Source organism: Mytilus galloprovincialis, chromosome 7 (assembly GCF_965363235.1).
Source record: "Mytilus galloprovincialis chromosome 7, xbMytGall1.hap1.1, whole genome shotgun sequence".
In the NCBI taxonomy this organism is placed as follows: domain Eukaryota; kingdom Metazoa; phylum Mollusca; class Bivalvia; order Mytilida; family Mytilidae; genus Mytilus; species Mytilus galloprovincialis.
The window spans coordinates 47,994,088-48,066,176 of record NC_134844.1 but is presented as its reverse complement, the minus strand read 5'-3'; the positions used below and the strand labels follow the sequence as shown (position 1 = coordinate 48,066,176).

At 32.5% G+C, this 72,089-nt stretch overlaps 1 long non-coding RNA gene across 1 annotated transcript; it reads right to left on the bottom strand.

The window, feature by feature from the left end:
- Window positions 1-36,431: 36,431 nt before the first annotated feature.
- Window positions 36,432-54,189, bottom strand: LOC143083151 (uncharacterized). The gene is made up of 4 exons (XR_012980571.1): window positions 54,112-54,189; window positions 53,473-53,558; window positions 52,640-52,734; window positions 36,432-37,645 (listed from the first exon to the last, which is right to left on the bottom strand). It is a non-coding gene; the product is annotated as an uncharacterized LOC143083151 (long non-coding RNA).
- Window positions 54,190-72,089: the final 17,900 nt, after the last annotated feature.

The following is a 72,089-nucleotide window of genomic DNA, read 5'->3' as shown; positions in this document are numbered from 1 at the left end:
TTTTAGTAACTCAGCTAGCAAAAATATCTTAGGGTCAATTATAAGAAAGAAAATAAGACAATTTGAAAAAATGAAATACAGCATTTGTATTATATATTTAATTTAGATCTAATGTTTATACCCTTTAAACTTTGTGCTAAATCAGTTGATTAATTTATTAACACCAAAGGTGCATTTTATATTTATATATTATTTTTGTGGTGAGAAAGGGACAGATCGTTTAGATACATGTGACATTTACTCACATTCATCAATATTTAAAATGTACACACAAAAGGATATAATGTGAGTATAATCACTATGTTCTTTTTCTATTATGGTTATATACCTGTGTAGCCATATTATATACATTTACGATTAAGAACCTCTGTTCTAAAGTTGTCACAAATTTATTCTAGAAATGAATTAAATATGCTGTGTATGTTTGAGTGTGCAATCGTGTCATCTACTTAGTAATGCATTATGTATACCTTAAATCATTTGTATGTAAATTCAATCTAATTTATCGTAATGTAAAGCAAAATTCTACTATACAAAGATCTTATCTTAGTATCAGTCATAGGTCAATGATATAACAAAGGACACACGTTGCAACTATTTGCTCGATTATTCTTTAGTTTTATGATTTTGAGAGGTTGATCAGTAGTACTAATTTGTTATGCATGTATTATTTATAAAGTTTTTTTTCTGAATAATAATAAAGATTTACATAGGATAATCTTGAAACTATGACTCTAAATCATTTTTTTTTCTGTTTATGAAGGCAAGGTATAGATTTTTAATATGTAAGGATTGATTTTTTTTTTCTTTTATTCTAGAAATTATTTGGTATGTGAATGAAATGTTTTTGTGTTTGCTGTTGTTGTTCAATGAGTCTTATGAACTGATATGGCATGTTCGTTCGGCTTTTATCAAGAATGATTTAAACAACAAGTTTTTAAATGATATTATTTGAAAATAATTTAATTTTGTATGCAACTCGTCTTTGATTGGCTGACATTGTTTTGTTTATCAGCCCATAGACATAACTTAGTCATGTGACTGTGACGTCATCAACGCGTTTCCATAGTTTTCTCCGATTTAAAAGGATTTGGAATGAAATTATAAGAAATAACTGTAAAATTTTTTTCTGTCTATTCGAAATAACATAAAAAATGGGGTGCATTCTTTAAATAACCCGCTAAGGATTGGTCCATTAAAAAACAAATAGCAAATTGAAAGCTTTGAATGTGTTTTGTACAGCTATTTCAATCATTCATCACAAATCTCCTTGTCCAATTGTAACCTTTTAGACTTTTCCACAGTACAGTGTTGTTTTTATAAAGGAACGTAACACCGCTACTAATCGTGTATTAAATTTAATCCCGCCTAATAACATAATATCTCCACGCGGTTGCGTTTAATCAATCATATTCCTAGAAATGCATATGAGGTAATATAAACACTTATACAGTGTAAAATAGTACGTTATGAATAATTTATATATGACATGACCACAAAACATTACACATAACAGAAACTAACTATTCAGCGCTCTTACATTTATATCAATTAAAAAGAACAAAACTATATCATATAAGACTTCATTTTCAAAATTTTGCCTGGCAGAATGATGTAGAAAATAAACAGGTGTCTTCTACTCCATCTGCAATTTTTAGGGAAAGTAAGGCTAAATTAAGAACCATGGTTAAAGCTGAAACTGCATATATGTGGGATAAAAATAGAACATGTAATGTGTGCCTGTAATTCAGTGGTTGTCGTTTGTTTAAGTGTTACATATTTGTTTTTCGTTCAATTTTTTTTTATATATAAATAACGCCGTTAGTTTTCTCGTTTGAATTGTTTTACATTGCCATATTGCCCTTTATAGCTGACTATGCGGTATGGGCTTTGATCATTGTTGAAGGCCGTTCGGTTACCCATAGTTGTTAATTTCTGTGTTATGTTGGTCTCTTGTGGACAGTGTTCTCATTGGCAATCATACCACATCTTCTTTTTTTTATATTTATATAATTCTAGATTCGAAAGGTTATCAGTTTTTATTTCTTTCGTTGTGCTTTTGTGTTGTTTTTTTTTCAGAATGAGTGAATGACATTTGGAAGTGTTTTCTTCTCAAGTTTCAATTCAAGACTACGACTAAATGGTGTATAAGGGGGCCATAAACATAATGTCGTACCTGTAACTGCAGTTTGATATTTGTGGAATGAGAAGCGAAACTAGTTGATACTCTTAGATTGTGATAGCATTTGTAAGACTGATTTGCTTGTTTAATCTTAAAACCAGTTGTAACTCATTATCATAACCTCTACAGAAATACATTTTAATTATATGTTTAACAATATTGATTATAAAATGGAGGATCTTCAAAAGGTCATTTCGTTTATATAAACAAGTTTAGCCGTGGTTCTTTGCACCAAACGATTCGTCGTTTTTAATCTCATATTTTTTATTTAAATCTGTAGACCAATAAACTTGAAAATCTTTATCATGTAAAATATTCTATGGAGTTGTTAAGTACGCTTCGCATCAATAGAAACTTTACGTTTTTGGAATTTGTTATGTTGCTACATCTGCCTTGTGTACTCCGTGTGCATTGAATTTGTTGATTTGTCATAGTGTGTCTATATTGTTGTATGGTCGGTGAGAGCTTGTGCATTTTATTAGTATAAGTTCACATAAAAAGCATCAAAATTAAAATCTGCGGAAGAACAAAGATGGAGGGAGGGGCGGTACATATAAATGTTGAAAATATTTCCGTAGAGTCTGTGTTTTTACCCTTTAAAACAGGTTATTGATAATGCAAATATTAAGGTTTTTTTCTCTGCGTATAACCCATCGACAGGTGTCAGGATTGGTCAACTGAAAGACCGATCATAAAAAGGTAAAACATATATATATCATAGCTGGCAACCAGTAGTTGTATTTACAAAGTGCAACCTAAATTATTGCGTTATATATTTTCTTGTAATCAACATAAAAAAGTCACTTTACTAAGCAATTTTAGTTCATCATAATAAACACAAAAATTAACCTGAAATATGGATTATCTACTATCTATTATCCATCTAAATGTGTAACGTTTATTTCTGAATATGTGTGGAAGAGACACTATATTTACTTTCTTTTTGTGTTATGGTAGGGCTGAACTCATCTGTTACAGAGTCTTGAATAGCATGAATAGGGAAGAGTGTTCTCTGTTAGAAAGACAATAAAATATAATATTTTTCCAAATATTCCCAAAAAGATCATGATATATATTTCAATGCTGTAGTCAATGTTATGTTTCGGTGAAATATGTCAATGATTTGCGAAAAATACACCAATATTTATATATGTGACTAGAATGAATTCCATTATAGCAGATACTTTAAAAAAACAGCTATATATATATATATATGTCAAAATATGGTTTTGTCGTGCTTTTTTTCAACAATATGATAAAAAGTAAGGGTAATTGTCAGATTTTGTATAAATTATGCATGGAAAAGTAAACTGTGTATGATCAATAGAAAACTACAACATTGAATTTGAAGATAAAATATTAGAAGATAGCTCTAGTAAAACGCTTTCAAATTATAAAAAGAAAGAAATGCTTGTTCAACAACAAATTAGGGAACTTTGTCTTTAAACATCGGGGGAAATGTATACAAACAAGTAGATAAAAACACGTAATAAAATGAAGTACAGAGCTTCCTATTTTAAAATATTCTTTCAGAATATATTGTTTATGTTTTTTTATTTCAGATTGCTGCGTTTTTTCTGTCAAAGAATTAACTTTACTCTCTTGCGAAGGATTTGTTTAAGTAAAAACAACACTTAACGTTAAAGAAGATATGGACATGTTGGAAGGGAAAATGTGTTTTAAAAAATAATGCAACATTCACAATGATTTACAGATACAGAGAATTCATTTCACGGTGATTCAGATAAAATAGTGACATAGAAGTTGCGCAATGACATCCAACAGGGCATCAGACAATGTTCTAAATTTAAAGGTATAATCTTTAAAATAGAACATTCACAATTTTAAATCAATATAAGTACAAATATTTGAGATAATTGAGAGTGAAAAGAAAACTTTATCATAGCATTCAGGATTTGTTATATAACACAAGAATACTCAACAGCTTGTCGTCCCGCAGTTGAATTTTTAATAGTACAACTATACTTTCAATCCCATCAATCACATAACATTTTTCCTTTTTACAAACCCGTTTTGATCCTATATATTAAAGGGGTTATGAAAATGCATTGAAATATTCTGCTGTGATATAATTTTTTAATCTTTAGTCATAAACACAGGGCTATTAAATATCATTAGTATGCCCCATAGTTCTATGAAATTTCAAAAAAGTACAAATAATAAAAATCATATGACATCAGATGCAACATTAATTATCTGTTTGCTTTAAACGACATTGACAACATACAAGGACCATCATAATTTTTGTCAGGATGTGAATCTAGCCCATATATGACTTTGTATTTCAAACTGATTTTTTGTTATGTATCTGACCAAATGTTTTTTAGAGCTTTCTTGTGAGCATCAACCATCTTAAAGTGAATTCAGCTGTCAAAATGATAACAATGCACGGTAGGGATGAAAAAAATCTTGTTTATCAAAATTTGTATATCTAAGATCATAATCATTTCTTCTTTCTGCAGATAATGCTACAAAGGTCAATTTGTATCGCCAAAAAAAGGCCTTCATGGGCTTGCCTACTCTTTTAATGACGAAGACGTTTCTTAGTTGTAAAACTTGTCCCTGATCCATATGTCATTTTGAACAATAAAATGTGTTTAAAGTGATGAATTCCATATTTTATCATTTTTATTTTTTCTTTTTTCCTCCATTATTATGAAATGAGCATAACCTACTAATTGCTGATAAATTATTTAGTCAGGGATTTCGCAACCACAAATTTCTTAAAGAGTGAAATTACAAATGTGCCGAATATGCAAAACGGAAATTCCGTATCAAATAAAAAAACAAAAGAATAACGAATTTAAAAAAAAAACTGTCATATTACAGACTTGGTAAAGGCATTTGCTTATGTAAAACTTTTGAAATTTCTTGCATTGTAACACAGATATTAGTTTGGTAATTTGGCTACACCTTAAGGAACTTATCCTAATTTTACGTTGGTGTTTTTTACTGGTTGTTTAAATACCATCCGGATAAATTATCAATTATGAAGTTTTTGGCGAAAACAATGTCAGAAAAACAAAATAGCAATATAAAAGTTGTATTTCTGTTAATATGGACAATATAATTTCTCATAGGAACTCCCTTTGCGGCTAAAACTGTTCTACTGTTACATGTACTATGAAGTTTCATGAATAAATCTTCTAGAATGGAATGTTGATATGCATTACTATTTTATTCAAATGTCAAAACATAGAACTTATTTTCAACTTTTATATGCCCAGAATGTGGTGGAGTTTATTTATGCTCCTGTACTACCTATACCTCCACTTTTTACCTACTTCAGAATTCAATTTTCACCGCAACAATATGTTTTGATACTGTTATCAGTACCAAATTATGTCTCTATGATGCAAATTGTTTTTTAAACAGCGTCAAAATCTATTTTTTTATATATTTGATGGACACAGTAGATGAGAGAGACAACATCAAAATAGATCAAATTCTCATTGACTGTTTTATTAATTTAATAATTTGTTCTCATTATATCTAAGACACAATAATGATAACTTCGGAATAAAACATTTTTAATATCAACATTGCGTTGTCTGTTTATTTTCGATCTATGAGTTTGAATGTCTCTGCGTTATCTTTCGCACTCTCCTATAAATGATGTTCACAAATGACGAGCCGAAATTCCTAGAATTAAACTTTTATCTTAATCTGAATATGAGTTTATATGACTGTAAAACAGTTCTTGGGTTATTATCATAAAAAACAGTTTCACAACTAAACTGTAAATTTTGAGAACACATTGTATTTTCTACTTGTATCACATGTTTCGGAAACAATTCTAGAACAAGATATCAACGAGACTGAAAATGCAGAAGAATACATTCTCAAGAGTCATCATCTGTAATATTTACATTGTAGTCAATTGACAAAACGTTTTGTGTAAATGACCAAATATATGACTATTATAGAAATCACAAATAACGTCCTTGAAATATTGTTAAATTCTACACATTATGATTTATAAAATACATGTTCAACCAATATTGCTTTCTTGAACATCTGTGGTTAATTTGCAACTATACATTATAGTTCTGTAATTGTATAATTTCCATTTCAGGTTTCGAGTTCTTTAAGATATACAAAATATTTTCCGATTAATTCAATGAATACAAGCAACTTTTATCCGGTAAGTTGTGTTGAATAAACTCATCGTCAATTTCAGGATTATCTTCATTTCGTCAAGAAAAGCTACAATGAAGACATTATCAATGTTATAATCTTATATTTGTATCATACTAAAATTAAACAAATGATGGATTTCATTCAGGAAACGATCAAAATAACAATTTGAAATTATGCGAGTCCATATCGCAACTAGTCCGTATTTGTTTATAAACCAGAGCAATGTCGTCACAAATTCATAGTACAATAAATTATACAAACATGTATTTTATTATCACAGAATTTTTTGATTATTTCTAAAAGTTGACTTTTGTCAGATTTAATATAGTTTGTACAAGATATTAAACATTAGTTTTGATGTTATATTTGTTATTCTCATCGGATTTTGTCTAATGCTTAGTTCGTTTCTGTGTGTGTTTCATTTTACTGTTGTGTCTAATATCAGCAATCAGTTGATAGTACTGCTAACTATACAGATTTTTGGAAAAAGCAAACAAAACCCATGTATTTAAAATGTTGAAGATAAATAAGTTGTTTAAAAACTATCAATTCAGTGAAAATTTTAATAAATTATTTATCATAATTACTTTTATTATTATTATTATTATTATTATTATTATTATTATTATTATTATTATTATTATTATTATTATTATCATTATACGATCATGATTTTTATTTTTAAAGATTACACGAAGACGGAAGAGAAAGCGACCAAAGGTATGAATATAATTACATGGAGACATGTTTTTCTATGTTGTGATGTTATACTATTGTTTCGGAAAAAGGGAGAAGGTTTGGTACCATTAAAACGTTTAATCCCGCCGCTGCAAATGTGTGCACCTGTCCAAAGTCAGAAATCTGATGTACAGTAGTTGTCGTTTGTTTATGTAATTAATACGCGTTTCTCGTTTCCCGTTTTTTATATAGATTACACCGTTGGTTTTCCGTTTAAATGGTTTTACACTAGTAATTTTCGGGCCCTTTATATCTTGTTGTTCGGTGTGAGCCAAGGCTCCATGTTGAAGGCCGTACATTGACCTATAATGGTTTACTTTTATAAATTGTTATTTGGATGGAGAGTTGTACACCTCCGAGGAGCCAAAATATTCTAGAATAGAACATTTTTCCTAAACCGGATTTTGGGGTTTATAAGACTGTAAACAAATAATTGTTAAAGGAAAAAAATGCTAGTGCACTTTTTATTTTGCTACGACCATTTGGAAATACATAATTTTGATGATTTCTCCAGTTTTTCATATTTTTTATGTTGGCTATTATCGTGAAAAAAAACACAGTTCCGCCATCCACTTTTTGTTCATACTTTCAATAAAGATCAAGTGGACCATTCTGAATAAATTTAACTTAAAAAAGTATAGGTAGGTGTTAATATAACAAAGTTTTATAATATTTTGATGTTCTTTTGTGTCAAATTTACCATGCTGTCATTTCTGTAAATTTGCGATTTTTCTCAGTTTTAAGAACAAAATTTATGTTCCACTACCCAATTGTTTTACATACTTTCAATAAAGATCAAGTGGACCAATCTGAATAGATTTAACTTTATCAAAAACTATAGGTAGGTGGTAATATAAGAACGTTTTGTAATATTTTGATGTTCTTGTGTGTCAAATTTACCATGCTGTCAATTCTGTAAATTTGCGATTTTTCTCAGTTTTTAAAAGAACAAAATTTACGTTATTTCAGCTTTTATGTTATAAATGATTGAAAAATTCATATCTTAGAAATTTGAAAGGAAAAAATAATATGGGATGTGCATGATTCTTGTAAAATCATTTTTGTACCCCTCACCCATTTTCCCAAAATTTTGACTAAAAAGACTGACTTGATTGGTCGTAAAACTGAAAACTGGGTTACTTTAAAACACTTCATTGTACATACATAATTCTTTCACAGACTTATGTTTGATTATAATATTTTTAAAATTCATTGATATTTTCCACTTTATCACATGTTTTGGAAATATTCCAGAACGAGATTTCAACGACACTGAAACGTCAGAAGAATACATCCTTAAATGTCATTAATCAATGGTATGACTTGTTGAATGCTACCAACTTCTTTAACAAACAAAACAGTTATTTTCATACATTTAATAGACTTCATCTCAACACTTATGTTTTCTATTAGGTAAAATACCACAAATAATTTGAATACTAGTCTTTGTAAAATTAGAACTTTTCAATGCAATCTGCAGAATTTGACTAATTATTTAATCCGTATTCATGTGAACTTCAATTCAACCCCTTAACTTGAGATGGATTACACGTGAATTATATGTGTATAGTTATTTAAAGAAAAAGAATGTCAACATTGAAGGTGACACAAAGGTAAATCATTTGATTGACTGATTCGATCCAAAAAAGTCATTCTTATTAAGGTAAAAACGTTTGTGAACATTTATTTTTCATCTAAATTAAATACACCTAGAATAATCCAACAGCACTAGTTTGCTTAATCTATTTATATCTATATGTATGATTACGTCGCTTATACGGTCATTGCTTGTGCGTCTTATGCCTGAAAACTTTTACAGATGCGCAGGTTTGTCTGTACTCAGATTAAATTTTGAGGTAAAAATACGGCCATTTTAGCTATAGGGTCCACATGAACCTTAAAATATCTAAGAGTATGTTTATGAACGAGGCATTATTTTCTGCGATGAAAGTTATGACAAACTACCTACAACTGTCAATTTCAAGGGAATATGGTTTACGACCCTTTTCGTATTTAACCGTTTGTTAACCGTATTTAATTGTTTGGTGTTATTACACATATTTATGTCATTGCGTTAAGGTCACACGAAACCTCGAATTATAATAATAATGAATGTGCTTTATAACTATATGGCTACTTTTTACTATTTAAGGTATTTTCACATTTCTGCGACATGTTTTCCGTATGCTGTTACGTCAGCGTGACTCTTTTTTAATAAAAATCTGGTGATTGCAGTACGCAACTGCGTACGGAAAAGATTTGCAGAAAGAGTCAGCAAACGTAAACATCACTCCGTCATCGAACTAAACTTTATCTTATAATACATGTTATACAAGTGCTTACCTCAATATCTAATTCGTTTGTAACTATAATTTTCATTGGACGTTGACAAATATTTTGAAGGGGTAAATTCTACGTTCTATCAGTTCGCAACTAATAAACCACCATACAAATTCCTTCTTTTTTTTTTTTTTTTTGTATATGTTATTTTCACAAAAAAAACCTTAAAATCACATTTTGAGACTCGAAACCAACGTTGAAAGGAAGCGTACGAGAGGTATAAGTACGTCAAGTGTTTATGTTTGACATCGTCAGTATACATATGACTTCACATTGTTTAGTTGCTAAAGACAATCCAGCAGTTTCCCGGACTTTTTCATTTATGTCATTTTTACGCCAAAATATTTATTAAATGGTATTTATTGTAATATGCTGCATTAAATGAAGATAACTGTATTGTATAATAAAATGGAGAAGTCCACCAAACCGACAAAATCAAGCGCTAGGTTATATCAACCAACAGAACGATGGGAAGCAACTGTCATGTAGTGCCTATCGTAAATGTACATTTGTATGACATAAAGATGTTATGGAAAGGATTAATTGACATACGATAAATAATTTCGAAGTGATTGTTATCATTTAAAACTATATACTATATATTTCAATCCGTTTCCTAAAACTTTATGTATTTTACAGCCCCCAATATTAGCTGAAATGGCAAGTCAGACAGAGGGAGATAGTATACAGGTAATCAAAACTGCATTAATACTTTTAAACAAGAACTATTTTTAAAAAAGATATCCGACGTATTTAAATTTGAGTATATGTTTAAAACTATCATTTCGATAACCTTCAGAAGCACAAAGATACCATTTAAATAACGTTTTCTCTGTTTGTGTTCAATATTCTCGGTCCTCGTATCTTTCTGTTTACATTCACCACAACCCCGCGGAAATCTCACATGCGTAGGTGCGTTCTAAAAGTCATGTACGTTCGTACAACAAAGTTTACATTAAAAATTATATAATTGTCCCGAATAAACAGCTGTCACGGATGCAAAGAGCTATTGAAGAAACAATTATTTGAATAAAAATATAAATCTTTGTAAAATCTAGTCAAATATTTATAGTTTTTCACTTGCTTTCCATCACGATATAATTAACGAGACGTTTTTTCAAACACAACCAAATCACCCACCATGACAGCATTTTGTCCAATCACAGAAAGGATTTTCGAGCATGCGTATTCTGTTGCCATAGTTAAGCGTGCTTAAGTTCAAAGGACACAAACCGAAAGTATACCGACTACGTCGGAAAAGACTTATAATGGACAAAATATTGCTACGATAAGTAACATAGTAGGGGAAAACAGAAACATCCCTCTGGTGTAGCAATGTAAAAGCCTGATCCAACAAACAAGATTTGTTGATAAAACTGCTTGTAGGTTTTTCGTCTTAAGGACAACACTAGCCCAGTTATCAATACTTTGCATTTGTTTTGTTTTCTTGTACCACTGATGAATCGTATGCACTGTCTGAATCCAAAATTGTTTCGCTATATGAAATGTCCGCGCTAAATATTCATATACAAACACATGGTCAATATATAATTTGTACTTAAGTTATGTCTTGTCCAAATTGAATGAATTGTCTTATACGAGTATGAAATTATTTTATGTTGGATGTAACACGTCTTCGGATTGGCTGAGAGTTTGTTGTCTATTGGCTTATTGGATTAATTTTGTCATGTGACTGTGATTTCCTCAACGTTTTACATGTATCATTATAATTTATTCTGGTTTAAAATAGAAATTAGTATTAAATTAAAAAAAAAAGGCTTCAACAATTTTAACTTTCTCTTCGAAGTAACACACAAAATGTGGTACACACTTTAAAAATAAACGCTACGTAGGTTATTCTGTGGGTAACATATTTTTTATTTCATTTCTCCATCGACAGAAAAAAAGCCTTTTTTAGTTTACTTCTAATTTCCATTTTGAACCGGTAGAGGTTATGAAAAAAACGTTGATGACTTATACTTGAAAATAGCTCATTTAAGACAACTATAAATACTGTAAATTCAGAAATTATAGCATGCATTTATTTTTCGGATTTTGTCATTTTAGACAAATATACGATTTTAATTTTTACGATTATGAGAAAATATCTTGTTTAATTCATCTTAAATATTTCAAAATGCGAGTTAAATTATTGTGCTTAACACTCTGTCGCATTTTCGCAATGATTGAAACCTCGCAACAATTTCTAAATTTACAGTATCTGTATGCAAAACGTGTATTATAGGTACAGAGGTAAACATCCCATTTACTGTCATTATGAACTAAGTAAAAACACAACATAAAACAAATCAGAGTACTATTAATAATTGTACACATATATATCAGTTATTCAGTAAACAGTTCATCACGAGCAAACCTTAAAGGCAGTTTGTCACTTACCCTTCCGGAGCACCTGAGATCACCCCTAGTTTTTGGTGGGGTTCGTGTTGTTTATTCTTTAGTTTTCTATGTTGTGTAATGTGTACTATTGTTTGTCTGTTTGTCTTTTTCATTTTTAGCCATGGCGTTGTCAGTTTATTTTCGATTTATGACTTTGACTGTCCCTTTGGTATCTTTCGTCCCTCTTCTTTAACAAAAAAGGTTTTTTCATCAAATATATAGAAGATTTTCGGAATGGTAAAATGATTTTGATCAGAGACTTAAAAAGAAATTAAAAAGCCTTGAAATGCATTCAATTTTTTTGTTGGAAATGCACGCATTTGCATTATTTCATGAAGAATACGGAACTTGAAAGTCTTTTCTCAACTGTTATTTCGAGTATGGAATAGGTTTTGACAACAATTCCGAATTAATATTTCCAGATCAGGAAAACTTTGTTGATATAGCTATGTAATTTAGAAATTAAAAATATGTGTTGCGGAAAGGACCTAACTCTTTACATGAGCCTTCAATGACTCTTGAAAAGGTACGCGTCACCTGCCATTGATGCATCATCCGTAATGTGAATTTACATTCGGTCAAATCATCATGATAATCGGTTGATCTCCAGATAAGGCGACTTTGCTAGTATTTAATGTTTAAAATAAAATTGAGAAAGGAAAAGCCTTAAAAAACGTGTAATACTGCTTTATGGTTGACCCAATAGTTCTTGATATAAACCACAAAAAAATATCATTGGAATCCGTTCTCGATTAAAATTTCAAATTCTCATGTACAGTTTTTTTCATACATTCCGTGAAATAACTAGGAAATAGCATATGTCAATGAAAAGATGCTAATTTTGAATAATTTGTCAAAGTATTTCTCAATTTTTTAATTGCTTTCATATTTTGTATAAGGTAGCATCTTTTTATAGTACATATGCTGTCTGTTTGATTTTATATGCTTCCAGCATTAAAATTTGATGTAGATGCTGTTGTTAAAATAATAATGTACTGAATAAAATTGAGAATGCATCTTACTATTACTGGGATGCTAGTTTTGCATATTATTTTTTTTAAATATTTTTTTATCTTTTGGGGATGCTGGAGATTTCCTATATATTGAAATGCTGACATCCATGCAGTCATATCTCAATAAAACGGGATGCCAGTATCCCGTTATTTTGGGATACTGGCATCCCGTTTTATTGGGATGCTGGCATCCAGTCATATGGGGATACTGGCATCCCGTTTTATTGAGATGCTAGCATCCCGTTTTATTGGGATGCTGGCATCCAGTCATATTGGGATGCTAGCATCTCGTTTTATTGAGATGCTGGCATCCTGTTATATTGGGATGCTGGCATCCCGAAAAAGCTGGATCCTGGCATCCAAAACTGTAGGAGTGCAGACATCGCAAAATATCCGAATGCAGTAATCCTACAAGTTCTGTTTGATATACTGTTGGCCGAATTTCTATAGATGTACTCCAATGCATAATTTTGTGTAATGCAAAAAATAAAACAACAAAAAAAATCCGTTTGTTGTTTTCTTCCCAACACTTCATCTAATGACGTCAGTGATGTTATGACGTAAGAGGTGTTTTACCATCATGCGTAGAGATTAATGCAGAGACAGTACACATGATAAGAAATCAATTCTCAAGAATCACTTATGCCGATATAAATATTTTTTGAAAAGTAATTAAAACAGATAACCCTTTTAATATTCTCTTATTTATTAGTTTTTCTTATGTTTAATACTGAAAGCGCTTGCATTATTTTTCTACGCTTATTGCGGCAAATCCCATCCGCATGACGTCATGTAAAAAGAATGTTTAAAATCGGCGAAGTAGACATGGTTGCAAGGGGAAGGACGAAAACCACTTCTTTATGCCTCAATTTATTATCATTGTGATATAACAGAAATATATACGCAATAGAACGCTATTCATACAGGTAAGTAGATTTGCTTATATTTTACATGCACTTCGTAGTCCGAGATTTCTCAGATTTCGTTAGCCATTCATAAGGAATATTCTACTCAACTCGACAACTGTATGTCTGTAATGGTTTCATATATATATTATCAGATGTCGATTTTTTCTATAGGAGACGATTTGACGTCTTGTACCCGTCCGCGATTACTCTGACGTCCTACGCTCATGACATGGGCCAAGCTTGTCTTGCAAAAAAGCTGCTGTTTGAAGTCCGAGTAATCTCGGGCGCATTTCAGTGACTTGATACGCCAGCCGGATAATGTAATTCTGATTACTTCCAGGGGGATAATTACAAGCTTAAATGGTTAGGCAACAATGATTAATGTCAGTCATCAGATTCTTCCATGTCGTCGGGGAGGGATGCACTTCGATCCGTTTGTGGTAGCCAATGGTGATTCCAGGATTGGAGGGGGGGCACTGACTGCCATAGCAGAGGGACCCGCTAATGTCATCTTTTAGTGTTTGCCTGTATATTAAACCAAATTTTTTCACACGAAAAAGGAGGGGGGCTGGATCCGCCTATGGTAGCGATGAGCCTCCAAGACAGACATACTTTAATATGACTGTTGTGAACGTTAAATATCGCGGCAGTACCTTTTTGTAAACGTTACGTCGTTCCCGGCAAATTTAACAGTTGCCGATTTAACGTTACGAAATTCCGCCAACATGTGGCGTTCGAATAACATCTTTGTTTTCTAGCTTGTTATGAATCTTACATTTCTTTAGTTACTTGTATTTACATGCTTTATATTGTTAAATCGGTTTCGAGACGTGCGAAATCATGCTTGCTTTCTTTATAATTCATATTTATGAACGTACTGACAGTTATTTACATGATAAACCTTGACCGGTAAGGAACTATATTCTTACACGCAAGGATAAGGCGTGATAAGAACTATAAAAACCGGACTTTTCTTATAACAAAACGAATTTGAACCGAGTGGGACGGCTGCAGTGCAGGCGACAGTACCATGGGTTCGAATCCCGGCAAGGGAAGAACCAAAAATTTGCGAAAGCAAATTTACAGATCTAACATTGTTGGGTTGATGTTTAGACGAGTTGTATATATATATATGTTTAGACGAGTTGTATATAAAATTTGCGAAAGCAAATTTACAGATCTAACATTGTTGCTTTCGCAAATTTTTGGTTCTTCCCTCGCCGGGATTCGAACCCATGCTACTGTGATATCGTGACACCAAATCGCCTGCACTGCAGCCGTCCCGCTAGACCACACGACCACCTGGGCTCTAAAAAAGAGCTTTCGCTGGTCGTGTGTTACCTTTCCTCGTCAATTTTAATCTAGCGGCGTACTACAGTACAATATATATAAGGCATGAAGATGTTATTGTTACAGATCAGCTAAATTATCTATAGTAAAGGATCCTACAAATTAATGTAATATACAGTCACAGAAAATAATTATATTTATAAGTACGTCTGAGTCAGTGACAACTCTACAACAGATGTATCCATCGGATCGCCATCAATGATGGTGATACATGTCTGTGTACATAATGTATATACAACTCGTCTAAACATCAACCCAACAATGTTAGATATGTAAATTTGCTTTCACAAATGTTTGGTTCTTCCCTCGCCGGGATTCGAACCCATGCTACTTTGATATCGTGACACCAAATCGCCTGCACTGCAGCCGTCCCGCTAGACCACACGACCACCTGGGCTCTCAAAAAAAGAGCTTTCGCTGGCCGTGTGTTACCTTTCCTCGTCAGTTTTAATCTAGCGGCGTACTACAGTACATGATATATAAGGCATGAAGATGTTATTGTTACAGATCAGCTATATATATATATATATATGGTTATTCAAGAGAAAGATTGTATTGGTGACTTGCATCGTGTTTTATAGTATATATTAATCACCGATCATTACAAAAAGTATCTTAACTGGTTCGTTGAGTATCTATTCTTAATTAGCTAATTAACGAGACCCTGTTTTTTTCTTTTTTAGTTTATAGTTACAATAATGGACTGATATGGTAGTCTTGACATTTTCGTAATTGTCTGCATGCAGGTTATGTGTTGTAACTTGGCAAAACATGAAACCTATTCAAAAATTACATTAAAAGTAACATTAATGACCTCTTTATATATGTGTGTATCTATTCATTTTTAAGCACCATCATAAACAAAACCAATGGTATAAATATTTAACAGCACCAGTTAGCAGAATGTTGATAAATGTAGTGAGTAAATCAATTGTTTATACTGGATGGTCCCTTTACAGGATGCATAAAGTGTGAAATGTTATTTTCAAACGATGAATCAATGCCGATGGAGGTGTACTGCTTGCCCCCAGCTATAATATCAGCACTAAAATAGACAATGATTCTACATTATATGATTTATACTAAACTTCTATAAAGAGAGTTTGTTTTAAATTTACTATCCCTGTTTTGCTACAGCTGTTGGCAAACTTTTAAGACCTGAATGTAATACTCACTTATAGCCAGTCATCGGTGCTGATAAAATTCATAACCTACTAATCTGAGATTTGCCTTTGACAAATATGGAAAATAATAAGAAACTGCGTTTAAACGTCCTTATAAAAATTTGATTTTGATGATTTAATCTATTGTTTGCCAATCAATTATAACGTTTTTACTTTGGATACATCGCAAGATTCCAAATGATGTCTAGGTGTGTGCGTTATTGTTGATGGTAAATCGAGAAAAAAACACTTAATATGAACGGAATTATATATTTATTTGATAAACCTAAAAGTTACTAACTATTTTTTTTTCTTTTAAGGGGGCTCGCGGGTATAAATTAAAAAAAAAATAATATAAGATTTCGCTATATTTTTCTATAAATGACCTTTATCATATACTTAATAGAAAAATGAAATAAAAAAATGAGGTCACCGTTCATTTACGCTCACAAACTGTCTCCGAAAGAAGTATACAAATGTGTTAATGTCCTTTTTTCTAATGAACAAATAGGAGAATTAAAGGTAATATCGTCGTAGTAATCGTTTTAATTTTGCAATTATTTAGTTTATGTACAGCTTATTTGAAAACAATAATAAAAAATATAGGTCACCGATGACACAAAAAAAGATGTTTTAATTTTCATGCCAAAAAACGAAATTTTTACTCAAAAGGGAGATAATTTGGAGCCTTTTAAATGATATTAACATTTTAAAATCGATCTGGGGCCAAACCGAATAGATAGTTTTGCTCCATATCATTAAGTTATAACCAATATTGTAATAAATAAAATGTGTAATGAAAAAAACAAATGTTTAATTTTTTGCTGAAATTTTTGTACCCGCTAGCCTCATTACGTCAGTTTCTGTTGTCAAAAATCAACTCACATATTCAAGTATTATACTTTCTTTCATTTTTAGTTGTTCATCATTCATAATTAACCATTGACAGCTTAAATGAGATAGAACAAATCCAAACAGTTTATAGACTCGAAATTTCTTGCGAAAAAAAATATAAAGAATTAACGATACGAATAAATACTTTTATAATATCTAATTTCTTTTTATAATTATATGCTGAGGTATATAGGATAACTCTTCTTTTTTTAGGCATTGTATATTACAGTTCTCGTTATGTTCGTGATCTTCCTTACGATTGACATGCACTATAATTCGATATCTGTATTGGAATGGGTAGTCTCTAGCTGGATAATTGGTAACTTTTTTGAAGAATGTTTTATTTCGGCAAGTTTGTTATATTTTATTGATGAGAACTTTAGTTCATTGTAGAGGACAAATCAAAATCATGTCAATTAATTTAATACTACCACATACGAAATCAATTATGGTGTTTTGCAACGGGGAGCTACAACGAGAAGAAAATAAATATTATCTACAGACTAATCACTTCACAAAAGTTCAAGCTTAGAGAGAAGTACAATTTCAATTACGAGTGTATGATACTAAACAATAATCTCCTGCAAATGGCTCTCTCCATTTAACTTTACGTAACTTATAGGTTTCCAGAACTACAAAATATTAGTTATCAACACTCTCCCACACACCTCCAAAACATAACAATTTTCTTTCCTTTTTATAAAATCTATTTATTCATAGGTACGACCGAGGGATGGAAACTGTTCGTTTCAACGAGTATTTTTACACATTTTTGACATATGGAACTTTATGGACATTGTATGCGATGTTATGTACATCACTGTCTTCATAATGCATGCAGTTGGTCCCGCGGAAATACATAATGATACTAGAAGAATATATAGCTTGACATTGTTTCTTACGTGTTCATTTTCGATATAATATTCTTTTGATGTTTAAAACAATTGGTATCATCATTATTATAGTCAAAGAAATGGCAAGTATTACGTAGTACACTGATTGATATTTTATCTCTAGTTTGAAAATTTAATACAGTATCATTGTTCCTCACTTTTTTATCTCAGTATGTCCTGTTTCCTAAAATTGCTAGACTTCTCAATAAATAATTACATTGTCCACAATAACAATTTCAAATGTATTGAAGAAATGTATTAGTTAAGCATTGAGCTCATTTAATAAAAATATATCGGAACCCGATTGTTAGCTCCACATTGATTTATCCGGTAAATAGAAGTCAACAATAGTTTTATCGGGTTTAATTGCATAGTCTGTTTGTCATATTGTTGTATTTTTATTTTTGTTTTTGTTAAACGAAAGATAATCATATTGTCAAGATTGATAAAAAAAAAAAGAAGAAAAAAAACATTATCAAGGACAATTCAAAACGGAAATTAATTTATGTACTGCAATCTCAAATCCCAAATAAGTTTGAAAGAAGGAACTATAAAGAATAGAACAACTTTCCGGAGCGAAATGTTTGTCTGGTATATGTATTTAACAATGATAATGTATTTTCAGTTGTTATACTTTTTTAAGCAATAAGGCATTGAGTTTGTATTGTTCTGTTTAATATGTACATATGTTTCAGCTCGTGGATTTATTGAATTACCTGGTCATTCTGGTAATTTTGATATTAGCTGCTGATACGTTCTGTCATGCAAACATGTATCCAAATCATGATGTCAAATCATTTCCAAATGGAATTCAGAATTTGGACAATACTCAAGACACCGTATTGGCAGGTATACGGGGAGCCGTTTTTAGATTAACTGGAAGGTTAGTATAATAATGGCACTATCATAACCGAGTAAATAAAATTGTTTTCTTGTTTACAACATCATATTCTGAAAATACCTTTACACTGAGACGCTAGTGATCAAAACTACTAACAGTTTTATCTCATTCAATTGATAGGACGTTATTTTATAGAAGTTTAAGGACGTTTGATTCATTATAAGTAGTGGAATGAACCATTTGTGGATTCTTATAAATTCTATAGAACTTTTGGACTATTTTAAATCTCGGTCTATTTCTTAAATTAATTCTTACATACTTTAGATTTTTTAATCCTGTATGCTAACATTATCCATTTGAAATTTTAGAGTTGTTTGTCTAAACATTGAACGATATAAATATGTGACGTATAAATTTTCTGACGTCAGACACGGGAAATGGTTTCTTTTAAAATTGTAACACGATGGTGACTGCTGTTACCATATTTTGACTATTTTATTTATTATGTCTGTTTAGTTAACGCATCATTGTAAATATAATGGAATTTGATAAGACTGTCGTAAAAAGTGAGAGGTTTAGCGCTTTAAAACCAGGTTTAATCCACCATTTTCTACATTTGAAAATGCCTGTACCAAGTCATGAATATGACAATTGTTGTCACTTCGTTTTTGATGTGTTTTGTCATTTGATTTTGTCATGTGATGGGGGACTCTCCAATTTTATTTTCCTCGGAGTTCAGTATTTTTGTGATTTTACTTTTTGCTCTTGTTTTTTTTTTTTTTTTTTTTTTTTTTGCCAGATATGGAGAATCTTTTTGTTTATCCATGTAGTGTAATTCTAAATTTTTACCCGCTAACTACTACTTTTCTTTCAATAAATTTATCAAATATAGTTAATTAAGCCATATTTGAAAATCTTATTGAATCCTTGGGTTTTTTTTTTTGCATATTACTTTGAAAAGAAAAAAGGTGCGAATGTTGAATATGCGAAAACAAATTAATAACCCCGAAATTTTAAAGGGCTTATATATCGAAAACATGCACACGAATTTAGTTTTACTAGCGATTTTTTCTAAAAAATTATGTCATCGTATTTCGTATCCTTGATATAAAATCAAGGAGTATAATTACAATTACTATATTTCACTGTATGGCTTAGACAATAAAAACAACCCATACCATAATAATGGGTTCGTCATGAAATCACATTGCACTATTTCTAATGCCTTTATTTCGTTAATTTTGGTGCATTTATGTTACCATTCAAAATAGATTAGCAATCAAATAGAAAATAAAGGTGGGAAAACGATATTATGAAAATGGTACTTATACAAATGCAATAATAATCAAGTGTTTATATATATAAAACTAACAATTTTTTTCTGAGCAGTATTAAACACATCCGTAAAGTTCAATGGATAGTTATCTGCATATTTTAGAAGTTCCTCCTAACAGCTTGTTGTAGTATTCGTGTCCGACATCGATATCAGTGCTAGAAATCTAAGACGTCATCTAGTTAATTCTCTTTTTAGATTAAAAAAAAAACAAAACAAAAAACATCTAAAAATACATTGTACCTTTTTTCTATAAATATTTTGTCCATTAACCAGTTTAAATGAATCATTATATTAGATTGTACAATATTTCGGTGAATCAGTCTCACTATTTAATATAAAAAAAAATGTTTTCTTCTGTGATAATTGTAAATCGAAATTACTCAAAAGATTTTTATTCACCATAACTTAAATATTTATTTTTGAAATCCTGAAAGTTAATGATCTTTTAGATTATAGCTCTTCATCTTTTATATAAGCTTTGGATTTCAAATATTTTGGCCACGAGCTTCACTGAAGAGACATGTATTGTCGAAATGTGCATCTGGTTCAGGGTAATTGATACCGTTAATGATATTAATATCGTAAGCTACAATTTATTTTACTGACACATACAGACACGTACCGTTAAGTAACATATTCCACTGGGATTTAAAAAATGTAGTTTATCGCCAACCTTTAGGATACACGTATCATATTTTGTGTTCTTTTTTGTACATTTTTTTTCTAACTAATTATGCGCAAAATCCAAGTTTCCGTTAAAAAACATAATTTGATGCTAGCATGTACATCGTATTGAAATCGTATACGGTATTCATCAAATATGTATTCAATCATTATTTTCGCAGCGCATATTCACATAAGACAGTGGTATATACAATGAAGTCACTGGTTACGGTTGTTTGTAAACAAACTATATGTATCACACACTAAAATGTTATTTCTTTACTTTTGTCTCGTTTTAAAGCATCAGATAACAGCATTTGTACAGGTAATGTAACAATTTGGAGTAATGATCAAACGGTTGAGAGGTGTCCTACCAAAGAATGGATAACTCCTGTAGTTGCCGCATTCTACATGATGCTATCGAACTGGCTTTTGTTAAACATAGGCATAGCTATGTTAAGGTTTGCATAAATATTTCTATCATAAATGATACCTGTAAATTGTGTTACTTAGAGGGTGTAATTTTTCCCTTTTTCATTTTTTAATAGAAACAGTAATAAGTGTATAATGAAAAATATTCAAAACCATGGCCTAAGGAATGCTGATGCAGTATTTGACCTAATCCTACGTCTAAATAAAATGAAAGTATTTTTATGAATAAGGGTATATATAAGTGTACAGTTTTTGTCCTCCGTATCTTAAACGGTACTGGCATGAACATACGGATTTTTTTGTGTTATTAAAATTTGCTGTTACAAAATGATAGAAATTATTATAAATTAAGGAATGTATCTCCCTCATGCAAAACTCTGATTCCTTTCACGGATTTGGCTATACTTTTTGGACCTTTTGGATTATAGCTCTTCATCTTTTATATAAGCTTTGGATTTCAAATATTTTGGCCACGAGCATCACTGAAGAGACATGTATTGTCGAAATGCGTATCTGGTGCAAGAAAATTGATACCGTTAATTTTATTACTTTCACTGGGTCGATGCCTCTCCTGGTGGACTATTAGTCCCCGAGGGTATCACCAGCCCAGTAGCCAGTACTTCGGTACTGGCATGAAAATACGGATTGCAAAACTCTGATTCCTTTCACGGATTTGGCTATACTTTTTGGACCTTTTGGATTATAGCTCTTCGTCTTTTATATAGGCTTTGAATTTCAAATATTTTGGCCACGAGCATCACCGAAGAGACATGTATTGTCGAAATGCGCATCTGGTGCAAGAAAATTGATACCGTTAATTTTATTAAACCTATGAAACTGATGACATCGTAGATTCAGATATGCAAGAGCTAAACTTAATGCCCGTATCTTGTAATATTCAAGTTTACAAATCTTTCGTCTCAGTGTTAACATATTATGTTATATTTAATGTAATACATATTACTTGCAACAAGAATTTCACATTTCTTAAAGCATCTCTTGACGTTAATTATATATTATGAATGTAACAAAGTTCCACGTTCTAAGTTTAGTTGTTGTCTACAGACAAAAATAAGACATACATTTTCGTCTTATAGGCAGAGCTTCTTCAACTGCCTTCGTCGAGATTTGTAGACAATAAACGTTTTAAAAAAAATAACACAACATTGCATACGGAAAGAAAAAAATCATTTAACAATCAGATTTTCTAAAATAACATAATTTCTGAATAGATGGCAACCCATTTCAAAATAATTGCTCCGACGCAAATATAGAGAATTAAATACATCGTTATTAACCTACAAAATTCGAATCACTTCTTTATCTCGTTTTGTGACAGTTGATTTTCATCGTTAGAAAATTGAACTTATGGTTAGTATTGATATATGACAAATTGCGTTGAATAACATGTTTCTGTATTTGGCAAATCTTACCTCAGTATACAGTGTAAACGGTATATTTTTTTCATTTGCAGCGTACGATTCAACTTAATTACAGCAAAGTCAAAACAGAAATGGCGATACCATAGACATTCAGTGGTTATGTGTTATGAAAATAGAATACCTTCACCAATAAATCTTATCATGAGGCCATTCAGCTTTTCCTGTTATGTAGCAAAGCGTCCGTGTTATTCTTGTGTCAATGAAAGACCAACAGGCATGTGTTTATTCTTGCTGTATGTTTGATTACCATGACATGTTAGGATATTTACAATAAATATACCGTCTAGATCGGCTTAACTTTATATAAAAATTTGTTCACTTGATGTTACATGTCTTATGTACATGGTTTAATAAGTTAATGTGGTTATTCTTTCACAACTTTATGATAAACATGTATTTTACTGTTTTCGTTTTTAAATTATACTCTACGTCATACCTTTGCTTATATTCATTATAAAGTTGTAGTAATAGATATGAATATGTTTGGAACGATCTCAACCAGAGACAAAATGACGTTGATTGTTTATTATAAACAGGTTTTGGTTTCGTGCATACAAATAAACCTTTGAATTGCAGAGTTTTCTGAATTAATTACTCGTGATGTTCAAATAATCTAGTAACAATTGGCAAAACACGATTGAATGATATTTTTTCAAAAAATATGACAATTCATCCCTAAAATTAGTGTAAAACTAACATTTCTATGACAAAACAGAGATATTTTTTTATTGAATAAGTTATCACTGCATATTAATTTAAATTCTAATTTTAAACTATAGAATTTTAATTGAGGACTTAATGCATTATTACTTAACCATCTCTGTGCCATGGGCCACTTTTGGGCCATTTTTTTCATACTACGTTCGGTGCCACGGGGCCACTTTTGGGCCATTGTTTTTTTTACTCTGATGCTATGAAATGTACTATGACGTAACGTCATTGTCTGTGCTTCTTTGAAATGCACAAAGCGCGCCAAATTATTGGAAAATAGTAATTTTTTGAAAAGTTGCGTATACTAAATACACAACTGAAAAATAGTTTATTAATAAGATAATATATTTTTCTAATAAATCAAATTGTGCTTTATGTCTTTTATACATATCTTTTTTTATTCTCTCAACCTTTAGTTTATCATAATCTATTTCGCTTTCATTATTGTATATCTTTTATTTTCTTTACAATGCTGAGGACATTATAACTTATCTACGTGCATATCCGTAGACATGGATATTTTAACACCCTGAAGTATCAAGTACACACTGAGGTATCTCTAAAATTTGGCGATTTTAATGAAGTTCGTCCACAAAGTTTAAAGTGAAAGCAACGGTTTTTTTTCTCCCTTTTTTATATATCTTTTACTGAAATTTGACTTATTTCTAACGGAATGTAGGGTACACTAAGCCGGGAATAAAAGTTTTTAACAGTAAACCCTTGAATTTCTCATGGCACCTTTTCAACTGATTTTTAATAAATAAAATAATAATTCTCTAGAAAACAAACTGGAACATGTTTTAGGTAGAGGTAGGTTAAATGCATATTTATGACGAGGAGATGGTATATGAGATTTGAGTATTTACCAAGCTTTGTAATAAACTGACTCGCTGGGTCGGTTTATTTTACTTGCTAGTTCAAAAAATAAGTATAAAGCTCTGTTGTAAAACAAGTTACCCTACGCGAACACATAATTTTTACTTCATTACTTCTAAACAGCGAGTGCTTAGCGGAAAAGCAGCAAGTATACCAATTTTTTAAAGTTTTTAAGTTTGACCAGGCGCAAAGCTTGAATCCACGACCTCATTTTAAAAAATCAGTGCCATAACTTTTAGAATTTATCTTAGTAAATCTTCTATTTATTTTATATAAGAGATACATGCAACGGCGGGCACATGTAGAGCAGTATCCCTTTCTGTTTCGGTAAAGGGTTTTTGTTAGTCAGTCTTCAGTTTTTGAATAGTGTTTGAAGACTAGTTCTTTGTCTTTTTGTCGTTTTATTAAAATTTCATTACTCGGGGTTTATTTCCGTTGACTAGGACAGCCTTTTTGTTTGGGCTTAAATGCAGAACGATTTTCTTCGTGATCTTTCACAATATGCAAACATTATAAAATATGTCCCTTGAGAGCGTATAAAATTTATATCAACGTGAACTTGATATGGTATGTTTTATCATGTTCGGCATGTTCCTGTTTTAGCGAAAAGTTCCTGTAAAATTTGCGCCGAGTTGTAAAAGATGTTTAGCAAGCGATGTAGAAGTAAAGAAGTTGTGATATACGACATTGGTATTTTTTACGAAGTAATGTAAATAAAAAGATGTGGTATGAGTGTCAATGAGACATTAATTCTCCATCAATTCAAAATGTATAAAAATTTTAAAAATTAAAGATCATAGTACACAGAACAAAACGGTACAGCGCTCCCAAAATGACTCGTGTAAAATAATTCAAACAGGAAAACCAACGGTCTAATCTTTAGGAATTTAAAAAAAAATCGAGAAACATCTATGAACCACATCAACAAACTACAACTACTGAACAACAACCCTTGGGTTGACCTGGTGGTATTGGATTGACTGCACGCCTTTTCTCTCTATATACTATATATGTACATGTACAAACAAGTATATATACTATATAGAGCATGATATTTCCTGACATTGATTCTACCAGCATCCAAACTTTTACCTCGAAATAAAACTTTTTATGGAATGCATTGCAGCATGCATGTTTGACTGCGAGTTCTTACTAATTGACGTTTGAATAAATCCGAAATTTTACTGTCGGAGTGTAGTTTTGATTGTTTCTACCGGGAAGGTTATTGTTGTTAGTTAGGTAAGAATTAAAAATTAGTTGAAATATGTTGCGACTAAACATTCAAGTTCTTAAAACATTTAGTTTCTTGGCTTAGCAATATTGCTTAGCAATGTAATGTTCCACTATTCAGATATCGACGCTATTAGTATGTTCGTACAAGGAAAGGAGAATTAATGTTCTTTCATTGTAGAATTGTTCACTGTGAAAAATTTCAAATGTATACGAACTGCCTGCAAGATTTACTGACGATCACATTTTGCAAGAACCGCAGAAGCGGATTTTTCATCGTCATTTGCATTCATTTCGTATAATTATATACAAACCACAACTCTCCAGCCTTTTAGTTACACATCTTCGAAAATTGACAAAAAAGTTGTATGGAATAAACATTGTGAATGCAAAAGTAGAATTAAGGCAACCAAAACGTTCGTGGTAGAAATGACCAAGTACCTGAATCAAAATTATTAGATATTATTTACGTGAATATCATCGGATTATAATTTATTCATGTAACTTTTACATGTTCTATCAATAACTGTTGTTCTTAACACTTTTAATTGCAAAATAAATCATAAATCACATGATGTATACGGAAAAACTGTCTACGAATAACTACAAGGAAGACGATATAGTTCAATTGCAGAACATGTATATGTATATCATTGAAATATTGACAAAATAAAAGATTTTTGTAAAAAGTATATGCATGAATTTAAAAGTTAAAAAAAAAAAACATGTTTTCATTTTTTGTTCAATTTGAAGTTTTATAACACTTTAAAAATCTTTGTTAAAGAAGAAATATACATATGTATGTAAATACGGTAAAAACTGCTTATTCGCAAAAAAATCAATATTTGGACTTTTCCGTAAATTTTTATTTTCCCCGCGTTTTTCCGCTAACACTTTTTTGCAGTTCGCCTACACTATGACGTTAGGGTACAGTAACGTCATAATACAGAACCAGTCTGGATGGAACAACATGACTTGGCACTGAACGTAAATTTTTACGATTTCGCCGTGGCATTGATATAAGTAATGAAGCCATAAATTTGTTGGAAATTTACACCCGGGCCGTTAATTCTATACCTCGCTAACGCTTAGCATATAATTCGAATATCATGGGCCAGTCCATGTGTAAATTTCCAACAAATATATGGCTTCAATGAATTAATTCAATTCGGTTTCTGAAAATCTGAAGCCGTGTTTGGCTTTTCTTTTTTACTCCCTGTTAGATAAAGTTGAAACATTTTAAGAAATATGTAGCTTGCCTGAATATTTTTGTAAATAGCTGCAAAAACAATGTGCTTAATTGTTTTTATTCACAAACACATTACATTTGCAATTTCTAATTTACACGTTTTTTTCGTAAGCTACCGTTAAATCAGAAGTTGACATTTCGTAACTAACGCCATATTGACATCAGTAAATATCCGAATAATGCAAAGGAACAGAAAATAAAAGAATACCTACCTCAAAAATCTACTTTAATGTAATATTACACGAATTTAGATGGTTCACGTAACGGAAAAAATCTTCAGCTTTTGCATTTTCATTTGTATGACGTCATGTTTTGAAATTACTTCAATGTGCCAAGAGCATTAATGAACTTTCGCGGAATTTTATTTATTTTGATTTTGTTGATTTCTCCGAGCTCTTGTACATTCATTCTTTTTGTCATCAATCAAAAAATAACAGAATTTCTGTAGTCTTTTTCAATTGTAATTTTTAAAACAATAAAATTGGCATAGCGTTTGCAAATAGATCCCGATACATGTGAATTTACGTTACAGAAATATTGTAACATCCATTATCATGCATACAATGTATCTCTGAGTCTGAGCCAAGTATAGATATATCGACAATTTTATCACGGTGTTGTTTACAAAGCGAAAGAAGCACGTCGTATTAAAATTATGGGTATCTCATTGGTATTTACAGTTTCATAGCTTACACTTTATCAATATCTATTTATGATATTAAAGAAATTTAAATTTCAAACATCAGCTTTTGTGTTAGAATTTTGTATAAATCTTCCAATTTACTAGCTATTTATATTCAAACGTTTACTATCAGTTATATCTTGTTGTTGCTTAGTATCGATCTAATACATTATAAACAACTTTATATCAGGTTATACGGAGAAATTGTTGAAAAAGCAGAGAGAGCTTGCAAAAGACATAATAAGAAATGAAAATGACTAAAACTAAAATTCAGAGCATTAAAAAAGTTTTAGTGGTGTCTCGATGCATGTTGTAATCTTTACGTTTTGTATAATGTTTACATTTCTTTTGGACTGTAAACCTTAATAGATCCATTGTTACAAAATATTAATCAACTTTTGTTTACTTTCTTAATGAATCGATATGTTTACCGGTGTTAGAAACTGACTTCTATATAATTGTTTAGTGTCTTTAGATATCAGCTCTATGTGTACGAGGCTAAGAAACGGGTGCAATGTGAGCTAGGTAATTAGTTTGAACGCTTGGTGATAACGTCCTGCTTACATAGAACTAGACTAGATAGAAGTAACAGGACAATTACTAACTAGCTATTTAAATTCAAAATGGGAATACTTAATTAAGCCTTAGAATTGCAAAAGGTCAAGCTTTTCGTACTTTATTTATGTTTATGTTAATCTTAACAAATGCTTCAAATTTCAATCCGTTTTGTCAAATACTTAGTAACAACATACACGTTTTAAACAAAACTGTTTCGATATCCCCCCAAAAAAAATTAAAACTTATACATTTCCCTTTAATGTATCCATTATTTTGCACTTCAATACTAAATGCAATATGTCAACTATATTTTACGTTGTACATGTCAGTCTGACAAGTTTTATGTGACCTTTACCTAATTATCACGGGTCATTGCCTAATGTTCATGTATTGTGTTTTTGACTGTTTTTCTAACACTGTATGCGAAAGGTAAACTGTCTTTGATGAATGAAAATATTTTACGATGTATATAAAGGCAACAGGGTTCATTGTTAAATTGTGTTTGTGTTTTGGATTATTATTCCTTAACTTTAAGGAATTAATCAACTATATTTGATTTATGAAATAATGGAAAGGTGTATATGTCTATCTGGCATGTATGCTTTGACCTTTACTTCATTTAATGTTTCATTGGTCAATTTTCAGTTTTCCTGGTTAACTTTGTTTCCTAATTACTATTTTCATATACGCATTTGTATGTAGGGACCAGTTGAACCACGCCTCCGGGTTTGGTATTCTCTCGAAAGATTGGTATTATTAGAATTTCCTTTTTAATCAAATAATAAGTAAAATGAATACAAAATTTCCTTTGCACATGTTTGTTTATTCTATATTCTTTAGGTTATTTATAATAAATCAAGGAAATTGTATATTGGTCGTCCGCATTTAATGAGGAAAAAGATCCATAGAAAACATCTTATTTTTTGTGGCTTAATTTTAACATAATGTTGTGCTATAACACGTGCGAGTTTTAGTCTAGTTGTCTACCTTTAAAGTTCTATAAACATACGATTTAAAACTTTAGAAATGTCAGATTTCCAATCAATTTGTTTTCCACTAATGGAATGAGGAACAGTTGAGTTGGGTTTTTTTCTCAATAAGGTGGTATTTCGTAAAATATTTACTTCAAAAATAGATCCGCATCACGGCTGCTAACTTCACATCCATTCTGCATCATAGGTTTTTATGTAATTGCTGTAGGAAATTAGGACATGAGGTGCTTCCCTTGACCGGTGGTTTTTTTTTTCGTCTGTCTGTCCCATTTTTTTCCCGACACTAACTTTAGTTTTTCTCGTCTGAATATGATGAAACTCATACATAATTATAATGCCCACAACTCGCTGACAGATGTTGAAACTATGCATTGAGTCGTTAACGGGTAGAGAGTTATACCCTTACAATAACAAAGCTTGAGCGATGTATAAATATACAAAGTTTATATATGCAAAACAAAGAGAGAAATCAATGAATAAACGTTGCAATTTTACAACACTACATCATCAGAACTTCGTCTCTCTCAAGTCTAGTAATAACAATCATATAAGGTATCACCAGTCCAGTAGTCAGCACTTCGGTGTTGACATGAATATCAATTATATGGTAATTTTTATAAATTTCCTGTTTTCAAAAACATTGATTTTGTTTTTCAAAAAAATAAAGATTTTCTTATATAAGGCAGAGATTATCTTATCCGTATTTGGCACAACTTTTTAGAATATTAAGGATCCTCAATGCTCTTTAACTTTGAACTTGTTTGGCTTTATAACTATTTTGATAAGAGCGTCACTGATGAGTCTTGTGTAGACGAAACGCGCGACTGGCGTATTGAATTATAATCCTGGTACCTTTGATAACTATATAACATGTATAATATGTTTAACCCCGCCATATGATTTATGTATGTGCCTGTCCTAAGTCAGGAGCCTGTAATTCAGTGGTTGTCGTTTGTTTATGTGTTACATATTTGTTTTTCGTTCATTTATTTTTTTACATAAATAAGGCCGTTAGTTTTCTCGTTTGAATTGTTTTACATTGTCTTATCGGGGCCTTTTATAGCTGACTATGCGGTATGGGCTTTGCTCATTGTTGAAGGCCGTACGGTGACCTATAGTTGTTTATGTCTGTGTCATTTTGGTCTTTTGTGGCTAGTTGTCTCATTGGCAATCATATCACATCTTCTTTTTTATATAATGATAAAAAGTAACGGATGTAAAGTAATTTTATATTAGAATACATTGCACAAGATTTCAACAACAATCAATTGTCTCTAAAAAAAATTGTACAACATTGCTCATTGTTGAAGGTCATACGGTGACCTATAGTTGTTAATTTCTTTGTCAGTTGGTCTCTTGTGAAGAGTTGTCCCATTGGCAATCATACCACATCTTCTTTTTATATAAACAAAAGTATAGAAAATTAAGGTCACCATTTCTCACACTGCAAAAACATAAAAACAATTAACAAATATTAAGTTTACGATAGAATTTATGTTGTACAACCTCATCCTCACTACGGTAAATTTACCAAGAAAGTCTAAGATTTGTCCCTCATCAAAACAAATTGTAGCGAAACTGAGAGGTGGATATCTCAATATAATTCAAACGTTTACTTCATGTATTTACAGTTACGATAAATGATTATATTGATATAAGAAGATGTGGTATATGTGCCAATGAGTGAACTCTCCATCAAAGTCACAGTTTGTTTAAGTAAACCATTTTAGGTCAAAGTACGGTCTTCAACACGAAGCCTTGCCTCACAACGAACATCAAGCTATAAAGGATCGAAAATGATTAGTGTAAAACCATTCAAACGGGATAACCAACGTGGTTATCTATATAAAAAACGAGAAACACTTATGAACCATACCAACGAACGACAGATCTGCAAAATCTGTGAGATACAGACACTAATTTGCATTTGTTCGTGACTGATCGAAAATTGGTTTTGTTCTCATCATGTGATATTTTCATTATGTCTGACGGTTTTTGAAATAGTCTATTTTACAGTTACCGATAATACAGCGCGCACATAGTTCCTAAAAATGTAAACGTCATTCCTACCTCAGGTGCTATTATTTGATTTCGGGAGATATATTGAGGTCAAGACTGTGAATGGTATGTTATTGAATTTCGCCATTAAGAGCAATCAATATCAAATACAACCAACTTCAAAAGCACAAAGAAGAAGTATTTTGACTATGTATTAATTGCTCGTTAGCAAAGTGTTGTGCAACACTAGAACTGCGATATATGTGAACATACAGATACTGAATTGCATTTTTCGTGGCTGATCGAAAATGTGTTTTTTCACACTTTATTACACACACAGACATAAAACGATTGTTTGTGATAAATAACCTAAGCTGTATTTTTTAAAACTGATTTTTTTTTTGTGCTCAATGCTCTTCAACTTCGTTCTGTATTTTATTTTGCCTTTTTTTATTATTATTATTTGATCGCCACTGATGAGTCATTTGTAGACGAAACGCGCATTTGGCACAAACACAAAATCTCAATCATGGTATCTATGATAAGTTTATTGTAAACGAAATTAAGCGTAAGAAGGAAAAATGCTTAAGAATTATGCAAACCACTTTGTGCTAAGTAGTTACCACCAAATATGGTTAAATACATGAACTTTAGAAGATTTGATGTACATTGTAACTTAAACTTTAAGATTTGTAAATTATTGACTTCCTTATGATGCATATTTATTTATCTTTCCTCTAGTGCAGTATTAAAGATGTACACCTCTGAGAAGCAAACATTTCTTGAATTAAACTTTTTATAGGAATAATTGCTTAAGAAAAAAATAATATGATGGTGCACTTCTGTTTTTTTTTTTTTTTTGCTACGGTCGTACCCAAATTTGATCATTTTCCCATATCATCTATTTTCACCTATTTTGGGGCTATAATCGTAAAACAAATCGCATTCCCACAATTAAAATTTTGTCCATACTTTCAATTAGGATGGAGTGAACCAATCTTAATAAGCTTAACTTAATATAGGTAGGTTTTAATATAAGAAAGTTTTAGCATATGTTGATGTGTCAAATAAACCATGCTGTCAATTTTGTAAGGTTGTGATTTTTCTCTGTTTAAGGACAAAATGCATATTATTTCAACTTCTTTGTTATAATGATTGAGAAAATACATATCTAAGACGTTTGAAATGAAAAAAGTAATATTGGATGTACATGTTTCTGGTAAAATCATTGCTTGTACCCTTCACCCATTTTCGCAAAATTTTGGCAAAAAACCCGACTTGATTGGTAATAAAATTTGAAAAATTGATTACTCAAAACTACTCATTGTAAATACACAATTTTTTCACAGAGATAAGTTTGTTGATACATTTTCTAAATTCATTGATATTTCTACTTGTATAACATGTTTTGGAAATAATTCCAGAACGCAGTTTCAACGAGACTGAAACGTCTGAATAATACATCCTAATTGAATAATAAGAGCTAATCTTTATATCAGATGAGTAATATAGAAAACTCTGACTTGTACACAATATATTTTAATTGTATTTAGTCCTATCTCATTCAATAATTGTTCTTTCAATCCACAATCAAGGTGGTTATCGAGAAACTATATTCTTTATGGATGGCCGTAGGGAATAAAATAAGTGTCAGTTCCGATTTCTTTAGTCAATCCTGTTATTCCAGTCTTAGAAAAAAAACGACATTTGGTTATTTTTTTCTCTATCCCATGATGGAAGGTATAAGCTACACAGTGTTCATCATTAAAACATAACCTATAACATCCGTCTGGAGTATTTATATTTTTTGTGTCCGTATCCGATGATCGCTGAGCGCCCACAACAGTTGTGTTTATCATTAGCATCCTACTATTGATTTTTGAAATGAACATTATTGTTTCCCATTCTTTATTTGTTTTATCAGTCTCAGCTCTTATTCTATACGACGTGTCAGAGTCATTCTTAAAGACGTTATTAAACATATGACAGATTAGGTCAGCAGTGGCACACAGTGGACATATTGTTATAGCCTCACAGTCACTCAGCTCAAGACACGAGTCAATGCACTGACGATTTGTTGAAACTTTCTTTTCTTTATAGTGTGCGTAAAGTCTTGTTTTCTTCAAAACTAAACCTGGAGGTGGTATCTCACATGATTCTAGCTGCCCAAGATCTTTAAGATATTCACAGTATTTGGCTTTATTCTTTTCAATGTTTAATGATATTCTTTTATAGTTTACGTTTAAACCTGCCATATACGTTTCAGTGAATAAGTTGTCAATTGCATCTAGTTCATATTTCATAGGGACTGGGGTTTCCTTAACGGTAGATGCCCACGTTGTTGCGTCGCCGTTTGCAGGAGGTGGGGCACCTACGGTAATGGTTTTCGTTTCAATATCTTTTGAAACCTTTTCGACTTTTTCTCTTTCTTCTTTTGCAATTTTAAATCCTAAGCCGACACTAATTTTTCCAAAGATCTCACCAAATCTGTTAAAATTAAACCCTTTACGCTTTTTAGAAATAAATGTTGTAGTTTTCATTTTATGTTCAAATGTATATCTTGCGCCAAACGTAGTATAAATTTGAAAATGAGTCCCGTAAGTTTCAAAAAAGTTAAAATAGATTTGTTGCTCGTCGGTTGCTGCAAGCTTATGTATCCATCTTAAGAAAGAGTCGGAAAAGGGAGGTGCATTATCCGTCATAAGTTTACTGAAATAGTAATTACATTCAGCAGTAGAAAGTATGTAAACTGACTTACTGTTCGATAATTCATTTGATGAATCCTGATACCCACCACTAGCTTTAAATTTTCCACCGTATTTTATGGAACGCCGAAGCTGCCTTATGTGTACTTGTTTTTAGATACGCTTATACTTTTCAATATATGCACATAGTTTTTCTATATATGCACATACTTTTTCTATATATGCACATAGTTTACTTTATATGCACATAGTTTACTTTATATGCACATAGTTTTTCTATATATGCACATAGTTTTTCTATATATGCACATAGTTTTACTATATATGCACATACTTTTTCTCTATACGCACATACTTGTTCTCTATATGCACATAGTTTACTTTATATGCACATAGTTTTTCTCTATATGCACATAGTTTTTCTATATATGCGCATAGTTTACTATGTATACACATCGTTCTCCGTGTGTATACTTTTCCCTTATTTTCTTGATAGTTCTTCAAGGATATACTTGTATTCAATATACTTTACTATTTCCTGATTGAAGGAATCCTGGGTACCGTAATGGTAAATAAAATGGCAGAGCCACTGATGCTGACTGTTTTAAGGAAAGTGGGATTGCAAGAAGTTTACGAAAGTTTTGAACGGGAAGCTATAACTCCTGATATAATAAGTCTGCTTTCAAAACAAAATTTGCAGTTTTTAGGTATTCCAAACGCAACCGACATGATGAGAATGTGTAAAATATGGAAAATCCAAACCACAGAAAAAAGGAGGATACTCTGGAGCACCAAAATTTGATATTGATAAATTAACATTAGACAGTTTGTTAGATTGTGGATTCCAAATATCCGATATTGCAAAACTTTTATTAGTATCAGAGCGCACAATATATCGCCGAATGGCTCAGTTTGGATTGTCAAAACAAGGCTTTTCAGAAATAGACGATGGTGATCTGGAAAGAGTAGTTTCGGAAACCATTAACGATTTCCCAATGTGTGGCGAGCAAATGCTTCGACAACTGTTAAGAACGAAGGGTTTAAAAATACAACGATGGCGACTAAGGGACTGCATTCATGAAATAGATTCGTTTGGAGTTCGAGCAAGGAAAGCTGGTCGTCTCCATCGGAGAACTTATAACGTAATGGCCCCTAACCATTTGTGGCACATAGACACCAACCATAAACTAATTCGATGGAGGTTTGTAATAATTGGTGGCATTGACGGGTTTAGTAGGATGATTATGTTTCTTTCGTGTAATGACAATAACACTTCTAAAACTGTTTTGGAAAGCTTCCTCACCGGTGTTGATAATTATGGCATACCATTAAAAGTAAGATCCGACAAGGGACGGGAAAATGTTTCTGTAGCAGATTTTATGCTGACGAAACGAGGTGAAAGCGGCATGATCACAGGTCCCAGTACACATAATCAACGGATCGAAAGACTCTGGAGGGACATTTTTGAAGGCGTCTTGTGCTATTTTTATAATCTTTTCTACTACATGGAGGATCATGATATCCTTGACCCCTTAAAGGATCTACTTTTGGCAGCGCTGCACTATAATTTCAAGGATGAAATTAACAGAAGACTGAATGTGTGGTCTACAGCATGGGGTTGTCACAGAATAAGGACCGTTAAGGCTACTCCCCTGCAGCTTTGGGGCTCAGGGCAAGTTCAGAACCCAGTTGGCATGCAAATGAATGAGACGGAATTACCAGAATTAGGAGTTGGAGAACAGAACAATGAAGCTACCAGAGATGGAGAAAGGCCAATATTTCAACCCTTAAATCTTATAAATGAACAATGTAGGGAGATCCTAAATAATGAATTGAATCGAACAGGCGAGAACTTTGGTATTGATGACTATTTAAAGTCTTTGGAGATCATTTCGGCAAATAATTAAAATTAACAAAATCATTAAAATTACATGTGATTTAAAGTAAAACATTGTTGTTGTTGTTGTTTTAGCATGATTAAAGACATAATATTGTTTTTGGTACTAGGAAGATTTTGTATTGATTCTGCACCTTTATCAACAGTTAAGATAACTTAGTACCTAAACTTTTCTCTATTATTCACCAGCAACCACAAAATATAGGCAATCTAGCATTACATAGCTCGTCTCAAACCAGGTTCTGATTACAGAACATATTGACATGTAGTAGTTATAAAAGTAAAACTAGAGGTATTTTATGCAATGCTCACACAGGGCTACCCCACGTACCCATCAACATAAATAGTAAATTATTCCGTATAAGGTACCCCCAGTTACAAGAGTTTGTGACCTTGACATACTTTATGAGCCTGTCCCAAGCCAGGATCCAGTGTTCAGTGGCTGTCTTTTTTTATTTGTTGTTTTGTTTTCATGGGGTCATTTTGTCGCTGTGTCTTCCAGGTTGTTTATGTCTAGTTGCTTGCACTTTTTGTAAGGAGCCTGCTTGAACTCACTTGGTAGTGTAGGTGATGCCATTGTTGAAGACCACTACAGTGACCTTTGGCTGTTGTTTTGTGCATGTCCTTGTGCTGTTCTGTGGTGGGATGATATATCATGTGTTTTTTTTTTATCCCCTATCAGTTCTTTTATATATAATGATGGACTAGTGTTGCAAAGTGTTCAAAAGCTGTTGTATTTGCAAAGATGCGGCATAAAAATGACATGAAATTTCATTCAAAAAGATTGCATTTTATTAACAAGTAGATGTAAATTGTAATGCATAAAGCATTTACACTTTGAGCTTAGCATAATAATACATGTACGGGTTAAGTCTTCTGTGAACTTAATAAATATGGAAATAAGACATATTTGGCACTTGCAATGTTTTATGAGGTCAAAGTCAAGTAGTATACAGTGGATTCCTTTTAATCACATAACCAATTTGTTATAGAACAAGAGGCTCAAGTGGTGAGCCTGTAACCTCACCTGGTATGCTTGGTATAGGACCTCCCATGGATGGTTCATACCAAGTTTCAGTTCATTTGGCTCTACTGCTACAGAGGAGAAGAAGTTTTAAATTTCAACCAATCAAAACATGTAAATCCTCATGGCAGCTATTTTATTTTTAACGGACCTGGATGATTTATGCAAATTTTGTAAAGGACCTCCCATGGATGCTTCATACCAAGTTTCAGTTCAATTGACCCAGGGGTTTCAGAGAAGATCAGAATGTAAAAGTTTACGGACGGACGGACGACGGACGCCAAGTGATGACAAAAGCTCACATGGCCTATGTGCATATAAAGTAAACTATGTGCATATATAGAAAAACTATGTGCATATAAAGTAAACTATGTGCATATATAGAAAAACTATGTGCATATAAAGTAAACTATGTGCATATAAAGTAAACTATGTGCATATAGAGTAAAACTATGTGCATATATAGAAAAACTATGTGCATATAAAGTAAACTATGTGCATATAGAGAAAAAGTATGTGCATATATAGAAAAACTATGTGCATATATTGAAAAGTATAAGCGTATCTAAAAACAAGTACACATAAGGCAGCTACGGCGTTCCATAGTATTTGGATTTTTTGCCTCCTGACGATATTGTCGGTGTACTTACTTTTACGCTTGCTGAGATTGACAAAGATTTTATGAGTTCATATCTTGTTTGTATCGTTTTAGAAGTAAAGTCAGTTATACACGAAACATCCGGAACGATAACTAACCCTCTGGGAATAAAGTACCTACAATCTGAAGTCTGGAGGCCTTCTCTATAATCTGCTTTAAAAATTGGCAAAGTGAATCCTGGGTCATGTCCTATAGAGAGGGGATATCCTTTTAAAATGTTATATCCAAAGAAAGCATAGTCTACATCGGGAAATGTCCGTTTTAATTGAGATCCCTGACATTTCCGTAAGTGATCTTCATTCCTCATACCTGAAAGATACAGAGCTATACTTAATAACAATCAATCTTTTAAATGAAAAAGCGGTCCAATATAACAATGGCAGGAAGTTCAATGAAGCTATTATATATATTTCTTTATCTGACACAAACTGATTCCTCTCGTATGTGTGTACAACTTTCTATCAAAGTTTTGGCTAAAAGGAAATTAAGACGTTTTTAGATGACGTCACCATTAACAGTAGACGTGACGTCATGAACCCCCTATGAAATTTACTATCCCCCTACGGATCCATAGGGGGTCACCACGTGACGGCTTTAAACCAATCAAAACGTCATCTGTTAATGTTTTTGTGTTTAGTTGTTTATTATTTATCAACAAACGCAGCAGATAAAGTCAAGCGTTCGATAAATTCGTTTTACGGTTAACCATTAACCAACTACGGACCACAGAGGGTGAATAAAATCGAGAGTGATTCGGCCTCAGGCCTCACCCCCTATGGATTTTACTAACCCTCTATGGATCCGTAAGAGGTCAGTAGCGAACCATATAACTTATAATGGTTGTTTGTTGAATTATAAATAATACAGAATAATGGGGGGAAATTAAGAGAAGCGAAGAAAAAAAGTGAAGTTCGTGATACGGTTAACTACTGACCCCCTATGGATCCGTAAGGGGTTAGTAAATTTCCTAGGGGGTTCATGACGTCACGTCTACTGTTAATTGTGACGTCATCTATTAATGTTTTTGTGTTTCATTTTTTACTTTTTCAACAAAACTCAGCAGATATAAAGTCCAGCGTGCGATAAATTCGTTATACGGTTAACTATTAACCCCCTACGGACCATAGAGGGTGACTAAAATCGAGTGATTCGGCCTCTGGCCTCACCCCCTATGGCTTTTACTAGGGGGTCAGTAGCAAACCATATAACTTATAATATTTGTTTGTTAAATTATAAATAATACAGAATAATGGGGAAAAAATAAAGAGAAGCAAAGAAAAAAGCGAAGTTCGTTATACGGTTAACTACTGATCCCCTATGGATCCGTAAGGGGTTAGTAAATTTCCTAGGGGGTTCATGACGTCACGTCTACTGTTAATGGTGACGTCATCTAAAAACGTCTTAATTTCCTTTTAGCCAAAACTTTGATAGAAAGTTGTACACACATACGAGAGGAATCAGTTTGTGTCAGATAAAGATTTTTGTAAACTGATATGATTACTGCTTGTTGACAACATTCATTTCTGTGGACTTTTGCATACTATTCCACATTTTATATTGCAGTGATTATTTCAGATTCCAAATTGTGAACTTTTTATTTTTATGTAGCAACATTCCAGCAGCACCTGCATACGGTTTGTACTAACACGACGGGTGCCACAATTAATTGGAGCAGGATCTGCTTACTCTTTCGGAGCACCTGAGATCACCCCAGTTTTTGTGGGGTTCGTGTTGCTCAGTCTTAAGTTTTCTGTGTTTTCTATCCCTTTGGTATATTTTGCCTCTCTTTTGCATAACTCTTTTTAGTACAGTTTAACATCTTTAGATAAAGAAAAACTGAGATTCGGTATTGTTGAGAATGATACAACTGTGCATTAAAAATCTAAAATTATAAACATTTTTACAATAACGGGTCATTCCCCTTAACTATTTCAACACGGATTAAAACCGATAACGAGTCTAGTATACTAAGCTTAATATATATATGCATAATAAAAGCCAAGAATTGACGACAAGATATATATGGTGACATGTATAAGAGAAAATCAACGGTCTTTGTTTTAAATTACACAATAAACGAAAAATATAATGGAACACAATAACTAATGTTCAACTAGAAAATACCAGTGGCGGATCCAGAGGGGGGTGTAGAGGGCGTACGCCCCCCCCCCCCTTTTTGCTCGGGCTTTTTTTTTGGGGGGGGGGGGTAAAATGATTAATAAGACTAGACCTCCTGAACTTTGCCATTTCCCGTGTACTGTAAAATTGAGAAAGGAAATGGGGAATGTGTCAAAGAACAACAACCCGACCAAATAAAAAACAACAGCAGAGGGTCACCAACAGGTCTTCAATGTAGCGAGAAATTCCCGCACCTGGAGGCGTCCTTCAGCTGGCCCCTAAACAAATATATACTAGTCCAGTGATAATGAACGCCATACTAATTTCCAAATTGTACACAAGAAAATAAAATTAAAATAATACAAGACTAACAAAGGCCAGAGGCTCCTGACTTGGGACAGGCGCAAAAATGCGGCGGGGTTAAACATGTTTGTGAGATCTCAACCCTCCCCCTATACCTCTAGCCAATGTAGAAAAGTAAACGCATAACAATACGCACATTAAAATTCAGTTCCAGAGAAGTTCGAGTCTGATGTCAGAAGATGTAACCAAAGAAAATAAACAAAATGACAATAATACATAAATAACAACAGACTACTAGCAGTTAACTGACATGCCAGCTCCAGACTTCAATTAAACTGACTGAAAGATTATGATTTCATCATATGAACATCAGGCACAATCCTTCCCGTTAGGGGTTTATTATCATACCATCATAACATATATGAGAAGAACATAACCCGTGTCATGCCAACAACTAGTACTGTTTTTAGAATAAATGTGTTTAGTTCCGATGCAAAGACCTTATCAGTGACTTAATATTAACGCCAAAATATGCAATCTTTAATGACTTGACAACAGTATCGTAATTATATCCCTTCTTAATAAGTCTATTCAAAGGATTTGTAAGTTTCTGAGGTAAATACTGACACCTTTGTGCTTTATAAAGAATATTTCCATAAAAAATTGGATGTGAAATACCTGAACGTATTAGAAGTCTGCATGCGTGTTGAGCTATATTTACGAATGATGTCTTTATACCGATGATAAAATTTAGTAAATGTTTTGACTAGTTTGTGATATCAAAAACCCTGGTGTAATAATTTTTCAGTAATACATAAATTTCTCTCGTTAAAATCTAAAACATTGTTACATACACGAGCGTGTTTAATTTTCATGCGACAATTCTTTACTTATAAAGATATTTTTCGCTGGAATTTACTGATTGTCAAAGTCATGTCATTCTCTATGGTGGAGTTGAACAGTGCGTCGAAAAAAACGTCGCTTAGTCATTTTGAAATTCAAATTACAGTAACACATTGCTTAGGCTGAGGATGACAATCATGACACCTTCAAAGCGACACAGGACTGAGCAAGAACGTATTTAACTTCTATTTCACTATTCCACCAAACAATCTATAGACTATTAAACTCACATGAAAAAAAGTTTCACGGCAATATTATTTACCTACGAAAACATGTTTAACCCCAAACGCCCCAGCCAATTTTAAAATAACATAGCTGAATAATGATCCCCAGTCAGTATAAGCTCTAGATATATTTAAAGTCTAAGGTACGAACCATATCTGAGGAGACAGTTTATTTGAGAAAAAAATATACATGTAACTCGGATTTTTGCCTTAAACAAAAATTCTGGCTGTATCTGGATTGACAACAATTATCATGTCCACTGTTTTTCCTATTAGAAACAAAAATTTACATCAGAATTATTTAGCATTAAATGAACATGATGAATAAAAACGGGCATTTTTTTTGGTGGCAGGGGTTTGCATGTCTGAACGGAATGCCTGTTTCGCCGAACTGATATATTAAATACTTTTTTTCAAGACCAGACTGCAACCTGCCTGATGGTGTGGCCTTTATGTCTCCATTTGTCGACCGTCATTCATAAATTAGTTGACATTTCAGACTCATTCTTAGCCTTTTTGGAACCCCTCACTTCCCTTAATTTTGTTGGGTGAAACAAATCAACCAAACATTTGGATAAGAAATTGCTTGTTTGTCTTTTTCAACTTGTGCCGGCCGTATTGTAAATTTCATTGAATACCCCGGCGTATATCTTGTTTACAAAGAGACATATGTGAAGTTATGATAACTTAACTTACCCGGCCACATCCACTTGTATTTTTGTCCATCTGATGAGTTAAGCCTTTTTCAACTGATTTTTATAGTTCGTTCTTATGTTGTACTGTTATACCACTGTCCCAGGTTAGGGGGACGGTTGGAATCCCGCTAACATGTTTAACCCCGCCACATTATTTATGTATGTGCCTGTCCCAAGTCAGGAGCCTGTAATTCAGTGGTTGTCGTTTGTTTATGTGTTACATATTTGTTTTTCGTTCATTTTTATTACATAAATAAGGCCGTTAGTTTTCTCGTTTGAATTGTTTTACATTGTCTTATCGGGGCCTATTATAGCTGACTATGCGGTATGGGCTTTGCTCAATGTTGAAGGCCGTACGGTGACCTATAGTTGTTAACGTCTGTGTCATTTTGGTCTTTTGTGAATAGTTGTCTCATTGGCAATCATACCACATCTTCTTTTTTATATTTACAACAAAACAGCGAGAATTTTCCAAGTCTATTTTCTATTGACAAGTCCCACATCAAATTTATCAGTTCATAGCTTTGGATCCATACTATCATTTTATGATAGACAATTAATAGAGAGAATACAGCATCGAAAATATCCAACCCTTACACTTTACAACAACTACAAAATATACATGCCCCACGCCAGTAACCGTTTGAAAAGTGCATATTACACTTATTTTATGTTTTTAGCCCCAAAAAGGTCCCTAAGTAGGGACCTACTTTCAAAACTTCAGATAATATGCAGAAATATAAAAAGAAGATACAAATCGACATTACGGGGCAATAACTTTTACAAAAAGTCAATTGGTTATTGCAGTAGAGTAAGTGTAATGTTTGAAGATTTTGTATAAGTGGTCATTTGTGCTATTTCAGTTACAGTTTTTCTTTCTCTTGTCAAGACAATCGTATCAATTTTGTCATCATTAAAGAACAATTACTACTATAAGGATCGAGTCAATTTATGATATAATTTGATACTGTTGAACATATTTTAGCTTTTGTGAAAATCTTGTATATGCTGTATTGGTGATCATTTTTGTTGATAACAGATTCTGCTATCTCTTATTATTTCCAATAAAATTCATAATAGTTTATTAACTTCTTTTGAAATGTCAATAGGCTTTAATTGATTATATTTTAATTTGAGATGCTCGTCTTTTAATTTGTGGTCGGTAAATTTACAGCAAAAGTGTACTCAATAGTTAACTATCATTTCTATTTTGAACATACAAATCCATATACATGTATGCTATGTTTTGTTGGGTTATTTTTTCCAGAAATCTTCGTTCAAAGGCACGATCATGCTCTTAGATACAACTGTTGTCTGGCATTAATTGAAATGCCTTGAAATGATCACAACGTATCATTTTGCATCAATTATCATCTAGCTTCAGATAACATGGAGGGGTACGTACGATAGTAGTTCATCTATACCGTATCAATAGCCTGTCAGCACTACATTCCACACTCGCCAAGTGTGTTCGTCTCGGTTATGAATTAACTAGGAGTGTTAATTTTCCTGCCGATGAAAAGTGGTCCTTCATGGGCAATTCGGCTTCCTCAACAAATAAAAATTGACCTGTGTTATATAGTCGAAGTATGCTGAGACACTTACAATCAACAAATCAATTATCAAAATCTAGCTATGCTCCTTCAATGCATTTAAATTGAACAGGTTAAAAACTTCATGTGCATACTACAATTTTCAGTAGTCAAAGTCTAACACATAGAGACTAACACACAACAGCAAGATGAGCATTCCAAACACCGAGTCAAATTTGTAGGTTTAGTCATTGCAGTATTAGACAGGAATCTACAAGAGCAATGCAAAACCTAACTTGATAATCTGTATGACGTAAACATTCGTTAGAGTCACAAAATGGGATATAAATTAATCTTACTTCATTCATATATATATCTCTAACAAATCAAAACAAAAGGCTGTTGAGTGAGGCAAACCGGATTTTCCTGCAGAGGTCGAACCCTGAACAGTAGAGCAAGTATGAACACAACATTTAAGCTTAAACCAGCTCTGAATTTGGATTGTTATTTAATATTTAAAATAGATTATTATCTAATTAATAATGAAAATAAATGGGGAATGTGTCCATGGGACACAGATGATGCCCCCGCTTGCATATAATATTATAAAGGGACATAACTCAAGAACTGTAAAAATGTGTACTTGATCTAAGTTTTGTGGTAATTAGCATTGTGTATTAATACGTCACTGGGGTAAAGCTGATGACCGTAACTGCATTCACGGTCATCCCAAGATGTCGGATGAAAAATTAGGTCAGTATCTGTATTGTCTGTTACAGTGTTTCTATATCATTTTCTTTACAAAGGAGACATTGATACGATGTAAATTTATAAAAGATTCACACGGAAATCACAAATTACTTCCGAGAAATGTGCATGAAACAGGAAATTTGATTTAAAAAAATCGCTAAGATGACCGTAAATCACACTCGAGATGACCGTAACAGAATCAGCAATTCATAACAAGGATGACCGTAATTGGTTAAAAGATGACCGTAATTTATAAAGGATGACCGTAATTTCTAAATGATGACCGTAACTTTTAAGGGATGATCGTCAATTCTAAGAAATATCCGTATTTGTATAACTACTTTTTTTTATCAAATGATTAATGGTGTTGATATAAAACGTATTGATGTGAGAGTATTATCCTATAGGTAGGAGAAAATAAGAAGTGCTTTAAATACAAAGTTCACCATATATATCTTTTTTTACGGTAGAGGGTATATAATTTTTAAAATGAACATACAACAAGACTTGCACATGAAAAAGTGGGGGAAACATGCAACAAAAGCGCGATTAAATGACACCTTACAAGTATAATAAATAAAAAAAAGTGTGCTGCATAGCCTCCAACTAAAAGCCAAAAGATTTTTGTTTATTTCTTGAATTCCTTGTAATGACATATAATAAATGCATTTTTTTTTAAATTCCAATGGATGTACACCCATTGATATTAATTTATATCGTCTTTGATTTGTCTTCTATTTTGTCTTGCAAGTAAAATAACAGAACCTGTTTTTAAAATATTACGACCAAACCAGTGAAGTCGAGCTCCAGCAAAATAGATCCTTAAAATAGTCTTGTGCGTATAGCGTATCACAAGGGGCAGGGGCGGATTAAGCCATTTAAAAAAAGGGGGATCCCAACCCAGGGTAAAGGGGGTTCAAACTATGTGTCCCCATTCAAATGCACTGATCGATAAATAAAAAGGAGATCCACCGCTGGGGGAAACCTTGTCAATTTGTATATACAGCAATGTTATTCATATATAAAGACAAACTAAGATTTTAATCTGCTTCCTCTGGAACCATACACATAGGCTCGATTACCGGATATTCATATGTTTGATTAGTGTTTTTAATGCTCCATTCATTGGCATTATGTTTTCTGGTCTGTGCGTCCGTTCGTTTGTTCGTCCGTTCGTCTGTTCGTTCGTCCGTTTGTGCCACCTTAGGTTAAAGTTTTTGGTCGAGAAGGTTTTTGATGACGTTGAAGTCCAATTAACTTGAAACTTAGTACACATGTTTTCTATGATATGATCTTTCTAATCATAATGCCAAATTACAGTTTTTTCCCATTTTAACGGTTCACTGAACATATAAAATTATAGTGTAGATGAGGCATGTACTAGAGACACATCAGAGGGACACATTCTTGTTTCTTCAACTTTTCGTCGTATCTCTGTCAATTTGTATTCAAATTTTAAAGTCGTTTTTATCAATAAATTTTTCATTGTTTACGAGAAATTTGCAATTTACTATCATTGTAATGAACTCAAAATACGGCAAATAGTTAAAAATAAATTGATAAAACATGTTTATATCCACTAACTAAACCCCTATTGAGACAAACACAACAAAAAGCTATGAATACAAATACGGATATTCTTAGAATTGAGGGTCATCATTTAAAAGTTACGATCATCCTTTATAAATTACAGTCATTCTTTACAAATTACGGTCATCTTTTACAAGTTACGGTCATCTGTTTACCAATCACGGTCATCCTTGTTTTATGTTACGGTCATCTTGAAAATATTTTGATATTGTCTACGGACATCTTCGCGATTTTTTCAAATTGAATTTCGCGTTTCCTGAACATTTTTCGGTAGTAATTTGTGATTTCTGTGTAAATGTTTTATAAATTTACATCGTATCAATGTATATTTTGTAAAGAAAATGATATAGAAACACTGTAACAGACAATACAGATACTGACCTAATTTTTCATCCGAAATCTTGGGATGACCGTGAATGCAGTTACGGTCATCAGCTTTACCCCAGTGATACGTGTCATTACATTTAGTTGAGGCAAACTTAAGTTAGAGAACGAAAACAAAAAAATCAGCAATTTTTCCAATTGTTAAGAGGCATATCCGTCTCTAGAACGACAAAAGTGACGCCACCAAAATTCAAACTAAGTCTGTATTTTAAGGTAATAAGCATTGTGTATAAGTTTCATAACATTTGGTTGAGGCAGCCTAAAGTTAGAAAACGGAAACACAAAATTTAGCAACTTTTCTATATGTAAAGAAGCATAACTCTGGAACAGTAAAATTAACGCCACCAACATTCAAACTTAATCTGTGTTTTGTGGTAATATTCATTGTGTATAAGTTTCATTCATAACATTTGGTTGGGGCAAACTTAAGTTAGAGAACGGAAACCAATTTTGGGACGTACGGACGCGAAAATACCACAAAACAATTTTAATATCTACCTTCATGCCACACATGACTTTAAAAAAATAGTTATAAAGTAATTTTGATGTTATTTATGCATGTAATGGTTCATGTAACAAGTTTGAGTTATTTCCCTTTAGTATTCAAGTATTAGATATGATTAATTGATCTCTAAAATTAGATATGATGTAACACAATGTATATCTATCTTCAAATTATAACAAAATATAATTAATAGTTCCAACTATTTTTTCTTACATTTGTCACAAACTAATGCAGATCTGTAACTTCTCAATGTCAAAAACTTTAAATGCAATGTAGTATAATACAATTAATAAAAATAGATTATTATCTGATTAAACATGATAAAGGAGTTCAGTTCATGAAAAAAGTGAAAATTGAATTTAACATTCATTTGGTCACAAGAAAAAACATATCTAAATTTGAAAAAAACAACTTCAAAGCGTGTTCATGTTAATGAACGGACACTGTTTGGCAGAATCCCGCCCACCCACCGTACATCCCCAAATCAATAATATAACGTTAACAATCTGTCCACATCTTATCCCAAACAAGGACCTACTTCAACATGTGTTCTGTATTAAACCAGAGACGATAGATAAGAGATGGCAAAACCAAATATAATATGGCATAGTACGAAAGCCGAGAAGGATCATTCAAAATTCAAAATTCAAAATTCAAGATTCATAATTCATAATTCAAAACATCAAAAATTCCGATTCCGATTCCCGCCGTTTCTTTGTCACGTGGTCTCTGTGCCTCGACTTACCTCGGTGAAGGATGGCTGCTGGTTAAGATGTTATAGTGTTTATTATAATGTTTAGAAATGTATACTAATTTATTGATTGAAGTAATGAATAATAATTAGAAAAAGGCTAAAGAAAATTAGCCAACAATTTTGTTGCAATTACACAAAAAAAAAAATAGGATGAAAAACGGTATTGAAATATTTATGTTTTGTAAATATTTACCTCTTACTCATTTGCTTTATAACTGTTTATTTGTGTACATAGAAAATTCATGACGCAAGGCTTATTTGACAAATGGCTAGTTTTATTATCTGCAGTTAAAGTTGAACTGTCAGATTAATTAAGACAAGTAACGATGTTTTGGGGTGTAGGGTAATAAAACTAGTTATGCCTATTTGTTTTGTCTAAAGAGAAAGTAATTAAACTCTATGATAAAGGTCAGTTGGTCAAGATACTAGAAGCTGTAGTACTGTCACGACTGTAAGAATTTTCCTTGATTGTTTAAAATTTTAATCAGTATAAATACTGAAGGACTTGGTTTTTAAAGTTTATATGTTTAAACTTTGTAGCTAAGTTTGTCAATGCAAGTAATGTAAATGTGAAGGAACAAATAACGTATTATTTAGTTCATGGGAAAAACCATAGGATACATTGTCGTATTGTTGTGCCATAGTATGATTATGTCTGTCCGTCTGTGTCGGTGTCGTTCCTCCCCTCGGTCACGTTACAATATTGAATGTATTTCTTTCAATTAGTTATTTCAAGGTCGTTTCTCATGACATCCCTTTTCTGTTACAGCATTTCTTTCCTATAAATTTATGCTTGCAGTGGCGGATCCAGAGGGGGCGTAGAGGGCGTAGCCCCCCCCCCCCCTTTTGTTTGCACTTTTGTTTTTTGTACAATGATTAATCAGACTAGACTCTTTTCGATTTTCCGTGCGTGTATCTAATTTTCATGCGACAATTCTTTACTTATAAAGATACTTTTCGCTCGTATTTACTGTAATATATTATGGATTATGTCAAAGTCATGTGATTTGCTACGTGGAGTTGACCCGTGCGTCGAGAAAAAAGTGTTACTCAAGTCATTTTGAAATTCAAATTACAGTAACACATTGCTTAGGCTGAGGATAAAAAGCATGACACCTTCAAACCGACAAAGGATTTAGCAAGAACATATAGACTTCTATTTCACAATTTCACTAAACAGAAAGTAATACTCTATTACAATCTCGTGAAAAAAGTTTCACGTTAATATTATTTACCTACGAAAGCAATGTTAAACCCCACACGCCCCAGTGTATTAATAACATAGCTGAATATTGATCCCCAGTCAGTAAGCTCCAGATAGATTTTGATTCTAAGGTAAGAACCATTTGATTTACGGAGGCAGTCTGAGTTTTGCCTTTAACAAAGATTCTTGCGGTATATATTTGCATTGAAAACAATAATCTTGTCCGTTTTTTTGGGGTTTTTTTTGGCTATTAGAAAAAAACATTTCTAGCAATAAATGAACATGATGAATAAACAACGGCGTATATTTTTTTTTTTGGGGGGGGGGCTGGTTTCACGGTTTGAATGCAAATCCCATATCTGACCAGAGTGTCTGTTTCGCCGGACTGATATATTGAATACTTTTTTCAAGGCACGACTGCAACCTGCCTGCTGGGTTTGGCCTTTATGTCTCCATTTGTTGACCGCCATTCATAAATTCGTTGTCATTTCAGACTCATTCGTAGCCTTGGTTGATTTGGAACCCCTCACTTCCTTTGTTGGGTGTCAAACATTTTTTGATAAATATTGCTTGAAATTTCCAGACAAATCAGACAACCCGTAGTTGGGTTGCTGTCCCTGAATTGGTAATTGTAAGGACAATTTGCCTTATTGGTTTATCTTGAATATTATTATAGATAGAGATAAACTGTAAACAGCAATAATGCTCAGCAAAGTAAGATCAACAAATAGGCAACATAGCCAAAATGGTCAATTGACCCCTAAGGAGATATTGCCCTTTATACTGAATTGTTAACAATTTTTTGTTTTTTAAATTTGCAAACTTTTACAAAAAATCTTCTTCACTCAATCAACTGGGCCACATAGAATTAAACTTAGCCACCATTTTCAGTAGGCTATCTTGATTAAAAAATGTATCCGATGATCCTGCCATCCAACCAACATTGCCGCCATGGCTAAAAATCGATTGATTATTTGATTATTAACGTCCAGTGGCAAATATTTCATGCATATTCAGGACGAAAATAAACATAGGGGTTTTCTGTATAGAAGTCCATTGGAAAATGATAAAAAAAAAACAATTTCAAATGGTCACAACTTGAACACTTATTTAAATAATGATAAGTGGTCTTCAGTAACTAATGTAAGACTACACTGCATGAATGACCTACTATTAATTTAACTATTAGGCCAAATTAAACCAAACTTGGTCTTAATCGTTATATGGGTATCTTGTACTATTTGTTATGATTTTCACCTTATTTTACATGATTTCCAAAACCAAAAAACAAGGGGAGCAACACAAGCTCTTCAGAATCTCTTGTTTCATTCATATTGTGCTTTGTGGAGAATTTATTTTGCTGCATTACAATTTTCTGTTCTCTTAGACCCTTTTGTCAAATTAAGGCTTTTTTTTCTACAAGAAACAAAACAAAACATCCCGCAACTGCCTCTCAGGCCTCTCGAACAAGAATCGACGTGTCAGCTAACTGAAGCCTCACACATATTTCTCGGCGTCGTTGCTTCATGTTCATTTTTTTCGCCACAATTCAAGTTTAGTCCACGGGACACATAAATGTATGATGACCCGCTATTCCAACTTGATCTGAGTTTTGGGGTTATAAGTATTTTGTAATTTTCATAACATTTTGTTGAGGCAAACATAACTTATAAAATGGAAACAAAAAATTCGGCTATTTTTTTCATTTCTAAAGGGGCATAACGATAGAACGGAAAAATTGACACAACCCAGATTAATTTTTTCTGTGTTTTGTGGTGCAAAGCATTGCATATAAGTTTTATATACTATTGGTTGGGGAAAACTAGAGTTATACAGCGTACGGACTGTCGGGCGATGAGACGGACAAGTTCCTCTATTGTGGCGGGGGCTCGAAAATAAGACATTTTATTCATTGTACGTTTGATACTGAATATGTTCTCGACCGACCAATACCGATTATTTTTGCGACCAATACTATTATACGATCATGTCGATCTGGTCTGTTCAGGATCGTGTTGAGATCGAGTATTGTTGATTTATAAAAAAAGACGATGTGGTATGATTGCCAATGAGACAACTGTCCACAAGAGACCAAAATAACACAGAATTTAAGAACTATAGGTCACCGTACGGCCTTCAACAATGAGCAAAGCCCATACCGCATAGTCAGCTATAAAAGGCCCCGATATGACAATGTAAAACAATTCAAACGAGAAAACTAACGGCCTTATCAATATAAAAAAAAATTAACGAAAAACAAATATGTAACACATAAACAAACGACAACCACTGAATTACAGGCTCCTGACTTGGGACAGGCACATACATAAATAATGTGGCGGGGTTAAACATGTTAGCGGTATCCCAACACTCCCCCTAACCTAGGACATTGGTATAACAGTACAACATAAGAACGAACTATAACAATCAGTTGAAAAAGGCTTAACTCATCAGATGGACAAAAATACAAGTGGACGTGGCCGGGTACTTAGTCGAGAAAATCGAGTAAAGATCATGTAAGGATCGTAAATTGGTCGGGATCATCGAAAAGATATTGAATTAGTGGCTGGATTCCATGATCAGTCGTGAAGAAGTCGTGAAGGAGTCGTTAAAGGTCGAGTTTGAGTCTTTTACGGTCTGGTAGCAGTCGGGTAGAAATTTCAAATGCAAACAGGCCCGATCAAAAAATTGGTTACGCTTGATCGTGGAAATTGGAGTAATCGGGTATAGAATAGATCTGATCAGCAGTGTGAATCTAGCTTTAATCTAATTTATCTTGCGGTCGTGTCAGTCTATTTTGTGTAAATATTTGGTCATCAGCTTTTGCTCTGAAGCTTTCAAGATGTTAATAAAAAGTGTTAAAGAACAAATTAAAAGTGTTTTTGTTTATTAAAGTTATTGCCGTTATACAGTGGAGATCACGTCTAACTTCTCATTATAGAACTCTTAGAATAATCTGTCAAAGAACTGTTCTAGACTGTTCTAAAACCTATCTACCTAGAACAGTTCTGCCCTAGAACTGTTCTAAGTAAAACTGCCAGGATCAGTTCTAGGGTAGAACTATCTAAAACTGTTCTAGGTAGAACTGCATGTCCAAAATCAGTTTGTCAGCAGAAATTACAAAATCAGTTCTAACCGTAGAACTGTCAGCAGAACTGTCAAAAACTGTTCTAGCCATAGAACTGACCAAACCTGTCAGGATTATAGAACAGTTCTAAATGACGTCACTGCAGTTAGGACATCTCACTGGTCACCATTCAGTGTTATAACTATCGTTGATAAAGCCACACGCAAAATATATTATATTCTTTTGACTTATCTATATTTAAGACAAAGAGTTCTTAAAGCTTTGCTATGAATAGAACTGACTAAATCAATTCTAGCAGTAGCACTGACCAAATCAGTTCTAATCGTAGAACTGTTTTAGTCGTAGAACTGTTCTAGTCGTAGAACTGTTCTAGTCGTAGAACTGTTCTAGTCGTAGACCTGTCTAAAACTTTGGTCAGTTCTAGATAGAACTGTCTAAAACTGTTCTAGGGTAGAACTGTCTAAAAGGTGTCAGGATGACAGTTCTTCATACCGGAAACACGTGTTATGATTTCGCAATATTTATTTTTGAGTTTTGAATTTTGAATTTTGAATTTTGAATTTTGAATTTTGAATTTTGAATGATCCTTCTCGGCTTTCGTAGCATAGAACGGAAAATTCAAAAGGAAAGTCTTTTATCAAATGAAAAAATATCAAAAGCTCAAACACATAAAACGAACGGAAACAGTGTCATATTCTTGATACTATACAGGCATTTCTTTATGGCAGATAATTCTAGATTAAACCTGGTTTCAAAGCTAGCAAAATCTCTCTTGCAGTTGTATGACGGTCGCATAGAATTCCATTGTATGACAACAATGTATGAGCAAGACAAACATATAGAGTCAAGAAAAGTTTTACCAAACTGGTAATAAGCTGAAATGCTCTGATCGTTGCAAAGAGGAATGTAATTATTTTCTGGCTAAAATCATTCTAGAAACTAAGGCAGCAACCATTTGATTTTCTGGTGGGGGCTATGGTTTTTTTTTTCTGTGCAAACTTTTTTTTTCGCCTTCGGCGAAGAACAATCTATTTTTTTAGCGACAAACCGAAGACAATTTTTTTCTTTCAATTTTAGCATTACATATAGTGGCAGCTGAGGGTGAAACAAACAATTTTTTTTACTCAGGGTCCAAAACAAATTATTTTTTTCACCAAAACCTGGAAACAAACTTTATTTTCAAAAAAAAAAACATAGCCCCCCCCCCCCCGGAAATCAAATGGTTGCTGCCTAAACACTACATACGCACTTACCGACATGTAAGTCCATGTTTTTAACTGAACTGGCTAGCAGCTTTTCTGATTCACTTCCAATGAGTGTTTGTTTTACCATATTTTTCTTTATTTCACTACAAATGAAGATCATGAAACGTGTCAGGATGAAATAACAGAAGCTTTACATCGACAATATTTACTATAGAATGTACTTTGGCATATGCGTGCTCAAAATCATGATCCCAAAAAGTAACTAAATGCCATCACAAATTTTATAATAAAGACGTTGAAGGCCGTACTTTAACCTATAATGGTTTACTTTTTAAATTGTTATTTGTATGGAGAGTTGTCTCATTGGCACTCACACCACATCTTCCTATATCTACTCATAACTCGAATATGCAGTATGAACAACAATTTTGTAAAATACTATATAATAATAATTGGAGAAGAAAAAAAGGATTTTCTAAGCCTGTGTTCTTACTATGACTGTTAATGAGTTACAAAATTTTATAATAAGTCATTCGGTCAATTTGTGACAGCATTTGAAGTTCTGTTCTGTTTCGATTCTGATTCACATTTCACATTTCGATTCTGATTCACATTTCATATTTTGATTGTATTAGGATCAGATAAGCAAAGAAACAAAGCAACAACAGGACGTTCAAAGTCCATTACCACTCAAGAAGTTTACTCCCATTAATCTTAATCTTATTGTAACAAATGAGTTTGTTGGTTCCTTCTGAAGACCTTCTAGCAGTTGGTATGATCAAGAAACACCATGAAGACTTTATCACTTTGTTCTATTGATTATTGTTGTTTTCCTTTCAACACACATTCTGTGTTGTGATATCCTTGCTCTAAGTACTTACTTTGTTTGAGAAATGGAATAACTTATATAACATGCCAATCCCAGTATGACACATCCGAGGAAAATCTTAACCAATTTGTAAAGCTTCTGGAATAGATAATAAAATTTAATACGTCTAGAGGACAATCAGGTAATGACCTTAAATATGTTATTCAACTCAACCTATAGAGTTAAACTTTGTTTTAGTTGTATAAACCAAGAAGTGTCTAACAGAACACAATCTTTCGATCATTTTGACATGTGGATAAGTTCGTAGATTTTAAAAGAAATCAAATTGATCTTCAAATACCTGAAGAGTAGGATAGAATGGATAAGAACTGTGTTGTCTTAAAACTGTTTCTATCTAAGGTAGCGCTGACATTGCCATTCGGGAGTAAAAAAGCAAAGATTGGTCGACACGAAGTTTAAACCGTGTGTCAAGATAGGATAGTACGTTTATCTGAAATATAACCCTATGAATAATACGTTATAAAACTCAAGCTCAGCGTGTGATTCTAGTACAAAGAAGGGTTTATTTTCATACCATATTAAAATGTACACGTCATAATAGGCATGTGATGTTTGCCACTGCACATGAAACGACAAATTAATCAGCTTTACCTTCGACATTAAATGCAATAGTTTTAATAATAAGTATTACCTTTTTAATTTCACCATGCTGTTGCTCGCTTGATAGTAGTGATAAATTTGATGACGTTGCTTCCATGTCTACACCGTCTATATATATTTTTTTTAAATAAGAAAAAATAATAAGATTTAAACAAAAATTTAAAATGTGTACGCAATTTATGTTCTTGCCAATCTCCAGCGAGCTATATCTTTTTTCAATACACAATATCTCAATAAAATGCTCAAAAGCAGTGCGCAGTTAGATATGATCGCATTGATCAAACCCTGAATAGTTGAGGCAAGTATGAACACTACATTCAAGCTTGATATATATATAGCTCTGAATTTGGATTGGGATTGAATATTTGGAACATCATAGGTTTCTGACACAGATTAATGTGACCAAAGAGTTGAAAAATTTGAAATTGAACTTTTACTTTGTATAGTCCAATATCCAAAATATAAATACACGCTTAAATTCAGCTTATCATAAAACTTTTATATGTCTACTTCCCGGACCTAATCATTTAGCATCTTCGCTAGTCAAGGGTTATGATCCAGTCCCCTCGTCTCCACCATGGGCGGGTTGCAAGGGTGTAGAAGAGGGGACTGGATCGTAGCCTCTGCCTAGCGAAGATGACCATTTAGACAATTTGGTATAATTTACTGAGAGCTGGCTTAATCCATTTGTAAATGATACCGACATTTCAATACCATCATATAACATGTTTCGTAATGATAGAACTAATCGCGTCGGTGGTTGCATGGTAGCGTATATAAAAGAAAAGATTATATAGAACCGACTTACAAAAAGGTCGTCTGGTGAGAAACAAAAAAAAAATAAAAGTCTCCGCTGGGCGCAGCTTGATACGACCGCAGAGGTCGAACCCTGAACAGTTGGGGCAAGTATGGACACAACATTCAAGCTTGATACCGCTCTGAATTTGGATTGTGATTAAATATTTGACACAGCAATGATTTCTGACACAGAATGAATATGGTTTAAGAACTTAAACATATTAAATTTACCTATTATGGTCCAATATCCAAAATCGAAATACATGGTTAGATTCAGCATATCAAAGAATCCCAAGAATTCAATTTTTGATGAAATCAAACAAAGTTTAATTTTGGACCCTTTTGACCTCAATGTAGACCAATTTGATAACGGGGCCCAAAAATCTAAAATCTAAATACATGGTTAGATTCATCATATCAAAGAACCCCATATATTCAATTTTTGTTGAAATCAAACAAATTTTAATTTTGGACCCCGGTTTGGACGAACTTGAAAACTGGGCCCATAATCATAAATCCAAATACATGTTAAGATTCAGCATACCAAAGAACCCCAAGAATTCAATTTTTGTTAAATCAAACTAAGTTTTATTTTGGACCCTTTGGACCTTAATGTAGACCAATTTGAAAACAGGACCAAAAATTAAGAATCTAAATACACGGTTAGATTTGGCATATCAAAGAACCCCAATAATGCATTTTTTGATCAAATCAAACAAAGTTTAATTTTGGCCCCTTTTGGCCCCTTATTCCTAAACTGTTGGGATCAAAACTCCCAAATTCAATCCTAACCCTCTTTTTGTGGTCATAACCCTTGTGTTAAAATTTTATAGATTTCTATTCACTTATACTAAAGTTATTGTGCAAAAACCAAGAAAAATGCTTATTCGGGACCTTTTTTAGGCCCCAATTCCTAAACTGTTGGGACCAAAACTCCAAAATCAATCCCAACTTTTCTTTTGTGGAAATAAACCTTATGTTAAAATTTCATAGATTTCTGTTTACTTATACTAAAGGTAATCAATTCTGGGGCGACGCGTACGGACGTACAGACGGACAAGGATGAAACTTAATACCTCTTCGCTACGGAAATAGTCAGATTTCTTTTGTTGAAATTTTATTTATAAATACTAAATTAAATTAAGGGATTTGTTCACATGCATATATTTTATGTATACTCTTTCCCGCTTTTCACTAAAGGTATAGCGTAATCAAGAGCGTAATGATTGGCATTAATACTAAACAGATGAGGCTGTGTGGCACCGTTAAAGTCCACAATTCCTCTAAAGTCCACAACACCGCTTAAGTCCACAACAATTTTCCGCTAAAGTCCACAACGCCGCTAAAGTCCACAAAATTTCCGCTAAAGTCCACAAAATTACCTCCGCTAAAGTCCACAAGAAAACACCGTTAAAGTTCACAACAACAAGTTCCGCTAAAGTCCACAAAAAAGCACCGTTAAAGTCCAAACATTTTTTTTTCATTATCAAAAGACAATTTTCTGTTTTTTACACCCTATATTATAGATCTTATTAAAAGCACGGACTTTTGTTCTTAGAAAGTATTTCTTGTCAGCATAAATTCTATTTTGATGAATGAAAAAATTATAGTATTTGCTTTATCGATTTTTATGCAATTTTCTATCAATCAAACAGACAACATTTCTGAAAAGTTATCTAACTATTATACTCTTTTTATTCTTTAGTAAATATTTGTTCATCCACAAGAAACTCCAACATAGCGTTCTCTTTATGTATATATGCTGGAGACAAAATTTGGAGCCTATATTTGATATTTAAATTTCCTTTGCAATATCTATAAAACAGAAGTAAGATTTCCATTCAGTGTCTGTTAGGTTCCACAGCAGCCAAAACGGTCCGTAAATTTCAAAAAAAGACTTGGATCCATCATGTTCTTTTTTGAAATCAAAATAATGATAAAGAATACCACACATTCATGCATTTTGTGGTGCTCAGCAGATTTCCATCACTCTTTGGTTTGCATATAAAAAAGAAGATATGGTATGATAGCCAATGAGACAACTGTCCACAAGAGACCAAAATGACACAGACATTAATATAAACAACTGTTTGTTTTGTTTTCAAAAAGGAAAATGAATTTGTTTCAGAATGAAAGATGAATTGAATAAATTATACGCGGATGTGGTTCTGTATTGTGTATTATCCATGATGAGTACAAGTATAAGTTTTTTTTCAACAATGCTACACGTATATATATATATATGTTCCAGACAATATGAGTATATCTGATTTGAACCCTTACGCGTACAATGTGGACCATATAAGTATACCTGAACGTATACTCGTACCGTATGAGTATACTCGTATGGTTTAGTATGAGGTCGACCATACATGTGCATTTGTCAAATTTATCAAGAGTCAGAAAATGAAATAAAAACTTTAACCAAATAAACTAGAGTCTCTAAAGAGCCTGTGTCGCTCACCTGTATTTACTGATCCTTTGGAAATCATGTAAAATAAGGTTAAAATCATAATTTATAGTATAAGATATCATTAGAGACTATAATAATATCTAAGATAATAGCAAAGAACTCAGGGACAGCAACCCAACAACTGGTTGTCTGAAAATTTCAGGGCAGATATATCTAAATCTGATGAACATGTTTGCCACCGTCAGATTTGCTCTAAATGCTTCAGTTTCAGAGATATAAACCAAAAACTGATTTTACCCTATGTACTATTTTTAGCCATGTCTGCCATCTTCGTTCGCGGGCAGGGTCATCGGACACATTTTTAAAACTATATACATGTACTCTTATGATGATTGTGGATAAGTTTATAATTACACTTTGTTTAAGTAATTTCAGAGGAGAAGATTTTTGTAAAAGTTAACGACGACGACGACGACGCCGGACGACGCCGAACGACGCCGAACGCAAAGTGATGAGAAAAGCTCACTTGGCCCTTCAGGCCAGGTGAGCTAAAAAGTGACGCTACATTTTTTAGTATGAAATTAAGTTTAAATGCTCAAATTGCAATTGAAGTTATGGAAGTACATACATGTATATTTTGGAAGATAAGTTTTTAGAACATTTAGGAACGTTGTACTTCAAAAACCGATAAGCCAGTAAAGTAAAATGTTCAAAAGTATTTGTCACCTATAATTAGTTGTTATATATATTATGAAATCTACGGATATTTTTCATAACAAATATTTAGGAACTATTTCATGTAAGATTTTAATCAAAATTAGTACCAACAGAAGCAGACCTCTCATAGGTTTATTTGTTTATTTGGTAATTTATCTATTTTGAAGCGTTAATTCTCAATTTCTGATGATATAACACAAAGTTTATATCTTATCCAAAAATTTGATTTACACCAAAAATGAAAAACAAAACTAACCGAAGAAAAGTATGACCAATTAAAAAAAAACTTGCCGACGTATTTGTGTGTTGAGAAATCCAGAACTAATAAAAATAAGTGTCTATGAGCATTGGAGGGTGTGGATATAGGATAAAGACATGATGTGGATATAGAATAAAAGCGATAGGAACGTTCATCTTGCATTGAGCCGAACACCAACAATTGTTGAACTATCCTATAGTCATATTGATTGATAAAATGTACGTCACATCAAAGTTCACGGTATCGCTTTCAGAGTTAATTTCGTTTCTTTATTCTCTTTTAAAGATACTTTTTTTAGTATTTTGAAAAGGCTAAATGGAAGACTAGTATGAAGTTTTAAGCTGAAACTTTTACGAATTATATAATATCAAAGGATGTTTCTGTTCTTTTCAATACAATTTTATTGGTTTAATACTGTAGAACAGATTTAGTGTTTTGTAGTTTATAGAAATTAATCTTGTGAGTAATTTTACATGTGATTAAAACACTTTACCAAGATAAACAACTAGTGTATGTATATTTTCTTAAGCCCCATTTATGGGCATTGGTTTTTCCTTTTGAATGGTTTTACACTTGTAATTGTTGGGGACTTTTATAGCTGGCTGTTCCGTGTGAGCCAAGGTTCCGTGTTGAAGGCCGTACCTTGACCTATAATGGTCTTTTATAAATTTTAACTTGGATAGAGAGTTGTCTTATTGGCACTGTGACTCATACCACATCTTCCTATATCGATCAAATCAGGTTTTGTTGTGACATTTTGGTAGAAACCCATTCAACGCATCGATATCTGCTACTAATCGATAAAAATATAACTTAAGGATGTACTTTGGTGAGGTTTTGGAATTTGCGTCAAATGTTCGGACTCCTTTGTGTTTTTCCATACAATACAATGTAAAATATTTTGCCCCATAACACCAATTTATTTTTTCATATAAGACTTAATAGCTCATGAAAGGTCATTTACCAAAATTTTAAAATATTCTTAATTTTCTTTCTTTTGTTTTGAGACCTAATAATACCAATGCAAATATAAGGTAAAAGTCCGAGTCAGCCTTTTTTCGCCATATTTTAAATCTCAAATATCTAGAAAAGGAGGTCCATGACCTATCAATATTTTTAGCTTATTTTTATCCTTAATTGATGCTCTACCAGCTTATAGTATCAATTTTAACTTCTTAATTTATTAATTTTCACCTAACCTCACCTAAGTACATCCTTAAAGCATAGACTATTTTCTTTTTTATTTGGAATTTATCATACTGGCTTCATTTTTCCGTTCTGAAAATCATAACAGAAATTGATAACGTTAAACGTTGGTTAAAAGTTTTGCGACAGGAGACCTTTGGGAATTCATAAACTTAGTATTTTTTTTGTTTAATGATATAATCAAGATTGTTGCATGCCGTTCAAATGTTATAGATTAGGAGGCACATTTGCTTTGTACATTAATTATGTCAAAAAGTGATTATATGCAAAGAATAAGAGAAAAAAAATACTTGTTGAATGCAGTAATAATAAATAACGAATTTACAAACTTTTTAGAAATGATGTCCAAATTGGCCATCAAGATCAAAATTGATAGAACAAAATCATATACCGATACTGTACTTTTTTCATGTATCAAACTGATAAAAAAAATACTACCGAGAAGAAAGGCCAATGCTTTGTATTGTACTAACGGGATAAAAATAACGAATAATATGTTTTTAACAATAAAAAATTTGGTGTGGACTTTAACGGTGCTTTTTTGTGGACTTTAGCGGAACTTGTTATTGTGGACTTTAACGGCGTTTTCTTGTGGACTTTAGCGGAGGTAATTTTGTGGACTTTAGCGGAAAGTTTGTGGACTTTAGCGGCGTTGTGGACTTTAGCGGATATTTGTTGTGGACTTTAGCGGTGTTGTGGACTTTAGAGGAATTGTGGACTTTAACGGTGCCACAGGCTGTTACGATAACATGGATAACAAACATATAAGAAGTCATTCAACCTTAGGTCACCGAAATACAAGGAAAGCTACGTCAGAGTACTTTATTTATCTGTACATGCGTATATGAATCAGGAAAAAGTTTGTGATCGAGTCTTGTTCTTGTCCAACTTGGAAATTAATTAAACATTTTTTATTTTTTTTCGTTTACAAAAGGTAAAGAATTTGTTTATATAACATGTATAATTTTTATACACAAGTAAAGTGTAAATTATATATATGTAAACAATATTTAAATAGCAACATACAACGTCATTAAGTAATCAGATGCTAAATGTATATAACAACGAGCTGCATCAATTATTTGACACTCAGGTTACAGAAGAAACTTTTATAAACTAATTTTTCAGGTTTTGATTTGGTCTTAAATATTTTCATTTTTTACAGATATTTTTCAGTTTTTACATATAATCATAGAAATAAAGTGTGTACTGATCATCTTAACTACAACACTAGATTCGGTCGAATCGTTATGTTTGAAAACACGCAGAAAGACAAGTAAATTCAAAACTTATTAAAAAAAAAGTGTGCTCTTTTCACTTCGAGGCAGACTTAAGGGAGGGGCATCACCTCCACCTCATATACTGTTGCATTATCCACACTTTTTATCTATTCAACATGTTCAACTCCAAACTTTATCTAGGTTATGGAAACGACCCCCCCCCCCCCCTCCTTTTCAAATCCTGGATCTGCATCTCTTACTTTACGTGATGGCTTTAATTATCTATTTGGTAACATATAAAAACTTTCAAAAATATATAATTTGTTTACTGGCAAAACACTAACTGCCAAACGATGCTGATTCATGGCTAAAGGATCATACGTGGCCAACCATATACGAACTAGTCGCATCGATTTGGTGTAACAATAAATTCTGATGTATAATGAGAATAATAGCATTATAAAAAAATATAGGTTTAAGTACATTATTGTATTGAGTTCATCTTAAAAAAGTGCTGCATTCCAACATTTTTATTTCAGAAATCTCGCTTATCCGAAACACTCATTGACTTGAGCATATGGAAGAAGCAATTGGAAGCTGTTAAAAATAATAGTACACAAGACACAACATAGAAAACTAAAGACTAAGCAACACGAACCCCACCAAAAACGGGGGGGGGGGTCTCTGGTGCTTCAGAAGGGTAGGCAGATCCTGTGCCACATGTGGAACCCGTCTTGTAAGAAATAAAAATAATATAGCTGTTGAAAACGAAAAAAAAACCAGATTGCTATCAAAACAAATTATCTGATAAAAGTATGAACGAAAAAAACTGGTTTAAATAGTAAAATCTTTATGTGAAAAGCAGCTCAAAGAAATTTATTCCTAAAAGTAAATAACGAAATAATAGAGGATCGTGAAAAAATGGCTATTTTTTTTAACGTATACTATATATAGTGATCATTCGAATATCGATGATTCTAACGCCCATCTGCCAGATATGTGTTGTTATCATTGGGGAAAAGTGTATAGTATTATATGTTGAATTAATTCTGGCTGTAATAGTACTTACCGTCCAACAGATCATTTCCTCTAATGATTTTTTTTTTTTTTTTACAATTTTATGCAACAAAAATGCTCTTCAGAAATGGGAATGTCTTTACGTTTTGTTTCTCGGAAAACCGATAGCTAAAAATAGCATTATCTTACATCCTTGAAGTTCCACTTTCCGTGCGTTCCCATTTGTTAATTTTTCTGAATTACGTTCAAGTTGAAGTGACTACAACTTCAACCTAAACATTTTTTTTAAAGTTATGCCCTAATGAGGGAACGACCATTCAACTTCAAAAAGGATGGGGGTTAAGGTTTTTCCTTAAGAAATATTCTGATCACCAATTTAATGAAGTTTTATAATACAATTTTCTGAAGCAAAAATATTTTCTATTTTTATGTCATGTGTAACGAGACAAACAAGTGAATTAATTAGCTACTTCAGAAAACGACAATTTAGGTGAAGGTCTCCTGGTGAATATTTTATGAAAAAAAGAAGATTTTATTGAAGTTGATTTTTTTTTCTCCTGAAGGAGCTAAATTAATGGAGCCGTTATATTTTGTATATACTTTTCGGGCGTTCCCATCTTTTAATTATTTTTTTCTTTACAATTGTTTATAAATTTGTTCTTTAAAAATCAGTTTTACTATTTACCTTTTACATTCTTTCATCATGGGTTTCTTGGCACTTGATCTGTGCGGTGTTGGAAGTTCTAACGAGAGGTATTGTAGGTAAGATCACTGCATACGGGAATATATCAGTGAATTAGTGTGCGAGAAGACAATAACTCAATAGCACATTTATGAGGATTTTGATACGATAAAGAATTCTCTTTTACAAAAACTTTCACTTCCGCTTGTTATTAAACCGTTTATTTCTCATAAATTTTATAATATTGAAATCATATGAAACTTCGAATTAAAAATAGAAGTTGGATATGTTTTAGTCTTGAATGAGTAAGTTTTACCATAAAACAAACGTACGTGAAATTTCAGGACAACAAAGCAATCTGACTAGACCAAGCGCATAGAAGTGGTATTTTATTTAGTGGTTAATGTATCAGTTTTCCTGTCTGTTTACAATGTATTACCCACGAGAGCAACCATTTAACTTAAAGGGGGCGGGTTATAATTGTTAGTATGAGTCAGAATTTTTTTTTTCAACGCTATTAATAATTGTTTTCTTCAAAATTTAACACAAAGAAAAATGGGGGAAACTGGATTCAGAATACATTTATTTTTGTCATCTGCATTACCACAATATTTTTTTTTTGTCATCTGCTTGACCACACTATTTTTTTTCTCATCAAATTGGTGATCAGAATATTTAAAAAAAAAAAAAAAAAAATATACCCCCCCCCCTGGCCCCCCTTTTGAAGTTAAATGGTCTTTCCCTAATAAGGGTATAGTTTTTAAAGTAGATTAGGTTGAAGTTGTAGTCACTTCAACTTGAATGTAATAATAAATGTTCCTTATGATGTGTTCTGTCTACTTTTAAATTCAAATTAGGGCTTCTGGTATGCGTAAGGGTAGTCCAAATAATTATGACGTCTGGCAAGGCTATTTTATTTTTTTCTGGGACGCCTTCCTACGACGTTGTAGGAAGGCGTCCCAGAAAAAAAATAAAATAGCCTTGCCAGACGTCATAATTATTTGAACTAGCGTAAGGGTTGAAACATAAGGAATTAGAAGTCACACCGGAACCTCCCCCCCCCCCAAAAAAAAACACAAACCAGCCCAAGATAACTAAAAGGCTTTCAAACACACTAATGTATATATATACTAGTTCAGGAAAGTGGAGCCCACTCTACACTCAGAAACATAGATATGAACCAAAATAAAAAGAAAATACAAGACTAAGAAAGGCAAGATTATCTCCTGACTAAGTATTGGCGCAATAACTTTATAGTCATTTTTTTTTTAATTTTCGTATATTTTTATAATCTTCTTCTTTTACAAACTTCTCCACTTAATCTACTGGGTTAAATATTATAATTAAACATAGCCACAATTTTCTATTGGTTATTTATATTGACAAATATATCTGATGACCATGCTCTCCCACCAAGATGGCCGCAATGACTAAAAATAGAACATCGGGATTTATTATATTAGAAATCTATTGGAAAATTGAAAAAAAAAACAATTTCAAATGGTCACAACTTAAAAACTGATTTCAATAATGATAAGGGTCTTCAGTTACTATTTTAAGACTACAATGGGATGACTTGATTTTTTTCAAGGGGGTTGAAATGTTTTCATGGGGGTCCTTATTATTTCTCTTTTACTTTTCGAAAGATGATGGGTTTTGGATTTCGAAACATTCATTGTTAGGTCCCTTTTGGATATATATATATAGGTCGTATCTATCATGAAGACATAATCATGCTTCTATTCAAAACTTTCTGATTTAACATACGAAGATTACCGATAAAACTGTGTCACAATGATATGTAAAACTAGGGTAGGTCTGATGTTCTTCTGTGTTGAAATAAAAAAGTAAAATAACAAAAATAACAAAACGGAAAGTCCTTTATTAAATGGCAAAATCATAAGTTCAAACACTTCAAACGAATGAAAAACAACTTTGTACAGGCATTTCCTTGCGTAGAAAATGGTGGATTAAATCTGGTTTTATAACAAGCTAAACCTAAATACGCATAGTTTTCAACCAAGTGAAGTGTCAGGCTGTAAATATATTAGTCGATTTAGATGTTGAAACTTTCATTTAGTTTAACCTTATTTTTGAGACACTTATATATTTTCACAGCTACATATGATACCACAATTATACAAATGAGTTGATCACATTTTTCGATCAAACTTCTGAGTAACGGGCAAACCACATAATGTTAAAGTTACGGACATCCTTATTGGTATAATGAAAAGTTAAAGGAAAGTTGTTTTCAAGTACGGACATGATGTTTACTCAAATCGTGTTGTGACCGTTTATTTTGTCGCATATATAATCCCCTTTCACGTTTAGTAGTCACCCTAACAGATTGATACAACTTTTTAATTACTAAACATTTGTGTTGTATTCATGAAATTGTTATTATATATAGGAGAGAAGTTACAGACGTCAGGTTCATAGAAGTGGATGTACGTAATAATATAGGCAACCGTTCGACCTTCAACAATGAAAAATTCCCAAACCGTATTATCGGCTATAAAAGGCCCCGACATAAACAATATGAAACAATTCAAATTTATAACAAAACCGTTTACGAAAAACAAATATAACCGACATGAACCAACATGAATCAACGACAACCACTGAACTACAGGCTCCTGACTTGGGGCATGTACATACAGCATGTGGCGGGATTAAACATATATGTGAGAGCTCAACCCTCCCCCTAACCTGGAGCAGTGGTGAAACATGCATAAGATAATGCCATATAATGTCAACCAATGGCTCCTCTGAGTCTATAAAAGTCTGAATACAAAATACAGTCTTCAGCATAAGATAATGCCATATAATGTCAACCAATGGTTCCTCTCAGTCTATAGAAGTCTGAATACAGAACTTGACAATTAAGTTTGTCAGATACAACTGTAACCTGCAGACAAAAAGCTGGATGTACAAGTAAATCACCAAAAAAAATAATATTTAATACCACCAAGAAGTAAAAATTTTTATGTAATCATAAGGACTCCTTGAACAATGAAAAGTGTAATAAATAACAACAGGTCTATTGCCTCCAAAGGAAGGTGTCAACATTCAATAGATAAATGTAGCACAATGACTGACATAACATACAACTATCATGATAACTTTGAAAACATTTATCACAGAACAATGTATTTTATGTATTAAGCACAAAGGTATGAGTATATATCAATGGATATGTTAAAAAGCCATCAGACACTGTTACAATTTTTCTGTTTACAATTTTATCTGAGAAACCAAAATAGTGTTGATCATCTGGAAAGTTAATTTCAGTTTTATCGTTTCATTCAATTTTATAATGCATGTTTCAATTACTCTCATTCTGATAAGGCTTGTTAAAATTGATGTAAAGCACCTAAACATTAAGAACTAAATATAAATATTGACAGTTTTAACTTTAACAACACATGTACAACACAACCAGGCCTTAAAATAGGATAACTGTAAATAGGACATTAGATCCCATTTTTATTTTGGCTGTAAAAATTATGAAACCAAGTAAGCAGTGCAAACATTTGTAATTATTTTCTACTTGTATCTATTTTTTTTTTCATGAACAATAACCATGATAACAAAACCTTAACCTTTGAGACACCTATTATATAGTACCTTAAAATATTTGAAAAGATAACTAAAAATACTCTTTTAAAAACATGAGGTTAAATTGAGCTCTTTCTTGGTGTCACGTTTTCATAAAAAGCAATCAGGATCCCCCCCCCCCCCCCAGATGATGTATATCGGGTGTAATTGCTTACTGCTTACTTTGTTTACTCTGTCCCATTCATAAGTAAGTATTACAGAGCAGACAATGCGAGACCGTCAAGAAAAGTAAAGGTCATTAAACACACTCTAAGAGATTGTTCTTCTGAACATTAAACATCATGTGTTGGTTCCTCTTCTTATAATCAAAAATAACAAATGACTTTTGAAAAAGTGTTTGAATCAGCGTAAATTATACATTTTCTTTCTGGCAGTAATTTCCAGTTTTTGACTATCCCATGTTATTCAAATTTCTACATAGTTAGAGGTTCAACAAAAACCAGGCTATTTGCAAACAAACAATTTTTTGAGGATCAACTTTTCAATTAGAAATTGCATGGGAAAACTAATTTGGACAGATTTTTCTACCCATAATTCTACTAGATGCTTTTTAGTCAGGAAATAAGATACAAGTTACTAAAATCAATATTATGCAGATTTCCGATTCCTTTTGTTTACAAGAGACTGCCCTCTTTGATATGATTATGAAGCTGATTTATGGGATTGATTTCTTGTGTATCGTTCTATCAAAGGTTCATTATCTTCAAAAGAACATATTCCAGTGTTAAAAAAGGGTAGAAATGCATTAGATCACAACGTAATGTAATAAATAGAGTAGTGACAGATTAAATGTAGAGATGTTGTCAATGAGTCCCAAGATTAGGTTTTAATGTGTTCATTCTAATGCACATATTAACTTAATTTTTGTTAACACATCTCATTTTACATATTTAACGACCTGTATGCACTTTGATTTGAAAGTTGGTCATGTTCTTATCAAATTGAAATATAATTAGATTTTGGACTTGTGATGGAAGTTTTCCTAAAAAAAAATTAAGGAGTCTTTGACAAAAGGTTTAGAATTGTATCAATAGCAGAATTTTTTTTAAAGAATGGATTATAAATATTCATAGTATCCATGTTAACTACTTTAAATTCATAGAACTTGATAGGGGCAAAAGGTTTTGGAAAAATGAATGATACAAATTTAAATTAATGTCAATCATGACCTGGATATTTTTTTCATGAAACTGCTAAAAAATGATAGGGCAAGAAAGGGCAGATTTTCTTACACCTCTGAAGAGATTTAATTTTAAATCCTATCTGACATATAAACAGCAATACATAAATGCAGAAACAATGACTTATCAACCTTGAACTTTACATTAAACTGTGTTTATCTGTATATATAAAGAATTGTCGACAACAGGATACTCCTCTTAATTATTTATAAAGTATATTATGTAGGTAAAGTTGTTATGATTTTTATGTTGTAGTAACCTTGACCTTAATGTTTATTTACACATCTGACCAACATATCTAAAACTTGTCAAAATACACATTGTTAAATATCTACTCATCATTCACAAGAATCCAAAAATAGCAATACAATAATAAATATTAATTTTAAATAAATATCTATGCAAATCAAAAAAGAGAACTCTCATCATCCTACTGTGGATTCATTATTATTCGTTGTATACCAATTTTCGTGGATTTCGTGGGTACAATTGAACCACAAATTCAAATATACAATAAATAACATTTTCAATAGGTAGGCTTAAGTATACAGAGAATGGCAAAACCACAAATTCAAATATACAACGAATAACATTTTCAATAGACTTAAGTATACAGAGATCGAAATCGAATATCCACGAATATGCAAGTTTTCTGAAATCCACGAAAACTGATACCCACGAAAATGAATAAATCCACAGTAATTGACTGTCTGCACTGTTAGCCACTAGTCCAATGCCTCAGACTAGTATAACTCCATTCATACTAGAAAGTTTTGGCAACATTTTGTTTGGACTGATAAGACCAGGTGCTCCGCAGGGCGCAGCTTTATACGACCGCAGAAGTTAAAACCTGAACAGTTGGGGCAAGTATAGACACAACATTCAAGCTTGATACAGCTCTGAATTTGGATTGCGATCAAATTTTTGACATAATATCAGTTTCTGATTAAAAACAAATGTCAAGATCTTACAAATCTATTGCGCAACATTGTGCAATTAAAGATTTCTTCATTTAACTCTCAAAAATTTGGATTTGAGAAATTTGAAGAAAAAAATTTGAAAACTACAATCCCCCTTTTTTTTGCAATTAGTCCAAAACCTGACATTTCTTTATACATAATATACAAGTAGTGTAAGGGAGGTAAATCCGAACATACCCAACATTGTATGTTAAATGTTTTAGAATTACCTCCCTTTCACTGCTTTTAAATTGTCTTAATTGTCCATTGACCAGAAATACCTAGTTTTTTTTCCTTTTTTGCCCCTAATTCCGAAACATTTTGAGCCATAAAGTCAATACTAACCATCCCTTCATGGTATGGAAACTTGTGGTTCAAGGTTCAGAGGGATTCACACACTTAAACATAAGTTATAATTGTTTGACAACTACAAAAATTATTATTTTGGGCCCCTTTATGGCCCCTAATTCCTAAACTATTGAGACCATAACCCCCAAAATCAATTCCAACCTTCCTTTAGTGGTTATGAACCTTCTTGTAAAAATTTATAGAGATCCGTACATTTAAGCACAATTTATTGTCTGTAAACTAGAAAAATGCTTCTTTTTGGCCCTTTTCTTGCCCTTTATTCCTACATATTCGGGAAAATTAACCCCTAACTGAATCCAAGCCTTCCCTGTGTTATATGGAAATTTGTGGTACAATATCAGAGAGATCCATACAGTTACACACAAGTTATATATTGTCTTGAAACTAGAAAAATGCTTCTTTTTGGCCCCTTTTTGGATCTTAATTCCTAGACTGTTTCCCCCAATAACCCCTTAAAATAAATCCCAACCTTCTACTTATGGTATTGAATAATGTGGTACAATTTCAGAACAATTGAAATACTAATACACAACTTTTTGTCCTAAAACTAAATAAATGCTGTTTTTGGACCCTTTGGGCCCCTAATTCCTAAACCTTTGGTCCTAACCCCCAAAATCAATCCCAAGCTTCCTTTTGTGGGTATAAACATTGTATTAAAATTTTATTGAATTCTAATTACTTATTCAAAAGTTATTATCTGGAAACCATCCGTCTTCGGACGACGCTGACGACGACGACGACGACTACGACCTGATGACAACGTGATACCAATATACGACCAAATTTTTTTTTTATTTTTGCGGTCGTATAAAAATCGCTGTTTGAAAATTTCAGGATGTGGGGAATTTAATTTTTTAGTTTTTACCATTTTTGATGAACCTTAAGCAAAATGAAGGAAAATATAAAAACATTGGGGCAACAAATGAGATTCAAACATTAAGTAAGGAACTGTGCATGATATTTAAAACATTATTTAACAACCAGTAAAACTCAACTAAAGGGCTCAAAGTCTTATAAGATGTGGACTGACGATTTTGACTTTACCATTTTATTTGTAGAACTTGTCATGCTGATCATTGTTGCATTTTAAAGTTATTCTCCATCTATAATAGTTTTCAAGATAATAGGCAAAAGAGTACATCCAGATGCTCCGCAGGGCGCAGCTTTACACCACCGCAGAGGTTGAACCCTGAACAGTTGGGGCAAGTATGGACACAACATTCAAGCTGCATTCAGCTCTAAATTTGGATTGTGATTAAATAGTTGATACAGCATAGGTTTCTGACATAGAATGAATGTGGTCTAATAAACTTTAAAAAATGTTTTTGCCTTTGAGCAATTCACTATGCTGTTGAATATTAATCCTCTCAAAAAAATGTTTGAAGAAATTTTCCTTTTATTTATGAAATCTGAAATGAGAAAAATTGACCCCCCCCCCCCCACACCCATTTTTTTTCTCACATTCCCCTTTCCCTTATTCCAAAACTGATCTCAATTCAAATTTCTAATGGAGTTTGCAACAATAACTACTCAATTAAATACATCATAAAATATTAAAATGTAAAAAAAGTGCTTGTAGTCACTGAATGGTAAAGATTGTTTTAATTTATTAGTTGGTAGAAAAGTGAATATACATTGTATATTGTATAAAACAATGATTTAAGTTGATTCAATTAGTATTCTGGACAAAGAAAGATAACTCCAATTTTCAAAGAATATTTCATTAAAACTGTGCAATTGAAAATTTCTTGCTATTGCCCAATATTGTGCAATTAGATATTTCTTGCTATTGCGCAATACTGTGCAATTGAAGATTTCTTGCTATTGCGCAATACTGTGCAATTGAAAATTTCTTGCTATTGCACAATACTGTGCAATTGAAGATTTCTTGCTATTGCGAAATACTGTACATGTGCAATGGAAATTTTTTTGCTATTGCACAATACTTAATATAATGTGGACCCCTATTTGGACCAACTTGAAAACTGGGCCAATAATAAGTACATGTTTAGATTCAGCATATCAAAGAACCACAAGAATTCATTTTTTGTTAAAATCAAGCTAAGTTTAATTTTGGACCCTTTGGACCTTAATGTAGACCAATTTGAAAACAGGACCAAAAATTAAGAATCTGAATAGACGGTTAGATTTGGAATATCAAAGAACCCCAATAATTCATTTGTTGGTGAAATCAAACAAAGTTTAATTTTGGACCCTTTTGGCCCCCTAATTCGTTTGAACCAAAACTCCCAAAATCAATCATAACCTTCCTTTTGTGGTCATAAACCTTGTGTTAAAATTTCGTAGATTTCTATAAACTAATACTAAAGTTATTGTGCAAAAAAACAAGAAAAATACTTATTTGGGACCTGTTTTTTGCACCTAATTCCTAAACTGTTGGGACTAAAACTCCTAAAATCAATCCCAACCTTCCTTTTGTGGTCATAAACCTTATGTTAAAATTTCATAGATTTCTGTTTACTTATACTACAGTTTTTGTGCGAAAACCAAGAAAAATGCTTATTTGGGCCCCTTTTGGCTCCCTATTCCTAAACTGTTGGGACCAAAACACCGTAAATCAATCCCAACCTTCCTTTTATGGTCATAAACCTTGTGTTTAAATTTCATAGATTTCTATAAACTAATACTAAAGTTATTGTGCAAAAAAAAAGAAAAATACTTATTTGGGAGCTGTTTTTTGCCCCTAATTCCTAAACTGTTAGGACTAAAACTCCCAAAATCAATCCCAACCTTCCTTTTGTGGTCATAAACCTTATGTTAAAATTTCATAGATTTCTGTTTACTTATACTAAGGTTTTTGTGCGAAAACCAAGAAAAATGCTTATTTGGGCCCCTTTTGGTCCCTTATTCCTAAACTGTTGGGACCAAAACACCGTAAATCAATCCCAACCTTCCTTTTATGGTCATAAACCTTGTGTTTAAATTTCATGGATTTCTATTTACTTATACTAAAGTTAGAGTGCGAAAACTAAATGTCTTCGGACGACGACGACGACGCCAATGTGATACCAATATACGACCAAACATTTCAATTTTTGCGGTCGTATAAAAATTACAAATGGATTAGACACAAGTTTTTCAACTTAGTAACGTCTTCTACACTGAAGCTTACTCCTTCGCGAGCAAAAATTAGCCATTGTTCAAACAACTGGGATCTTTGCATTATATGTCAGATTTCAACAAGTGAAATATGTCCTCTCTAACTGCAAAAGGAAAACAAACCCTTATCAATGCAATGCTGGAAACACAAGGAAAGATGATGTGTACCAGACACCATGATGAGTATAGTTCACTTGATAATGTTGATATAGAAAAGTTGAATTATAATAAATGCTATTATCGCTATTTTGTGCATTTTTCCTTTGATCCTTTTTTGTGATAATTTTCATATCATGCTTCACGCTTGAGATGGAAAAATTATCACTAGAAACTAAGCAAGCACGTGGCGTTGCTAACGAAATTGACATGAAATTGACACGTCGTCATAGGTAAAATAGCGATAAACAGATTATCATTGGTCATCTCAACTCGATTGTTTTTCTCACT